Raw genomic sequence first — 72,089 nt, forward strand, 5'->3', positions numbered from 1 at the left:
TCAATAGATCCTCCCGCATATCATGGTTCCATTTGTATCTCTGTCTAGTGGCATTCACAGACACCACCAGGGGGCACTCTGAGGCAGACGGAGCAACTCTGGGTGCCAGTCGGATATCTAGCTTAATTGGAAAGTGGTCACTACAGATGTCATCAACCACACCAAACCTCACTAAATGGTTCCAAACCTTGAGATGGACACATAAATAGTCAATTGTGGAGCTTCCCAGACATGATAATAAAGTTACCCTACAAGGTATATCTGCACTAAATGGGCCATTTACTGTGCACATTCCCCACTTATATAGGTAATGCCACAGGTGCTGCCCCTCCGCGCAGAGTCTGTGATCCATCGAGATGGGCGAGGGTATCCCCGCCACCACAACTTCTGTGTCATCATCTTACAAATTACAAGGCCCCTCCCCCAATTTTGCTTTAAACCCCTCACCGCCCCAGCACCAAACACATGTTTCCCACAGATAGCTGAGGGATCATCTCCTTCAAGACTAGGGCAAGAACTCCCAGACAGTTATTGCCATATTGTTTGTGAGGACTGTTATAAAAGGTGGCAACTAATAGGTCAGTCAGGTCTGGTCTGCAGATCTTAACCATGAGTATAAAAGGGACCGGGTTCTTCCAAACCACCTGCTCACTCTCCTTGAGCGATTTGACCAGGATACACAGTCCACGGTACTTCCGCCCCACTTGTTACTCTCAGCCCGCTCCAGATATGAAACAAACACATCCACATTAATTTCATCCTGTGACCAGGTCTCCTGTAACAAGACAACGTCCATCTCACTAAGTATGGATTGTGTCTCCGCACAGGCAAACCTTGTTTTAGCTCCAGCCACATTCCACAGCAGTAATGACATATGCTCGACCTGCGGTGTTATGCCAATAGTCAGAGAATCCAGGGTACTGCCACGCACCGCACCCCGCAGTCTGGCATGGGCCTGTCCCAGACAGCGAATGTCATTCTATGTCGTCCATGTCGCCAAAGCAAACAAATTGGTTCCGAGCAAGCATAGAGTTGGAAGCATTACCCGCAAAGCCACTGGGAACCCTCCCCAGACACCCTGGGGCTGTGGCCAGTGCCATTGGGGCTGCAGGAGTGGCAGTACAGGCCCAGGTCCCACAGGCTCGCAAGACCAGTTTTGGACCACAGGCAGAGCTCCCACTGGGACAACAGTTCCCAACTCCCTGCCACGGGGTTAACAATGATTTAGCGGGACCATCCATGCCCTGCGCTTAGGACTGGGTGAGCCTAGGTTTGAGTTAACCACATAATCGGTCACATCCAGATGTTTGAATGTCACCACCATACAGTCCCCACAAGTGAATTTAGCAGTGGAGCCCACCCATGACAATCTAAGAGGACTTGTCCCAAGCAATAGGGGAAACAAGAAGTATCTCAAGGCCCTTGCAGAGAGGGCGGCTGACATGGAGGGCCAGCTAATGGCAGGGGTGGAAAGGATCCCGCACCTATTACAGCAGGCACAAGTAGCGGAAGAGAGAATGGTGAGGCTGGAGGAGATGTGCGAAGACCTGGAAAACAGGTTGAGGAGGGAGAACATCAGGATTAAGGACCTAAAGGAAGGAACAGAGGGGATGGACGTGGAAGATTGTATCATGGAGCTCTTTGGATCTGGTGGACAGTGGTTAGATGCAAAATCTCTATATAGATAGGGTGCACTGGGTAGGCACAAGGAGTAGTGGACCAGAAGCATGGCCTCGGGACACCCTGCTGAAGCATCATCACTTTAAGGATAAGCAGCGAATAATAGTGGCTGACAGGAAGTGGGGCAAGGTGTGACTAGGAGGCAGTGAGGTCCAGCTGTTTGCTGAGCTGGCATAGGTGACTTTAGCCAAAAGGAGAGCATTTAAAGTGGTCACGGAGGAGCTCATAAGGAAAAACTTGACATATCGATGGCTCTTCCTGACAAGGTTGTAGGTGAGGCTAGGAAACAAGGAAAAGATTATTGACAGTGTAGTGGAGGATCTGAAGGTGCTGGGGGGTGGCGGGGAGAGGATGCCACCTGTGCAGGAGCAGAGAGGCTCCCTATGCCCGGTCAGGAGGGATGGACCACAAAGGCTAAGAAAAAGTCATGATGAGGCAACCACCTCCAGGAGGCGGTTTAAGACAGCTGTGGCCTGTTTGCCAACAAGGCGCCAAAGTGTGAACTCTGATTGGGGCAGCGATGTTACTAGCTGCAGAGTAGCATTTGAGCCTAAAGTTTCACAAGACAATTTCAGTTCACTGATGGAGGTCATGTCAAGAACCTGTACGGAAGCTCCAGGGATGCTAGGAGCGGTTCTGAAGGGGGTATAAGATGGGATCATGAGATTTGTGTGGAACAGGAAAAAGCCACGTATTAGGAGGGGTGTCCTGTATAAACCCAAGCAACAGGGTGGAGTGGGGTGGCCAAATAAGGACCTATATGAGGCAACAGATATCAAGACATTTGAAGAGTGCTCCAGGGAATTTGGACTAAGGGAGATTTATTTGAGTACCAGCAGCTGAAACATTGGGCTAGCACCTCTGCTATGAGGCAAGGGGCAAGTAGAGAATTGACAGAGTGGGAAAGGGTGATTACAGATATCATGACCAACAGGGGGCTAATTTCAATTCTCTACAAAATACTGCTTAGAGCATTAGAGCAAGGACCAATGAAGATAAAGGGCAAGTGGTAAGTAGATGCAGGCAGGCAATTTTCTGATAAAGAGTAGGATCAGGCAGTCAGGGGGACTTTGGCACAAAACCAAGAATTGCATTACAAACTCCTACACAGATGGCATTACACACCACAGAAGTTGAATAAAATGAAAAGTTCTGATTCCCCGCTATGCTGACAAGATTGTGCGGCAGAGGGGACAGTGAAGCACATTTGGTGGGGATACACACAGATGAAACACTTCTGGCAGGAGGTGAAATCAAAGGTCTGGCAGATTTAGGAAAACAACAGGTCTGACCCTGCCGGGCACAGCGGCCACGGTAGTCAGACCCGTCATGGAAGCACCGACACCGATAACAACAGTGCTGGTGCTTCCGAGTCCCCAAACCTATGGAATCCTATGGGACTCGATGGGAATGGGGATTACTGAAATTACCGGCACCTGACTTCCTGTCCACTGGACTTGGAAGAGCCCGGTGGCACCGGGAAGTCAGGTGCCGGGAATCTCTTAGGGGTCTGTTGGCAACCCACCGGTAGCACCGGCACAGTTACTGCCGGACCTGTAATGAGCCCCAATTTCTTGTTGAAGTAATAGGGCACCCCTCAATCCCATGACGTGTGTGAGTGTATGGTGAAAGGGTGCACACAAATGCCTGGGTCGCTGGGTGTGCGTGTGTGCATGTACAATGAAAGGGTGCACACTTATATGTATGGGTGGCTGCCTGGGTGTGCATGTATGGTGAAAGAGTGCACACTTAAATGTATGGATGGCTGGGTGTGTATATGGTGAATGGCGTGTGTGCTTGTGTACAGGGGCACAACCAAACCTACATTTCAGGGGGGATAACCCTTCAAATGTTGGGAGAGGCGCTAACTTCACGGATGGTGGGGAGGGGCAAACTTATTGGTGTGGGGGCATCTAACTTCTTTACACGTTTTAATGAGACTATTCTAGTGCAGCTTCAATGTTAAAAGCAGTTAACTCTCTCCTTTAAGTCTACTATTCCCTCTCTACCATTCCAATCACTCCCCTGGCATGCAAGTACTAGACTCACATCGCAATTTCAATTGCCTAGAAAATGTGGCATTTGAATGCAGGTGCTAGCAGTGAAATGCTTTACGTTGGTAATTGCTGAGCCCTTATTAACAGCAAAACCCAGGTGCCGTTTAACATCTGTGTCCTGTTATGTCTGGCAACTGCTCTAAAGGTCAGCCAGGTCGAGTCAACATAGCCCAAAATGTCAGGGGGGGGTGCTGAAGCCCAGTCAACTCAATGGTGTTGCGCCACTACTTGTGTTTAATGGCTTGATTACTCCTAGCCCTATTCTTGGGGATCACCTAAATTACCGGCACCTGACTAGCCTTACCTGGCTAGATTGGCATTTGGGTGCTGCCAGTCTAGCCATTTCTTACTGCGGCATTGTATATTTTTCTGGGCATCTGTGATAAAATTATATGATAAAAGTCATTTATAATGTGCCTGTGCACAAGTGTTTCTATGCACGACAAGACAAGGGAGAGAAGATAGAGGGAGGACAAGACAAACGATCTCACCAGGCCTTGTGTCATTGTGAGAACGAGAGGTGCAAGAGGAAAGGGAGGGTGGAAGTGCAAGGGAGAGGGGAGGGGAAAACAGGGCTACAATGCTCTGAGTAAGTGCAGCCAGGGCAGCACGGCTACGGGTAGTGCAAGGTGAACAAGGGGCTGCAGGGTTACAGTTACAGCCCCTAAGTGCATGGTAGGCATAGAGACAGTGCAAGGGTGACCGATCAAGAAAGAGCCTCCACTCAGAGAGACTCTGAGGGTATCCAAGCAGCCGATCGGTACAGCAGACAAATAGGTCAGCAGGGTAGGGAGAGAGAGAAAGCAGAGGAGAAAAGGAAAGTTTTGAGCTGCTTCCGAAAACCTCAGATGGTCCGGTTCAAGTTTGAAGGGGCAGGAAGGCCATTCCAGAGGGAGGCACCAGCAGAGGAAAGAGATTTACCCCCCACTCTCAGCCTGGAGAAGCAACTAACCCTTAGAGAGTTGGAGGTAGCTGAGCGAAGGGCTCGAGAAGGAAGGTATTTTGGAAGAGATCGTTGGATGCAGTGCGGTCCTCGGCCCCAGGAAGCCTTGTGGACAATGTAATGGGTCTTTTACTTGATCCTTGCAGCCACCGGGAGCCACTGGAGAAATTTCAGGGCTGGAGAGATATGATCCCTGGGCTTGAGGCCAAGGATAAGTCTTGCAGTCCTGTTCTGGATTAGTTGCAGATGACGGAGAGTAGAGGAAGGCAGAATGAGAAAGAGGCTGTTGCAGTAGTCCAGCCTAGAGAGAACCAGGGCTCTAGAGACAGTGAGCTTCTGGTGGAAAGTGAGACAGGGAAGAGTACCTTTGAGGAGGATCAGCTGGTAGTTGAACTTCTTGGTGACATGCGAGATGTGAGGAGAGAAAGTGAGAGTGGCATAGAAGTTGACACCAACGTTTTTTGCCTCGCAGGAAGGTAAAGGAAGAGTATCCAAGGAGGACGGCCAGAGTGAGAGAAGGAAAGCTGGTGCCAGGGTCCCAATGAGAAGGATCTCCGTCTTACTGGCATTAAGGCAGAGATCAATGGAGGCGCACCAATCCTGAATCGCGGATAGACATTCAGGAATGAGCGAGAGAGGAGAGGAGGCTGAGGGGAGCCTGAAGGAAATATGAGTCATCCGCATAACACTGAAAGTTAGAGGAGAAGGTAGAGATCAGGTGGGCCAAAGGGGCCAAGAAGACGTTGAAAAACCAGGGTGTGAGTATAGAGCCCTGGGGAACACCACAGGTAGAGAGAGGTGGCAGAGAGATTGGGACCAGGTTGGACCTGGGGGGGGTCCAAGAGGAAGAAGGTCAGTAACTCCAGGGCCTGATCCGTGATGCCCAGGTTCTTGATTGATCAGGATGGCGTTGTTGACTGTGTCAAAAGCAGAGGAAAGAAAAAGGGTGAGGACAGAAGGAATGCTGGAATCAAGGTTAGAGAGCAGATATTCATGGGTGTTCAGGAGAGCAGTTTCCATGCCTGTGGCAGCTCTGAAGCCAGACTGATGGTCATGGAGACAACCAACAGATTCAGTGTGGAGAGTAAGCTGGGAGATGGCAAGCTTTTCCAAGATTTTGCACAAGAAAGGGATTATGGAGATTATGCAATAGTTTTCTGGGCAGGTAGGATCAGCAGATGGCTTCCTGAGGAGTGGGTTCACAAGGGAGTGCTGAAGGGGCGAGGAGAACGTTCCAGTGGTAAAGAGTGATTACGAAAATCGGCCAAGGCAGGAGCAAGGGTGTCAATATGGTCCTTGATGGTTCTGGAGGAACAGGGGATCCTGTTTGGATGACGCTTTCATAGATCAGGCTTGTCTAGAAACATTGTCAGGTGTTGTCAGAGAGAAAGAGGAAAAGGGAGTTGGAGAGTTAGAGATGGCCAAAGGGGGCCGATAGAGGAAGAGGGAGAGGAAGAAGAGATAGAGCACAGGATGTCCTGAGATTTAGCGGAGAAATGAGAGGCCAGAACCGTACAGAGGGCCTTGGAGGGAACAGGAGAGGTAGAGACTGCAACAGGATTGACTAGTTCCTTGCAGATTTCAAAGAGTTTGGCTGTGTTGGTAGAGGCCACGGGGTCGCAGGCTTTAATGTGTGCTCTCTTCTTGATGAGTGTTATTGCTTTGATAGGCATTTTGGTGTAACCAGTCTAGGTATGTCTAAATGTGGCCTGGCATGCTTTACTGTAATGTTATTAAGTGTCTACACTGGTTCAAATTGTGCAGCCAGCTGGACATGTTTTCATTGTGGCATGGAATTTGTAATAGCAAAGCATTAATGTTCCTGTGCACTGTTGGTGACTTACATGTATTGGATTGGTGTTACGCTACAAAACAATTGCAAACACTGTGACTTTATAGCCAATTTTTCTCAGAAAGTGTGATGTATATTGCATTAAAATACATATTTATATTTTTCTCCTAGTGCAGTGTGCACTGTGTATATTGCGCAATCGTGACAATCTAGGCCGGCCAAGAGTGTGACGCGACCCGTGATTTATTGCCGAGTTAGGGGGGGGGCCCTCAGCATGCCTCGCAGGGGGGCCCCCACATTTTGTGTTACGCCATTGAGGGGAGGTAATACTTAGAGGAAGAAGGGTGGTGTTTGTGTGAAAACCTGCTACTTGGGACTAAGAGGTGCATTGCAAGGATGTGGCAGAGGAGGGAGGCACCCTCAATTGTACAATGGTACTATGCACTATGGGATCACAATAGTATGGAACGAGTGACAGCAATCATACACGACGACTTGGTATGGTTTGGGAAAGTTTTGCTCCCTTCAGAGAGAATGCTCTGAAGGATACACATCAGCTGTACATTCCCGCGAGGCTGTGTTTGCTGGACGTTCTTCCAGAAGAAGGAGAGTAAATGCTCGACAGAATGCTGATGGAGGTTGTAAACTACTATTTGTGACCAAGAACTGAAGGGGAAACTGAGAGGGGGATTTGTATTCACTTAAAGTAGCAGAGGGGGTAACATGCGGAGTAGGTAGATGATGTTGGGTGGAAGTATACACTACTATTGTTATATGATTTTTATTTCTTTGCAATGAACTTAGTGCACTGTGAGATTGATGAGTTTATGTTATGAATGTCTGTCAATAAAGTAAAGACTTGGTTGAAGGGGGCACTGTTTAGCGGCAAAAAAATGGCTGCAGCCTGAAAGAGCTCAGACGAGGGCACTTAAAATCCTACTGTTATCCTGTCTTTTCTGCTGGTAACGGCCTCTCCCATATCGCTGAACGGCATCCGTGAGCGGCGCTGTGGCTTGGAATAGCATTTGCTGACCCGTGAGCCATAACGAGGGGGTGATCTCTGACTGGGCCTAGTGGTGCTGTACGTCCCGGTGCCATGGCGGGACGAGTGGAGACGCTAGGATACCCGCAATGACACCTGTGACCGTGGACACTGACCCCATGGGCGGGACCAGTGTGGCCCATTGAGTTGCTGGGCTGTGTTGTGAGGGGGGGCTTCCTTGCCGGGCCACACTGTTTGTCTGTTAGCCCCACTGTATGCATTAAACTGGGATGCTCCAGCGCCCTGCTGGGGTCGGCGGGAGGTCCGGTGCCCCGGACTGGCGGGATCAGCGGAGCGCTTCATCCCCCGGAGGAGGTGAGAAAAAGTGGGGGGACACGGTGCAGCACCATCCTCTGTCCCCTGCTAAATTCTTGACTGAAACTGCACTCTACCTGCATCTGGGCCACTCTCCACTTGCACTGCCTCCCTGGCAACCTCTGCACTACGGGACTGTCTCTTTATCCCGACAGCCCCCTTTCCCAGCACTTGTCTGCACTTACCTTGCACTTGCCACTAGTTTGGCCCTATTATTTATCTGTTGTTCCACTACCCTGTACTGCACTTTCCCTTCCCTCCACTCATGCACTTGCGCAATCTGAATGACACCTGGCCTAGTAAGATCATTGTCTGTCTTCCCTCTGTTCTCCCCTCCCTGCCTCATCGCGCCTTGAAACACTTGTGTATAGGCACGTTCCAAATGCCATATCATCATATCACATCATATCCTGTGGTGGCCTATAGCTGTCTGGGCTGAATGAAGATACTGCCCGATGCCGGGTCGGGCCTCGTACACTCGGCTGCAAACACACCATTTACAGTAACCCATGCAGAGATCCTCTGGTGGTGAGCGACTCAGAGCACAGTCCCTCTTATGTGCTAAATGCGATTTATCTCTGGATTGTTTCCCTCATAGCCACTTGTTTGTCCAGCAAGGGAAAAACTGTTGGGGATGCATGACACCACTGGGGGCATCGGCAGGGCTCCAAATCTGAAGTGCTTTTTTCCCCAGGGGTACGCACACCCGTGTGATGCCTGTGCTGGGCTTGGACTCTCTGGCAGCTGGATGGGCCATTCATCCTGCAGCGCAGGGGTGCCTCACAGGTCTATATGGGCTGTGGAGGCTTGCCTCTGTGGGGACCCCACGCCTGCTATGTCTGGATTATTCTGGCAGTTTTAACAACTTGGTTTTGCTGGCAGGATAGCCCGGAGTGGGTCCCTGAGAACAACTACCCTCAATAACAGAACAGCACCTCCATGGTGCGAGGGGTAGTTGGATATGTCTTCCAGTTGCAGTCTAATTGCTGGTTACCACCTTCACTGCAGGGGAACAGTGGAATTATACCCCATTCTGTAGTCTTTCTGATGGAGGGGTGTCCTTGAGAGCTGTGGGCTGTCATAAGCCTGATCTTGGATGCTTTGCCTGTGGCGGTTCCACCCCACTCCTCAGCTCTGACTATCTTCTTGGCTATTGAGTGTCCCTGAGGGACTGACTGGTCCTTGCCCAAGGGTTGCTCCTTTGACGGACTTACGTTGGCTGTGGGGGTTGGGGCTGGGATCCTTGAGGAGCATTCCCTCCGGCATGCTGTTTTCAGATATGGAAGACCCAGAGGACCCCTGGGCAGATATAGTTTTGGATACAACATGGTGAACACCAAAAAACAAGCCAAGTTGAACCACTTTGCCAGACCTGTACCGGTGGTGCGGCCCCTGGCCTCCGAGCCAGGCCCCTCTCACCTGGATGTCTGGGCCCTTAATCAATCACTGCTAGCGTTCAAAAATAGTACGGACAATCTCGGGTGAAAATTGATGCTCTTACCTGCAAGGTTGACGTCTCTGCTTTACAAATCGATAAGCTGTGTGGTCGTATGACGGAGGCAGAGCAGAGGATCAGTGACAGGGAGGACAAATTGGCCGTTCTGCAGCGAGATGCTGCACCCCTCCTGCAAACAGTCAAGAAGGTTGTCGCTAAGAATGATGACTTAGAGGGCAGGTCGAGCAGAAACAAGGTGCACATTCTGGGGAATGCCTGAATATACTTTCATTGGCATTATGGAAAAATGTGTGGAGAAGTTGCTCCTAGAAGTCCTGGAGGGGTCCTTGGTTTCAAGTATGTTCCTAGTGGAACATGCTCATGGCTCCCTGGTGGCCAAGCGACCCCCGATGCTCCCGAGCAAGCCATTATTGCACACATTTTTTATTATTGAGACAGAGATGTTCTGCTTAAAGCTGCTAGAGAGAAAGGCAGACTACGATTGGGCTCAGAGACGATTTGTTTCCTTCTAGACTTCAGCCCTCAAGCTGTGAAGAATATCTTGAGAAGGAACAAAGTTCACTATGCAATACCTGGCAAAACTACTAGTGGTGCATGAAGGCAAGACAGTGGTCCTCATTGCAAGTGTGCCGGTCCAAAAACAACAGTGTCGGTAATCATCCTGGCACCGTTGTTTCCGGATCGGCACACTGCGGGTTTGTCTGCCAGAGCCTCTGTGCCTCACAGGACTGACCCTGTCGGACAGAGCGGCCACGGTAGGCAAGCGGTCACGGAATCATCAGCACCGTTAACAACGGTGCTTCCGTGGCCCCCATTCCCATAGAGTCCAAGACAACTCTATGGGAATAGGGACTAACAATTTGCTGGCGCCTGACTTCCTGGACTGCTGGGGTTGTTACCGGGAAGTCAGGTGCCAGTAGTTCATTCCAAGTTCGGCGGAAACCCGCCGGTAGAACCCGACTCAGAATTAGGCCCCGTGTTTTTCACGTCCCCTTATGCACTAGAACTTACAGACTCCAGAGACTATCTTCATCGCTCACCATGATGAATGACTGACAGTTCCATTGTGAGCATATCATGTAAGGAGGGCCGGCACCTTCGAGGCTGAAGCCCCTTGGCGGTAGAGGGCGCAGGAAAGTCAAATTGGTTGAAGTAAGCCTGTCGTCATCAGGAGCCGGCGCAGCTGTCAACGGCTCTCTGTTTCAGCAGCCACTACGGACGTTGAGAAATGTGTTTTGGGGTTCATTGGGGTGGTGGGGTGTTTGTAATCTAGCTGGTATGTTCGTTTTTATTGTCTGGGTGGGGGGGGGGGAGGTGAGTTGGGGTGAGATGGGTAGCAGCTCCAACGGTTACAATTTTATTGCTTTTGACATGTCCAGTTTGGTAGTCATAGTAGGGGACTGAGAGAGTCCCTTGGGGCCCCTGCTGAGTTTCCTTGGCTGTAAATGTATGGGTACGCCGACTACCAATCTGATGTCAGATGACTTGGAATATACGGGTGGGGGTTTACTAACCAGAAAAAAGTTACACTGGTTGCAAATTATGCTAAGAACCACTGTTTGAACATGTTATGTTTGCAAAAATCCCATTTGGCACGTGACTTTAGGCTTCACAATGTCCCCAGGTGGGGAATACATAGGTACTGCTCTTCTTTCACTTCTCAATCCCGAGGGGTGGCCATGTACATTCACTGATCATTAGATTTTAAACTGCATGGTCAGATTGGGGATGAGGAGGGTCGCTATTATTTTAGCTGGCGAGTGTGCAAGACTGCAGATTCTTCTTGTTAATATATACACTCCCAACACAGATAACTCCACTTTCTTCCAGCAATGCACCAACCACATACATACATACATTTCCGAATGATGAGGTCATACGGGTGTGCGACTTCAATGTTGCAATATCCTTAGATTTAGACAGATCCTCCACAACCCAACTCACTCTGCCTAAAGCTGCTTTGAGTTGGGCAGCCATTACCGAATACCACGGGCTCCACAATGCCTGGTGATTTCTGCATCCCACTGCTAGGGAATACTCCTTTTACTCTGGAGTGCATGGTAGTTCATCCAGGATAGATTATGTTGTGGTTACGACATAGATTATCACAAAGATCGTAGAGGCTAAAATACTTCCCAGAACTCTATCGGCTCACTCCCCAGTGCTGGTCTCCTTTTCTGGTCTATCTCAATCCCCTAGACACTTGCGCTGGCGTTTTAGGGCCTGCACGCTAGACCACGCTGTTTTCCATGGTAATCTCGCACAAGACATACAAACATTTTTCCAGGCTAACACAGGTTCAGTCCAAGGCACTTGGTGTTTTAGGAAACCTTTAAACTGTACATTAGGTGGTGCTGTATATCCAGGAAGGGGGGAGTTCTAAATGCATTGCGCAGATCAATAACACTACTTGAGGATGAAATCAAGGGCTTGCAGCTTCAGCAGGGATGCACAACACTCCAGCTGTCCAAACCCAAATCTGGATGACGAGGTATGAAATGGCCCTTCTGGCTGGGAGAGAAGAACGGTTTCTCATGGACTCTATTGCAGCTGCTGCATATGGTGAAGGTGATCGCCCCAGTCAGACACTGGTTTAGGCCATTAAGCGTGAGCACCAACTGGGGGCTATTTTAGAAATTGAGGATCCGAATTGATTGGACTCCCACCAGGGATCTTGAGAAGATCAATTACATCTTTTGTGACTTTTATGATCGATTGTATGACAGCTCGACATGACGCAATCATGCAATATTTAGATAGAGTAGCACTGGGCTGGTTAGATCTGGCGCAAGGAGATAGTTTAAACAAGCCTACCTCTGATGTTAATGTTAAAGGACATTTGTACCGCGCACTATCAGCACCGGAGTGGTCCCCTGGCGCTCTGGCGGATCTGAAAGAGGGAGGGGGGTGGTTAGTGGGAGCAAGCTGGAAAAGTGCAAGAGAATAGTGATGTGCTGTTGGCAGCCCCAGCCGGGTGGGTCAGTTGGCTGGGCCTGGGGTGTTTGCGGCCGGTAGTCGTGCGGTTTGCTGTGTTGTAGGTTTGTGGTTGTGTTTGGTTTGGCGTATGAGAGGTGTATGCAGAGGGGGAAATTGTTAGTGCAATTGGTTAGTTGGCATCTTTATCCTACCTTTGAGGCGTTGGGGTTCTGTAATCTCCCAAGGTGGGTTTCAGGAGCACCCCTGCGTCCTTGTCCTGAACTGAGTTCAAACGCCCCATTTTTTTTGTTGTTGCTCCTTCCTCCCCCCAGCCTCCCATGCAGCCCTACCTGTTTTCACTCCTCACTTATATGGCTAGTGCATCTGCCAAGTGTCCCCAGCTCAGGTAGTGTCGTGAATGCCAATATCCTGAATAAATTCCACAACAGCGGTGCCTGGTGGGGAATTTTGTAGGGTAATCCTCTCTCTCCCTATTGGTAAGACCCCGGGCCTGGACAAGATCACAGCTCAGCTGCATAAGGAGTATGCCAATATCCTAATCCTGCACCTGTGTAATATGTATGAATCTGCCAGAGCCTCAGGTGTCCTACCTGAATCCACAAGGACCGCGCTAGTGACGGTGTTGTTGAAACCAGCTAAGGATCCTCTAATGTGCTCCCACTATTGTTAATTAATTCTGGCAATAAAATCCTGGTCAAACTGCTGGCCGATAGACTGCTACCATATATGCCTGCCCTGGAACTCCCTGACAAAGCACGCTTTATCCCGTGGAGGCCCACTCAGATTAATTTGAGATACCTGTTCTCTCTTATGCATAATGTGAACCCTGAAATCCTGATCGCTGTGGCCACTTTGTATGCTGAGAAGTCCTGTGTAATGGATGTTCCTGTTCAAGGTTCTTTGGCGGTCAGGGATTGGGCAGTCTTACCTCCAGTGGGTCTGGGTGTTATATACAGCACCTAGGGCGGTGGTGTAAACTAATCACATGATGTCAGACTATATTTTTCTGACACGGGGCACGGTGCAGGGCTGCCCTCTGTCCCCATATCCTTTTTGCCCTCGCAATTGAACCGCCTGCCTGGTGCCTCAGGCAATACTACACTCACAGGGGGGTTAAGGTCTATTCTCATGTATCAATAATATCCCTATATGTAGACGACATGCTGCTGTATGTGAAACATCCCCAGCACAATCCACAACCACTGATATGAAAGATCTGCTTGTTTGGAGACCTCACTGGACTAAAGATAAATTAGTCTTAGTTAAAGGTCCTCCCGTTAACTCCAGGGGTGCAGTGGGCTGACGTGGGGGATTCTCTCAGGTGGTTATAACAGGGCATACGATATATGGGGATTCTGGTCATACCATTTCCAGTAGACCTTTACAATAAAAACTATGTGACGACGCTTGAGAATTTGCAACATAAGGTAGAGGCGTGGATTCTCCCACCTATTTCGCAGGCAGCCAGAATATCCCTTTCCAAGATGGCGATCCTCCCAAAACTTCTATATATCTTTAATAATGTTCCGATCTTTTCCCCCGCAGGTTTTTGGACCAACCTTAACAGCTTGATGGTTTGCCTAGTGTCAGCTTGCAAACAAGTAAGCATATCGTACGACATGTTGCCTCAACCCTACGAGAAAGGGGCCCTGGAATACCTGGATTTATATGCCTATTAACTGGCAGCACAGATAAGATACTCCATCTGTTGGTGGTCCCCTTCCACCAAGCTCCAACACAAATTTCTGGAAAAGGCGATCACATACCCGAACGCTTTAAGGGGGTTGTTGTGGGGAGACCCGGAGAAGGTGGATAGGATGGAGATCCAACCGGTGGAAGCCACATGTAGGGCCTGGAGACAACTGAGATGCTTGGTGGGAGAGGGGCACTTTATTCCCCCATGTTTGCCATATACAAAGTGCGAGGTGTGGAAATTGCTTTTGAAATGATATTTCAAATTCATTTTGAAAGACTAGGGGTCCACACCCTGGGGGATTTGATACAGGAGAGGAGGTTCATCACCTGGGAGGCTCTTAAGGGAAGAGGGGGAATGGAACGCATGACCATGCTGCTGTATTCTGGGCTGCGGGAGATTCTTAAGGCAAAGAGGCCAAACAACCCACTTGCACCTTTTATCTCCCCAGTACATCAATCTGTCATTACACCACAGAGTGGCAAGAAACTTGTATCTTCTACTTATAGGGTCATTAAGGCACAAAAATAGACAGGTTAAGCAGTTGTATGGTTATATTGTATGGGAGACTGCCCTGTGAAGGGTACTGCCTGAGGAGCAGTCAAAATTGATCTGCATACAGTTCTGCAACCTGTCCTTGAGTACCCATTACCATATAATACACTTTATATTCTTACACCATGTTTATTATTCTCCTGCGTGTCTATATAGGTATTACCCCGATAGACCTTCCCACTGCCTCTTGTGTGCGTACTAGCCAGCTGATGTTTTACACATGTCATGGGGCTGCCCAAGATTTCAGCCACTATGGGTCAAAATCGAGGAGTCAATGACCCTGATGCTACATTCTCCTTTGCAATACTCACCAAAGCTGTGGTTGCTGGCTCTGATTGAGGGGGGGACCCGGGCTGAGAAGAAAGTGTTGAAAATGGCATGGGTAGTGGCTAGATCTTTGATTGCTAGGGGCTGGGGGAAGCGCAAGGCGCCATGTTTTCAGGAATGGTTGAACTGTATGAATATGTGTGAGAAGCAAGAGACTTAATATGTAGCAGGTCAGAGCAGACCATTGCACTTTTAGTGCCCCCATAGAACATATATGGCTGTAGATACTGGGCCTCATTACAACCCTGCTGGTCCGGAAACAATGTTGGGGGTAAAACGGCTGCCACCGTTCTTTCCGGCCCAGCTGATTCAGAGTCCTGCAGGCGGGAGGTGTCACTCCCACCAGGTCTGACCAGGCGGGTTTAACACAACCCGCCTGCAGGTGCACATGGAAACACCAGCTCTGTCATAGACGGAACCAGTATTTCCCTGGTCCCCATCCCATGGAGTTCCATCGGACTCCATGGGAATGGGGATTTACAGAATTCCGCCACCGGAATTACCGGGTCACCGGGGTTGTAATGCCCCAGTGATTCCGGCAATCCCAGAGTCGGAATGGAATTATCAGGCCGGCGGTAGCCTGCCGGTTTTTCCGGCACGGCTACCGCCAGACTCGTAATGAGGCCCACTGAGTCAACTTCCTCTCCTAGGGGAGAAACCATCAATAATACCTAGTCATCCTCAATTGTCTTGAGCTGTAGAAGGAAGGTGAGTTCTGGGATGATAAAGTCCCTCTGCAATGGGCTGTTGTGGCTTAATAGGTAGGTAAAGTGGCGGGAGGTGAGTGGCGGGACAGGTGGGGGCCTATCATGTGATCAGTCGCCCGGCGAGTTGCTTTGTTTTGCTTGCGCGTTTTTGTATTCTCAACTGTACCATGCTGCCTGTGTAATTATTTGGGGGGTAGGGTGGGGGTGTGATGTTGTGAGGTTATTGTTTATTGCCTATTTCATTATGAAAAAAATTATAAAGAAAGTTTAAAAAACAGACTTGGGCCTCATGACAAGTTGGCCGGTCCGTAAACAAGGGTGCCAGAAAGGTCACTGATACCCTTGTTTCCACACCGGCAAACTAAAAGTCTGCCTGCCGGAGCGGATGTGCCTGACAAGTCTGACCCTGCCGGGCGCAGGGGCCACGGTAGGCAGACTTGTCACGGGAGCACCGACACAGTTGCTCCCGTGTCCCCACTCCCATAGAGTCCCATAGGACTTTATGGGAATGCGGATTAACAAATGTACTGATGCCTAACTTCCCGGCCACCAGACTTGTAATAGCCCTGGTGGCACCAGGAAGTCAGGCGCTGGTAAACTATTATGAGTCCGGATGCAACCCGCCGTTGGCACCGGCAGGGTTACCGCAAACCAGTAATGAGGCCCATTGTTGCAAAAAAAGTGGTGAAAGTCCAACACAAGATTTTCTTCACCAACAAGGTTCATAATTCTAGAAAGTACCTCCTTTCCTGTATTCTTTGCATTTAACATCCAATTTCAAAAGGACCCACCAAGTTCCCAAGAGGACTTTTCTCTCCCCTCAGAGCATTCATGTAGATTGCAGGACTTGCTCCCTTCCCCAAGGTTTCTCGTTACTTCCAGTTTCAAAGACACCTTTCTTCTTAGGGCCTTTCATTTACTTTCTGCACTTTCTTCACAGTTCACAATTCTCATTTCAAAACATTATTGATTTTCTTTAACTTCTTCTATTATCCCTTTGTTTTCATTTTAACAGTTGATTGACTATTTGATACACACTAGTCTTCACCTGGTATACTCTCCTGCTAGGACCTTTATATATGAAACACTTTAACTTATCTTCACCTGGTGTTCTCTCTTGCCACGACTTTATTAAACAACTACCTATTCTTTCAGGTATGACTTTATTGCTCCATTTACAATTTGCTTTACAAATACTTTCATCTGTTTATTGGATTCCGAATTGCTTTCTTGCTTTGATTTCATGAAGCGGTGTAGATTTCTGCATCATCCACCTTCCCATGTATTTATATTGCATTCTTCAATAGGTGCGTGCTTCCCTTGGTTCTCGTTACTTTCCTTTTGATTCACTTTTAACTAATGGTATCGGTACACTGACTACCCAGTAACCATTTCACTTTCCCTGGGCTTAGTAGTTGCCTTTGGTGTTGTTTTTTCTTTGTTGGCTCTACTGAATTGGCTTGGTGTGCGCCTGGACAAGCACACTCTTGCCGCCATACTTGCTTCTTCAGTGCGCGCTTCCACAACAGTTTCCGTCTCCACATTAAACTGACAGCAACTCCATCCCATTCTCCTGAGGTTGTGTTGGCTTCTCTGCTGTTTGCCACAGCGCGTGTTTCCACTGCGTGACATTTGGCAGCATTCCTGACCGGCAGGCAGATCTGCAGCTCTCTCCGCTACTTCTCCTTTCCGGGACTGCCTTGACTTCCATCAGCTGAGTTTGGGTTGTATTTATACTTCCCGGCTCGGCTATTTCTTCTCCAACAACTGGACTGTTGCACTTAATACTTAGTCCCAATAATCATCACTACTCCTCCATTCTTCCTCATTTCAGTGGCCATGTATTTTCCTCTTGCATGGTATTGCGGAATAAAAGGCTGAGCTTTATTGGGAGTAGTCTCTTCCTCTGTCAGTGGTTATGGGTCTTCTTCTGAAATGGTATTGGGAAATGAATACTCAGTTTCACTAGAAGTAACCTTCCCTACTCCTGTTCTGTTCATAATTTCAGTGGCTAGCATGTGGTTCCTACTGTTATCCTGGGGAAAATATTTACGTAGATCCACTAAAAGGTTGGGGAGGGGTATGATAATATGCCATTAGAGTTTGGGGAATCGAGGGAATATCCCTAAAAGGAAAAGGGGGGTATGTGATTTCCTCTGACCATAACCCACCAGTTCCCCAAAGTATACCTCCCCGAGGTGGTCCTCCTCATATAGCCACCACAAGGGTTAGGATGAGGTAGCGGATGACATCCCCTGGCCACATAGGAGGAAGCTGCCTCAGGGAAAGCAGTGTGGATATCACCAGATTCATCACAAGGCATAACAAGCAAAACCCACATTTCATGCAGAAAATGTGGACGAGAGAGGAAAAATATGGGCATGGGGAAGGACGCATGGAGTAAATAAGGAACATGTCCCATTAAGTGCCAAGGAACCGCTATTCACAGAATCTATCGCGCAATTGCCTGGAGTCCAAAGAAAAACTCACTTCTTGTGATTTTACCGCTAAGTGATACATGTTGCAAAGTACAAAGCTCAATGAAAGCTCAAGTATAAAAGCACCATGCAACAGTATTGAATACAGGACTTCCACAATGGCAGGCCCTGCTTTACTAGTACTGATCCTACTATATGGAAGTAAGAGGATGAGGATGAGGTGGAGTGCCAGAATCTTCCATCCACGAACCAAATTATTTGCGATGCCAGTTGAGGAGGTGTATGGAGGATACTCATTCCCTCCCCATGTCATTCTTGAACAGATCAGGGAGTGGGAGAATAACCTGGAATCACCCACCATGGTCTTGCAAACACTGACACCCCTAGTAAAAGTAATATCAGCATTACACTTCCTGTCAACTGGATCATTCCAGCACACCACAGCCATTGCTTTGCTCGGGGTTCGCAGGTGCTGCTTTGGTTAGGGAGTTGGGGCATAGTTTCTTAGGGGTCCTGGGACGAGGACTTGTGAGTCACAGGAGAGGAGTGTATGTAATGGTAATTGTTTGTGAGTATTCCTTGATTACTGTTTACATGGGTCCAGCGCAAAGGTTGTTTGACAGTGCACCTTTTTGCTTGCCATGGGGGTGTGTTGTGGGCGTTCCGGGGGTAACTCGTTATTGTTTGCACAGGAGGTTTCTTTCCGCTTTTGATTCCATGAATGAATCGCATTTTTTGTAAATTAGACACAGAAGGTCACTAAAGTCTTTTTAAAAAATGCAATATCTTTCTTATTTTCAGTGGGTGGTACTTTATCATTTACTCTGCAACTGTATATTACAACAACTGCATGGTATAGATATGTTTCACTATCCTTCAAGTCTCCTAATTAACACCATATTAAAATAAATGCTCTTTAAAAGGGCTGCATGCAATGCAAACTGGAAAAGGAGTGCATTTGCGACATGGCCATGGTTTACAGCAGCTTCCTCTCTCTTTAATGTAACCTCATTGATTTGTTACTTTTAGATCTCATCATTCTTGCCATTGATTTCCATTTGTTTGGGTCAAGTTTCAAGTTTACAAATGATTTTCCTCAGATGCACAGAATACTTGAAAAATAAGGTTTGCAGCAGCTACGTTGCCGAAGAATGTTATTGATATCAGTACAAAAATGATTTTTTTTCTAATAGCTAAGAACATAGTCCCAAATAATTACTTATTTACATATTTACTGTGCACATCCTTTATACGTGGGTTTCCAACAATCGGATAGTCTGAATGGAAACAAAACTATGAAATACGTTTAGTGTAACAGAAAACAGAGGGGTCGATTCATGGAATTAATGTGTGCCGAAAATTCCCGCGCAGCGGTGCCAAAACGTGCGAATCGCAGGAAAAGTGCGAAAATCGCAGTGCAAGTGCGAAAATCGCAGGAAAACCAGCGCACAGCGATTCGTGGAAGTCCGTGCGCGAGAAAAACATTGGATGTGCGCTAAAAATGTGCGCCATGCACGCCGGCGCACAGGTCATCCAAAAGCGTGCACCACGGCCACTGCGAAATCGCACATAGCGCGGCGCACATCACAAAAGTAGGCGGAACACGGGGCGTAACACTCGGAATGGGGAACAACGCGTGAAAATATGGGCGTCACGGGGGAAGTACAGGGGGCAAGTGCGCGGAACGCCCACACGCTCGCCTACAACCCGTATTCATGGAATCCAATGGGGCAAACCAGCGCACGGTCAAAGACGCGCACAGGGCCAAACAAGTACGCCACAAGAAAGCAGGCGGTAGCGCCCCTGCGACTGAAAAAAATGTGCGCCAAAATGTGCGCTAACAAAAAGCACCCTTATACATCCATGATGAATGGGTCATACAGTGGCCCTCTAGGACAAATGAGGTGCAAAGGGGCACCGACAAACACGGACACCCACTGTGTGAAAAATAGCGTGTGCGCGTGTTCCTGGGTGCGCGGGAAGTTCCACACACGATTAGCCTGGGTACGTGTACTTAGGGGTGCGCGGGAAGTTCCACACGCGATTGGCCTGGGTACGTGTACTATGGGGTGCGCGGGAAGTTCCACACGCGATTGGCCTGGGTAGGTGGGGGTGCGCGGGAAGTTCCACACGCGATTGACCTGGGTACGTGTACTTCGGGGTGCGCGGGAAGTTCCACACGCGATTGGCCTGGGTACGTGTATTCCGAGGTGCGCGGAAGATTCACACGCAATTTCTGCAGGGTACGTGTATTTCGGTGGTGCCGGGGAATGCTACACGTGATTTGGCCATGTGGGTCCTCCCAGGTGTTCCCTCTACACCCTCCACGGCCCCTGCAGGCAGCCCACACCACAGGGTAATACCCTGCACCCCTGCTCATGTCCCAGAGGCAACCCACCCACCATGGCCATGCCCACCAGCCAATCCACATGTCACCTTGCACTACTGATCACCAACACATGTCTCCCACCACCCCCACCCCCCAGCCACCAGGGGCAGCCTCCACCAGGCCCCCACTCATGTCTCCCTGCACCCCCACCCTCCAGCAGTGTAGGGGCAGCCTCCACCAGGCCCCCACCCATGTCTACCACCACCCCACCCCCCAGCAGTGCAGGGGCAGCCTCCACCAGGCCCCCAGTCATGTCTCCCATCACCCCCACCCCCCAGCCACCAGGGGCAGCCTCCACCAGGCCCCCACTAATGTCCCCTATTAGCCCGACCCCCCAGCAGTGCAGGGGCAGCCTCCACTAGGCCCCCACTCATGTCTCCCATCACCCCCACCCCCCAGCCACCAGGGGCAGCCTCCACCAGGCCCCCACTCATGTCCCCTATTACCCCCACCCCCCAGCAGTGTAGGGGCAGCCTCCACCAGGCCCCCACTCATGTCTACCACCACCCCCACACCCCAGCCACCAGGGGCAGCCTCCACCAGGCCCCCACTCATGTCTCCCACCACCCCCACCCCCTCCACCCCCCAGCAGTGCAGGGGCAGCCTCCACCAGGCCCCCACCCATGTCTACCACCACTCCCACCCCCCAGCAGTGCAGGGGCAGCCTCCACCAGGCCCCCACTCATGTCTCCCATCACCCCCACCCCCCAGCCACCAGGGGCAGCCTCCACCAGGCCCCCACTCATGTCCCCTATTACCCCCACCCCCCAGCAGTGCAGGGGCAGCCTCCACCAGGCCCCCACTCATGTCTCCCATCACCCCCACCCCCCAGCCACAAGGGGCAGCGTCCACCAGGCCCCCACTCATGTTCCCTATTACCCCCACCCCCCAGCAGTGCAGTGGCAGCCTCCACCAGGCCCCCACTCATGTCTCCCATCACCCCCACCCCCCAGCCCCCAGGGGCAGCCTCCACCAGGCCCCACTCATGTCCCCTATTACCCCCACCCCCCAGCAGTGCAGGGGCAGCCTCCACCAGGCCCCCACTCATGTCCCCTATTACCCCCACCCCCCATCAGTGCAGGGGCAGCCTCCACCAGGCCCCCACTCATGTCTCCCATCACCCCCACCCCCCAGCCACCAGGGGCAGCCTCCACCAGGCCCCCACTCATGTCCCCTATTACCCCCACACCCCAGCAGTGCAGGGGCAGCCTCCACCAGGCCCCCACTCATGTCCCCTATTACCCCCACACCCCAGCAGTGCAGGGGCAGCCTCCACCAGGCCCCCACTCATGTCCCCTATTACCCCCACCCCCAGCAGTGCAGGGGCAGCCTCCACCAGGCCCCCACTCATGTCTCCCATCACCCCCACCCCCCAGCCACCAGGAGCAGCCTCCACTAGGCCCCCACTCATGTCCCCTATTACCCCCACCCCCCAGCAGTGCAGGGGCAGCCTCCACCAGGCCCCCACTCATGTCCCCTATTACCCCCACACCCCAGCCACCAGGGCCAGCCTCCACCAGGCCCCCACTCATGTCTCCCATCACCCCCACCCTCCAGCCACCAGGGGCAGCCTCTACCAGGCCCCCACTCATGACCCCTATTACCCCCACCCCCCAGCTGTGCAGGGGCAGCCTCCACCAGGCCCCCACTCATGTCTCCCATCACCCCCACCCCCCAGCCACAAGGGGCAGCGTCCACCAGGCCCCCACTCATGTTCCCTATTACCCCCACCCCCCAGCAGTGCAGGGGCAGCCTCCACCAGGCCCCCACTCATGTCTCCCATCACCCCCACCCCCCAGCCCCCAGGGGCAGCCTCCACCAGGCCCCACTCATGTCCCCTATTACCCCCACCCCCCAGCAGTGCAGGGGCAGCCTCCACCAGGCCCCCACTCATGTCCCCTATTACCCCCACCCCCCAGCAGTGCAGGGGCAGCCTCCACCAGGCCCCCACTCATGTCCCCTATTACCCCCACACCCCAGCAGTGCAGGGGCAGCCTCCACCAGGCCCCCACTCATATCTCCCATCACCCCACCCCCCAGCCACCCAGGAGGTCCGAGGACAGGGTGCACACCAAAACCCACCTGTGTGGATCTTGCGAAAAAAAAACACCTCCATGGGCTCATGGCCTACACGGCTACCCTATTGTGGGAGTATCACTGCTGTCGCTATCCTCACCCTCTGCAGCTGCATCAGGAGGTGGTGGCACTATGGGAAGCAGCCCACGCGAAGCCCTAGTCTGTTCCTCCATGGCTGCAAGCATGCGGGTGTGGTAGGTCTCGTTCTGGAGGATAAGTGTGCGGAGGTCCCCATGCAACAACTCACGGGATGCCCGGACCTCTGCCCTAGTTGCCTGCATCTCAGCTGAGAGCGTACGGGTGAGATGCTCCAGCTGCTGTTCTGTCCTTCGGTTTGTTGAAGCCTCAAGCTCAACAAGAGTCGTCCTGAGGTGAAGGAGTTCCAGCCTCAGGGCCTCCCTGTGGCCCTGGGACTCTATGGAGATGGCTTCCTGCAGAGTCGCCAGTGCCGCCCGCCTGTCCCTGTCGGACGCCAACATGTCCTCCCTGTGTGACTGGCAGATGGAGTCGGTTGCCTGCTGTAGTCGCTCCATCAGCCTTTCGGGGGGGACAATGGAAGTGGCCACCCTATCCATGGCCTGAGCCATCATCTCTGATGATGCTGCCTGTTGGGTTGCCATACCGTAAATGGATTGCTCCCATGCGGTATTGCCAGATGGCGTACGGCCACCACGTCGGCGGGCACCACACCTGTCTGGGGCAAGGCGAACTGCGCCTTGCTGTGCCGGCACTGCCTGAGGCTGCAGGACTGCATTCCCCCTCTGATTTGCTGGCCCAGGAACAGGATCAGATGTCGCGGAGTGTGACCCTGCATCCGTAACCACCAAAGGCGTACCTGCCAACACTGACATCCCCATTGAGGGTTCTAACCCTGGTGCAGGTGGGTCGGACAGAACAGAATCCCTCCCAGGAATACTCACCTGCGCCGCACGTAGGTCTCATCATCCGAATCGACACCTGAATACAGCTCGGGGAAGGTGCAGCCAGAGACACCCCTTGAGAGCACGACCTGCAGCAGTTGTGGGTTCTCACCCACCACCACACAACGTCCCTCACTGGTGGTCGGTCGGCCCTCAGACCCCTCCTGGGTCTGCACCATCTCCACAACCCCAGCAGTATCAAGTGCGTCTTCCCCTGCAAAGACATAAAAGAAAACAAATGGAAACAGGCATTAGCACTATGGCACACAATTAGGGCTGAGAGGCTACAGAAACAGTACTTGATTGACACATGTCCCACATGACTAAAACACTCCCATGCATGCACCGTCACTGCGTGTGATGGGGAGGCAGATGGCACACATTAATGACACCAAGATGGAAGATGAACACATTTGCTGCATGCTGCCTAGCAGTGGCATCACACATTGGCCAGTGATTGGCAGGTCAAATATACATGCCATCACACAGATGGCATGTACCCTAGCCATGAAGTGAAGAGGGAGAGGAGGTCACCAATTGTTCATTCAGTCCAGTTTGCTCATATAATTCATTATTTTCATTGTAATGGTTCAAATGTTTAACCTGCAGCTGCCAGTCAAAAATGGTCCTATAGCAAAGGGACATGTCCAAACTAATCATGTCCACGAAACTGAGCCAGTCCACTGTACCATAGCCATGTCAGACATGTGACAATAGGACTGAGAAATCCCGAGTAAAAGTGGTGGTATGCAAACAATCTGCCTGAATAAACAGAAGTAAATAAGCAACAGTGTTGTGGCAAGATGACTCTCCAAGGGCAACTGGCGTGGTGTTGGGCTGCATGTCTAATGTTGGCCGAAGGGATGCTGCTATACCCAAATTCTGGTGCCAAGAATGTATAGGAAGGGGCACATGGGTGAGCCGAACCACTCAGGCACACACACCCTCCCCTGGCACCCAAACAGAAGCCCTATCACACACACCATGCACATGGATGACACACACATGCATGTGCACTCACCGGACAATGCCTCGTAATCTGCCAGTTCTCCCACGCCTTGGATCTGTTCCTCCGTGACGTAGGTCCCAGCAACCTGCTCATGTGGAGTGAGTTCTATGTCGTCTGCTGGAGACCCACCTCCAGTCACTAGAGTTGCGGCATGACTTGAGGCCAGCTTATTCTTTGCCCTGCGCTTCAGGTCATTCCAGCGCTTGTAGCATTCATTACCTGTGCGCCTCACGATTCCAAGGGCACTTATGATGTCCGCAATGGTCTGCCAGTGTGCCTAACGTTGTGCAGGTGTGGTCTTGGATCCTGCAATAATCACCATTTCGCGGTCATGTGCGGACACATACTCTACAAGTGCATTCAGTTCGGCCTCATTGAAGCTGGGCTTCCTTGACGGGCCAGACTGTGTAGCCGTGTCTGGGGCATCAGCCTCTACTGGACGAGCACTCTTCCTCTTCCGCTTGGAAGGTGGTTGGGATCCTGAGTGTCCTACGCCGCTCTGGACACTAGGGGCAGGAGCGTGGGATTGCACACTCAGCATGGGAGTTGGTGCAGGCATTAGCTCAAGTGTGATGGTGTCAGGGGGAATGTCAGCATGATGGACTTGGACCGACACTGTCCTGGATGGGTGTGTGAGAGGTGGGGTGGATGGAGCCGCAGCTGCCCCTGCAGCCTCCCCAGCCTGCCTACGCGGGGCAGCAGATGACCTAGCTGCCCCTGATCCACGTGGCCTGATGACACCAACGTTCACCGATGCACGTGGCCTAGACCTGCTGACCTGGAAGTCAGCCATGGAGTCACCCTGTGCCAAGTCTGGTTCCAGAGTGGGCTGGTCCAACAAGGGCTGAGCATGGATGGTGTCAGCCACGGTAACCTCAACCAGGGGGGGGGGCATGGGTGTCCCTGACTGCTCCTCCACACATGGGGGGCTAGGGGCACCCTGCAAGTCACGGCCACGTCCCCTACTGGATCCACCACAGCCACCACTTGGGGCTCGTCCACCTTTGCCACCCTTACGGCTTGGCCGCCTCCTAGCCATGGCACTGAGGTTATTGTGCGTATGGGAGTCGATGTGAACTATTGTCCTGGGCAATTGGGGGTCAAAGGGGTTGGGTACCAGATGATAATCGTACCCTAGTGCTCTAGCAAGGCTGTATGTCACCCCTGGGGAAAGATGACGGGTCACGCAACGCACAGGCACCCCAAAAAAGCGAAGTAAGGTGCATGCAACCCCTCCTAGACCACGTGCGTGGAAAAATAAACCTGCACTACGCTGTGGCACCCAGGAACACAAGAATGAACGTATGCGTGTCACACGCAGCCTAGAATGACCTCTGAAGGGGTACGCGACACACGGGGCAAGCACAGATGTTAAATATGTGCGCGACTCACCGTCTGCCAGGAACAAAAGCGTGAAAAACATGCGCGTGTGCGCGTTGGCAACACCCCCGCCAAAAGAAGAATTGTACGCTGTCTGAGGAGACAGGACAACAGTAGAAGGGAACGCTGTTTGAGGAAACATGCCCAGGAAAAAGAGGAAAAGAGAAAAAGCTGTCAGAGGTAACAGGGAGTACGAACTGGAAACGCTGTGAAGTAAATCGAGTGTGAACCGACAAGAAGTACAGATTTCACCCACTCGCTCTCTACGAAAAGCACGTACAAGGAAATGGCGTTCTACACGTACCTTTTATACACACGTCACAGACGCGCATACGCGATGAGGCCATTTCCACCAATTACGCGCTTTGACACTCGGACGTGTATCTCTTCATTTTGACACGCGCCATTCTCTACGGCCATGCACGTGACGTCACAGCTGCGCATGGTGGCCTTTGGGCCAATGGAATCGCATATGCGAGCACACGTGGTAAAACTGCACGTCCAAGTGTCATCACGTGTAATCGGAGGGAAGTGAGCATGCACGCGATTGGCCTGGGTACGTGTATTTCTGGGGTGCGCAGGAAGTGTGCTCTGTCATCACGTGTAATGAGGGAAACACCCGCGCGCCTCACGTCACAGACGCGCTCACGCGCTAAGGGCCTTTGGTCCAATGAAATCGCATATGCGTGCTGACGTACAGGATTTTCACGTGCCAAATCACTCCGTATCAAGCTGGCCACGTGTAAGCACACGGAAGACCACGCTCCTGCCCACAAGGCCGAATTACTGCCCCCCAGAGCCCCGAGCACGCTCCCACCTGCCATCTGCTGCTGCCTGACTGCCTGCTGCCCACGTGCCCTGCCATTTGCTGCCTGCACATCAGCCAGGGGTGCTGTTGCTGTGACCACCCCTGCTGGAACCGAAGACTCCCGACTGGGATTCCATCGCTCCACAGCCCAGCCCCAGGACCCAGTTGCCCACCCACTCCTGCCTCTGGGGTTGTCATGTCGGGCACTGCAACATCTGGCACCACTGACAACCCCTGGCCAGAGAGGCAGAGGGGCACCAGCTTCAGTGCCAGGGAAGTTGGTGTCCTGGTGGAGCAAGTCCTGGGGCAGTATGATGCCCTCTACGGAAGTGTGCGCGCCGACAAGGAAGGACGGACTCGGATCTGGACCGACATCGTGACTGCCATCAACGCGGAGGGGGTGGCAGTCCGCGACTTCCAACATGTCAAGAAGCGCTGGGAGGACTTCAGGTCCAGGACCCTGAACAAGGCCCGGCGCCTCTTGAAGGCAGCGGATGCTAAGGGGCGCCAGGGCCACTTGTCGGAAGATCAGATGAGGGTCCTGGAAACGCATATCCCCAGAGCTCCACGTCCAGGTCCTTGAGAGGGAGACCCGTCTGGAGTCGAGCGGTAAGTGTACATGCATCATGATTGTAAGCTGTGCGTGTGGTGATGTGCCAGTAGTGTGCCGGTTGCACATCTGTTTGTATGGGGCCGAGTATGGGTGGGGGTGTACAGGACCGTGAGGCTAACACATGCGAGGGCTGTCATGTGTGAGACATGGATGGTGCTTGTGTGTGTAGGCTTGCATGCCAAATGCAGTTGTGTGGGCACACATGTTTGGATGAATGTGTATGTAAGTGGGCATGTTCGTGATGTCACGCATGTATGTTGTTTTCAGCTGCATGTATCAGCACTGTGTACATGTGCATGTGTGTGTATTTGACAAGGGTGCAACAGTGAGGCAACATGGATGCATGTGACAGCCGGATGTGGAAGCCTGATTGGCAGATGTGACATGGATGCACATCGGAACACTGCGACAGTTGGCTGAGGTGTACACATGCATGCAAGTGTGGTGGTGGCGTGCATGTGTAGCGAACTCCTTGTGTTGCATGTGATGTCTGGCTCACCTTTGCCTGCTCATGCTGTTGTATGTGTATGGATGGTGCTGGCAGTTGCGATGTGGTTATGGTATGGCTCATGTGTGCAAGTTGAAATGACATGTGTGTTGCCGATTGTGATGCCATGTCTGAGGTTTGCCAATGCCACTCATGTGCAACTGTCATGTGTGTATGTGTCCATTGTACAGTGCCCTGATGCCTGTGCTTTATTTCTCCCTGTCTGCAGCGTCAACTGATGAAGAGGGCGGAGAAGGTGCTGTGGAGCACAGTGGCGGGGATCGCACCGCCAGCCGGAGACGCAAGGCCCAGCTCCCCTCCCAAGTTGTGATCTCGTCGGGGAGTGAGGAGTCCAGTGCCACGTCCCAGACCGCAGCTGCCGGGGGAGGTCCAAGAGGCGGAGGTCGGAGTTGGACTCCTCGGCAGCAGTAGGGGCAGCTGGGACCCCACAGGGCCCAACGGGGGAAGATGGCACGGAGTCATCCAGGTTGGTGGGGGGTTTGGTGGAGGAGGAGGCCGTGCAAGCAACAGACACGGGGTTTGGAGGTGGGGATTCCACTGGTGCTAGTGGTGCAGTGCAGGACCAGGGACAGGAGGCAGCACAGGTCGCCGCGGAGGTGCCTGTGTGCAATCCTGTCTCTGATCCTGTCACTGCATAATCTTGCACCAGCAGGGATGCCTACGTCCAGACCCGTTTTCAGGCATGGGATGAGCTCATGACAACTGGCCTTCCTCTGCCTGCGTACGTGGCTATCCGGGTCCGGGTTGAGCCTGTCCTGACTGGTGTGGCGTTGCGTCAATGGGCCATGCGAGGTGACCTGCAGTCTTTTCATGAGGGGACTGCACGTCATCTCGAATGGCTCGTTGACCGCGTCGGCCTACTGGGACAGGTCACCCAGGCCGGATTCCTCCGTTTGATGGGGCTTGCTACGACCCCCTCCTCAACTGAACCCCCTATGCGCCAGTCGTCCTCCGTGCCATCTTCCCACCCATCAGTCACCTGGGTGCCCTGTGGAGCTGCCTCTGACGGTGCGGCCAGGCTGGTGGAGGAGGCATCCCTGCCACAGTCGGGAGTCGGACGTCCAGCCGGGGTGGCCACATCAACGACTGCACCCCAGCCAGCGGAGGTTGTGCAGGCAGCAGGAGGCAGTGCACGGGCAGAGCCGCAGCAGCAGCAGCACCAACGTGGTGGGAGCCATGATGGCTCGGGGTCTTCCATATCGGAGGGGCAGGCATCGGCCGGAGGGCAGGAGGACCCAGGACGGGAAGTGTCTTCCATGTGGCAGCGGTTGGGCCACACCATAGATGCGGAGCGGCAGCGGGCGGAAGAGGCACGGCTCACGATGGTCAGGGCGGAGAACTCCATGCGGAGGGCCCTGCGGCGTGCCGAGTGCCTCGAGGCAATCCGCAGGGAGTTTGGGGGGAACATGTGGACGGCCCTGTGGACCCTCGGTGCCATGGGGGAGGAGCGCCTCCGGGACATTGAGCAGGAGTTCGAAGATGCCCTGGCCCGGAACATCCCAAAGTGAGCCGTCGGACTAGCCCGCTGCCCTTGTAAATAGTTATATAGTTAGTGTTAGGTTTCCTTTGGTTTTGCATTTTTTTTGGACCTTTTGGACAATGGGCCACATTTTTGTATATAGTTATTTTTTTAGGTAGTGTTATTAGATAGGTTTCATTTCTTCGGTTGGGATCATGGACCCTGGATTGTTTATCTGTACATAGTTGATTTTTGGATTTTCAATTTTTATTATGATTTCCCCATGGAGCAATGGTTTTCAATTTTATTTTTCCATTGGATTTACTTTTGCGGACTGTGACTTTGGACACCTTTCATTTGCATTATGATTTGTGGTTTTGCATACCTGCTGTTTTTATTTTTTTAAAAATTTCTATTATTGTTTGTTTATTTTTGATTCAATTTATGTTGCTTTTAATACATATTTTTTCTTCAAAGTTCAATGTGTAGTATCATCTCATTGGTTTCATGCATATCATGATATGGATTTTGACATTCACTGACACCCATTGGGTGTATGTGAGGGACATGTGTTCATTTGCAAGCTTGCAATTGTGGTTTGATCATGTTTTTGCCATTTCTAAGTGGGTGGATGCAATACTCGGGTGGGTGTTTGGCATTTGGAGGCTGACCATAAGGGCCAGGGATCTAGAACGTGGGGGCCTGGTGGAGGCTGCCCATGCACTGCTGGGGGGTGGGGGTGGTGGTAGACATGGGTGGGGGCCTGGTGGAGGCTGCCCCTGCACTACTGGGGGGTGGGGGTAAGAGGGGACATGAGTGGGGGCCTGGTGGAGGCTTCCCCTGGTGGCTGGGGGGTGGGGGTGATAGGGGACATGAGTGGGGGCCTGGTGGAGGCTGCCCCTGCACTGCTGGGGGGTGGGGGTGGTGGTAGACATGGGTGGGGGCCTGGTGGGGGCTGCCCCTGGTGGCTGGGGGGTGGGGGTAATAGGGGACATGAGTGGGGGCCTGGTGGAGGCTGCCCCTGGTGGCTGGGCGGTGGGGGTGGTGGGAGACATGAGTGGGAGCCTGGTGGAGGCTGCCCCTGCACTGCTGGGGTGTGGGGGTGGTGGTAGACATGGGTGGGGGCCTGGTGGAGGCTGCCCCTGGTGGCTGGGGGGTGGGGGTGGTGGTAGACATGAGTGGGGGCCTGGTGGAGGCTGCCCCTGCACTGCTGGGGGGTGGGGGTGGTGGTAGTCATGGGTGGGGGCCTGGTGGAGGCTGCCCCTGCACTGCTGGTTGGTGTGGGTAATAGGGGACATGAGTGGGGGCCTGGTGGAGGCTGCCCCTGGTGGCTGGAGGGTGGGGGTGATAGGGGACATGAGTGGGGGCCTGGTGGAGGCTGCCCCTGCACTGCTGGGGGGTGGAGTGGTGGTAGACATGGGTGGGGGCCTGGTGGGGGCTGCCCGTGGTGGCTGGGGGGTGGGGGTAATAGGGGACATGAGTGGGGGCCTGGTGGAGGCTGCCCCTGGTGGCTGGGTGGTGGGGGGGGGTGGGAGACATGAGTGGGGGCCTGGTGGAGGCTGTCCCTGCACTTCTGGGGGGTGGGGGTGCAGGGAGACATGAGTGGGGGCCTGGTGGAGGCTGCCCCTGCACTGCTGGGGGATGGGGGTGCAGGGAGACATGAGTGAGGGCCTGGTGGAGGCTGCCCCTGCACTGCTGGGGGGTGGGGGTGGTGGTAGACATGGGTGGGGGCCTGGTGGGGGCTGCCCCTGGTGGCTGGGGGTTGGGGGTGGTGGGAGACATGAGTGGGGGCCTGGTGGAGGCTGCCCCTGCACTGCTGGGGGGTGGGGGTAGTGGTAGACATGGGTGGGGGCCTGGTGGAGGCTGCCCCTGCACTGCTGGGGGATGGGGGTGCAGGGAGACATGAGTGGGGGCCTGGTGGAGGCTGCCCCTGCACTGCTGGGGGGTGGGGGTAATAGGGGACATGAGTGGGGGCCTGGTGGAGGCTGCCCCTGCACTGCTGGGGGGTGGGGGTGCAGGGAGACATGAGTGGGGGACTGGTGGAGGCTGCCCCTGCACTGCTGGGGGTTGGGGATGCAGGGAGACATGAGTGGGGGCCTGGTGGAGGCTGCCCCTGCACTGCTGGGGGTTGGGGGTAATAGGGGACATGAGTGGGGGCCTGGTGGAGTCTGCCCCTGGTGGCTGGGGGGTGGGGGTGGTGGGAGACATGGGTGGGGGCCTGGTGGAGGCTGCCCCTGGTGGCTGGGGGGGTGGGGGTGGTGGGAGACATGAGTGGGGGCCTGGTGGAGGCTGCCCCTGCACTGCTGGGGGGTGGGGGTGGTGGTAGACATGGGTGGGGGCCTGGTGGAGGCTGACCCTGCACTGCTGGGGTGTGGGGGTAATAGGGGACATGAGTGGGGGCCTGGTGAAGGCTGCCCCTGCACTGCTGGGGGTGGGGGTAATAAGGGACATGAGTGGGGGCCTGGTGGAGGCTGCCCCTGCACTGCTGGGGGGTGGGGGTGCAGGGAGACATGAGTGGGGGCCTGGTGGAGGCTGCCCCTGCACTGCTGGGGGGTGGGGGTGCAGGGAGACATGAGTGGGGACCTGGTGGAGGCTGCCCCTGCACTGCTGGGGGGTGGGGGTAATAGGGGACATGAGTGGGGGCCTGGTGGAGGCTGCCTCTGGTGGCTGGGGGGGGTGATAGGGGACATGAGTGGGGGCCTGGTGGAGGCTGCCCCTGGTGGCTGGGGGGTGGGGGTGATAGGGGACATGAGTGGGGGCCTGTTGGAGGCTACCCCTGGTGGCTGGGGGGTGGGGGTGGTGGGAGACATGAGTGGGGGCCTGGTGGAGGCTGTCCCTGCACTGCTGGGGGGTGGGGGTGGTGGTAGACATGGGTGGGGGCCTGGTGGGGGCTGCCCCTGGTGGCTGAGGGGTGGGGGTGGTGGTAGACATGAGCGGGGGCCTGGTGGAGGCTGTCCCTGCACTGCTGGGGGGTGGGGGTGGTGGTAGACATGGGTGGGGGCCTGGTGGAGGCTGCCGCTGGTGGCTGGGGGGTGGGGGTGATAGGGGACATGAGTGGGGGCCTGGTGGAGGCTGCCCCTGGTGGCTGGGGGGTGGGGGTGATAGGGGACATGAGTGGGGGCCTGGTGGAGCCTGCCCCTGCACTGCTGGGGGGTGGGGGTGGTGGTAGACATGGGTGGGGGCCTGGTGGGGGCTGCCCCTGGTGGCTGGGGCGTGGGGGTGGTGGGAGAAATGAGTGGGGGCCTGGTGGAGGCTGCCCCTGGTGGCTGGGTGTGGGGGTGGTGGTAGACATGAGTGGGGGCCTGGTGGAGGCTGCCCCTGCACTGCTGGGGGGTGGGGGTGGTGGTAGACATGGGTGGGGGCCTGGTGGGGGCTGCCCCTGGTGGCTGGGAGACATGAGTGGGGGCCTGGTGGAGGCTGCCCCTACACTGCTGGGGGGCGGGGGTGGTGGTAGACATGGGTGGGGGCCTGGTGGAGGCTGCCCCTGGTGGCTGGGGGTGCAGGGGGACATGCGTTGGTGGGCAGTAGTGCAAGGTGACATGTGGGTTGGCTGGGGGGCATGGCCATGGTGGATGGGGTGCCTGCTGGACATGTGCAGGGTAGGCCCCTGTGGTGTGAGGGTGTAGAGGGAACACCTGGGAGGACCCACACCTGCAATTCACGTGTGGTGCTCCCCGCGCACCCCTGTAATACACGTACCCTGCTGGAATTGCGTGTGATACTTCCCGCGCACCCCTGAATACACGTACCCTGCTGATTTTGCGTGTGATACTTCCTGCGCACCCCTGAAATACACGCACCCTGCTGCTTTTGCGTGTGATACTTCCCGCGCACCCCTGTAAAACACGTACCCTGATGGAATCGCGTGTGATACTTCCCGTGCACCCCTGAAGTACATGTACCCTGCTGATTTTGCGTGTGATACTTCCCGCGCACCCCTGAAATACACGTACCCTGCTGCTTTTGCGTGTGATACTTCCCGCGCACCCCTGTAATACACGTACCCTGATGGAATCGCGTGTGATACTTCCCGCGCACCCCTGAAATACACGTACCATGCTGCTTTTGCGTGTGATACTTCCCATGCACCCCTGTAATACACTTACCCTGCTGGAATCGCGTGTGATACTTCCCGCGCACCCCTGAAATACACGTACCCTGTGCTTTTGCGTGTGATACTTCCCGTGCACCCCTGTAATACACGTACACTGCTGGAATCGCGTGTGATACTTCCCGCGCACCCCTGAAATACACGTACCCTGCTGATTTTGCGTGTGATACTTCCCGCGCACCCCTGATGCACACGTACACAGGACAATTGCGTGTGGAACTTCCCGCGAACCACTGAAATACACGTTCCCCGCTTGGCGTTTGCTGTTTGCCAGCCCTGTGAACTGGTCCAGGGTTAGCGCAGCCCTTTGCGATTATTTGGGGATTTTTAAGGCTTTTCCTTGCGCAAGGGCGTTCTTGGGGGCGTAACTGGCGCTGCTGCAGGATCGCTGCGCCACGCTGCGCCACGGCTGGTTTTGGATGCGAAAATGCATGAATACGCTGTGCGCGGAAATCGATTTTAGCGCACGTGGCTGGCGCAGACATTCGCACGGGCACGCTGTGCGCCAGTCGCGTGCGCCACTTTTGTGCGAATTTCTATGAATTACCCTGTCAATATCAAAAAATGATTACGGTTGTTACCTCTGAAAACACGTAGCCTACACCTATTGGGAATGTCAAATATAAGATAGAAAGATAGCAAAATGTACAGTTTAGACAATTCGGGAATGCCAACGTTGATGTAAAAACATTTATTTAAAGTCCATTTCACTAAGAAATGTAATCTTTCTGAAAATGCAGAGTCGATGTGTGATATCTAATACTTAAAATGAGTACTGCTAAGTAGTGGTGTGCTGTGAGTTAAGTTGAATTTTGTAGTGTGAGGGACATTGTGTTAGGGAACTAGCAATGACTGGCATAGGCTTGCTCTGATTATTAAAATGTATTCTCGCTCATCTAGAGTGTTTTTTTAATCTACAACACGTGGTGCAAATTTAAAACCACTGAGAAATAGTTTGTGTTTAGAGTGTGAATTAAAAGCTTGTGGAACGTGTCTGGAAAACCTCAATTCTGGCAACATGCTGTTAGATTAACCACTTGCATTAAAAAGGGTTATAGACAATTAACTATCCATTGTAGCAAAAGTAATGATATCGATGTTGGGATGTATGTCCACAACCCCGGCCCCACAAAACAATTCAGGTTGAGGAAAATATATTAAGGGCATAAAGGAATCAAGCAGCACAGCTGTAGTGGGAAGTGGGATGAGATTTACGGGTAGGGAATGAGTCCATGGCGTAGTATGTTATGTGTCCTGAGAAGTCCCAGAGGTAGGTGGTGCACCTGTGGGGGTAGCAAATATGGAGGTAAGTAATATGAAGGAACCATGTAGTAGCCAGCCCTGTCCCGTGGCAGAAAGCATTGAAATGCTGCCATATTAAAATTGAGGCCTAGGAAGGCCAGGCCCCAATATCAACAACAGCATATTCTGGCACCCAACACAATTACAATTTCCCATCCCCGTTCCCAGCTCAGGCATTAGACGAAAAGGCTGTCCTACTGAGCAGATACAACCATCAATTTTCTTATATTGGAGTCCTGTGTAATCAAAAACGAATGTGAATAGCCCAGAGCGGGTAGAACTGCACCTGTCCCAGAAGGACGATCTCCTGGTGGCCATGGCAGAGATCTAGAGTAGCCAAAAGAACCCACCCGAGATTTAGAGCACTAGCGCCCACCTGGATAATGGTCACTGTATTTGAGCTGCCAGATGCCCACAAATAGAGCTCTTAAATCCCTCACAAACTGACTGATTAGTGTGGGCCTTGAGAAGCCCTGGCGAAAGATTGGGGAAGGGGTGGCTGCCAGGAAGGGAGCAAAGCGCCGGATGTCCTGCGATTTGTACTACGAGGTGCACGGGGTGATACCAACAAATTTAGGTCTGTGTCGGCGGGGGTGCCTAGGCGTCTCGAACAAGAGGAAACACTTTTCATTTCAGCGGGCTAAATTGACTTCAAGAGTATCCACTGAGTTCATGTCTAATTACCAGGTGCACATCATATGAGGTGTTCACAGGGAGGGAACCATTCTTACATGGGTTACCAATCGTGTTCTTAGGACTCAAGGTGGCATGGTCGAAGACCATGTGTAAGGGGATTGGCATGGAGTAACTGCAACCAATCGTCCGATGCCCCATCTGGAGAGGCTGTCATGTACATAGGGGCTAGCCAATGAGGTTGCGGAATAAGTACGATATACTGCTTGCGTCACGGGTGACGACATTGCCCGTTATAATGTGTTTTTTTTTAACTAACCAGTGCACACCGTTGCAGTCTGGATTGAATTCCCCTACTGGCACGCTTTTTTTATATGAAGAATAAAACTTTGTTATCCTTGCAAAAGGCGCACCAAGCCGTTTTCCTCAGAGGATTGTTTTTACAATTTGGTGACCCCAACATGATCCTAGACTCTCTGCAGAGACAGATGATTCCTGGCCACGCATTCAGAGGGGCTGCACCCACCTGCAGCGGACATGTCCCTTGTGCACAACTTGGAGGGGTTTACAGAAGCTGTGTTGCCAGAATTCGTGTATGTTCTTTGGAGCGGGGTGCAGCTCCTGGATTGTGCAGGCTGTTGATGGAACCCTGTGTGACAGAGGAACTCGAGAGAGAATGCTGATGTAAGTGCCCTTTTTGCGGGAGAAAACAACATGTGGATGGCTAAAGGGGACAAGCGTGACTGTTGAGGAGTGTTGAAGGATGTGGTGACACAGCGATTGAAGTGTGGATGTGTAGTAGAAAGACCATGTGGCAGTTTGGGTTTTTATATAAGTTTTATTATTATATGGATTAAGAGGAGGATGGAATAATGGGATCCTTTCTGATTGAGGGAAGAAGACAGCCCTGTATCTTTGAGGAGAAAAAAGGAATTGAGGAAGATACTCCATATATTGAGTGTGTCTGGGATCTCTCCAACCGATATAAAGGGGGCCTTGGAACTAGACATAGGGCCTCATTAGGATCCTGGCGGCCGCGGTATGAACAGTGCCGGTAAGGTACCGCCACCGTTCATACATGGCCGCCACATTAAGAGTTTGCTTGCCAGTGGCGGTATGCACATCTGGTCTGGTCCATTGTTTGCATCCTCCCCATTCCCATTGAGCCCTATTGGGGACGTACTGGGTCCGGGTCCCAAAAATGTGAATTACCAGGCCCACAAAAGTCAGAATGGCCCGGTAATTCCCTTTTTTCCGGACCCGGCCATGAGTTTGGAGGTAGCCATGCCGGTAATGACGGCATGGCTACCTCCAAACTTGTAATGAGGCCCATAGTCTTTTTTGGTGTTTTATTGTATTGGTGCGGACTGAGGAGGGGTTCGGTTTGGTGGTCTCAAATTATGTGGAGTTGTGTGGAGTGAAGGTGTGAGTGAATGGTGCTTTAAAAAGCAGGGGTTTGTTGGTATGAGATTGGAGTGAGGAAAGAACGAGTGACAGAGTGGGCCAAGGGGGAACGGTGTGACGGTATTGAGGTTGGAAAGGGTGGGGCAACAGGATGACAGAGGTGCCACTGGATTGAATCTCAGATAAACAGGAAGTTTTTGTTTTAATACATTTTGACTGGGGTGGCTAAAATGGCGCTGATCAGCCCGTTAGAATATATGTGTGCCGCTTTTACCACTGTACAAGGAAAAGATTTTGAAATATTGAGGGTGGGGGGTCTGTTTCAACCTTGACCAGAGCAGGGAAATAGTAAGAAGAAGGTTTTAGGCCACATGTACACCTTTCTGGCATCCAAATATAAGGGGGAAAAAGTAAAAATGAAAGAAGACAGAGAACGTGGAAGACAAAGTATGGGACGATGGCAGTACGGCACAGTGCGGTTGAAGGATCAGGTGGGAGGTGATCCAGGGAAGGAGGAATGGGATACGGTGGAGGAGGTAGTCGATGGCGAGGCTCAACCCATGATATCATGAGAGGAGAGTTTGTGGGGGCTGAGGTTGAGAAATTGGTATGCGCGCTTGGCAGTGGTGAAGGGACAGTAGACAGAGAAGAGCAAACTGAAAAAAGTGACGGGGATACAGTTCCCCCTGTTACATAAAGGACCAGGGAGCGCACAGTATGCACCATGGCCGCACATGGACAAAAATACCCTAATTAAAGCATTGTCATCTCTTACTGCAGGTGTAGGAAAATGGATTTATGAATTTGAGAAACAAACTACCAATATCACTCTGGCTGTAGGTGATTTAAAATGTGGATTTGTTGCAATACTAGGAGATCAGGCAGACGACATATGGATGAAAGCAGGGTATCCCAGAGTGCAGTTAGTGGATGATATTCATAAAGGGGCACACTTAAATGACATCAGGCACAGGTGTGGGCAGCCTTACGATGTGCCTAACCCCCAGATCTTCAGTCCATCATGCAACGCACAATGCAAGATAATGAAGACCCCGCCCCGTTACAGACACAGGAGATGTGTAAGGCTTAAATAGGAGAATCCTGGCCTTGGTTGATCCCATTCTTTTATTTTTTGTTTAAAAAGGAGCTTCCCATGGAGCTACAAAAGTCCCTTCACAAGATAGTGGGGATAGAGGCAAAGGGGTGGGTGCAGATTAAGTCCATAATCGTAGATCATTGTAAACGGTTGAGAGAAAAAGAGAAGGAAACGGCCCAGCAAGTACAAAGAGAGGAAGCAAAACTGGTGCAGTAGAAGTCAGAGAAGATATCAGTAGAAGGGGCGGTAGAAGCAGCCTTATAGGACGTGCATACAGAGCACTGGGTGGTACAGGTAGACTCGGGAACAGCATCTGCATGGGCAGGAAGATACGAATGGAACAGTGGGTTGCCCGTTTTAATGTGTTGCTTTGCTTTGAACTAACCAATGCGCTATTTGGCAGTCAGGAGTTAATGCATCTACTGGCATTCTTTTTTAATGTGAAGAATAGAACCTTGTTATCCTTGCAAGAGGTACACCAAGCCTTTTTCCTCAGGATTGTTTTTATTTGTCTGGTTACTGGTGGTCTGCCCTTCATCAAACAGAACAAAAAGCTGTAGCAATCGTTTGGTACCTATGGCACATGTGCTCTTTATGATGTGACTTGGACGTTCACCTACTACAATACATAAAAAATAGACTTTGGGGGGGGGTCAGAAATGCGAAGCGGACGACTTGATGAAGGTTTTTTACAAGTAGCCATTTTATTAACTTAAAATGGTGTGATAAACGCCTCGCTGTCCCTAACCTAAAGAGGATTTCCATGCCTATCCAACTAAGACTAAAGGAAAACACTCTAACAAAAGGAACGTGCCCCTCACACTTATACATACATCAAACTCATAAAGGTATACTAGAGCAATTCAGCCTTGACACAATAACAGTTATGCTTAAACAAAAACCTTGCAACCCGGTATCCTTGTAACCAGAGTCTGAGCCTCTTCCACAGATTCAAAGCAGAATTTCCCAGCTTAAATTTCAAAACAAAAAAGTTCCTTTTTGTAGCCAAGTTCTGTTTTGAATACAACACAAAGTTCTTCTCACTCCAAAAGTCTTTGACTTGGCATTTGTCAAGTTTTCCACCAAATGAAAATAAAAGTAATTATCTTCAAATCGAAAGTCATTCTGAGTGCGGTGGAAAGGGGTTAATGGCGCCGGTAAGGATGCCGGTGCCGTTAACCCCTTAACGCCGCATTCCGAGGTCCTTTAGCGGGTCCCGCTATGGGTGGCTGGTAAAACGGGGCCCGCTAAAGGACCAGGGAGTTACATTATTAGCTCCCTCCCCATTCCCATTGAGCCCTATGCGGGGCTCAAATGGGAATGGGGATGGGTAAATTGAATGAGGAATTACCGGGTCCTCCAAGGTTGGAATGGCCCGGTAATTCCTCATTCAAGAAACACAGACCCGGACCTGAGTTTGGAGGCAGCCATGCGGCAATTAGCGGCATGGCTACCTCCAAACTCGTAATGAGCCCCAATGTCTCAATATCACTTCTTCATCTTAAAAACCAGACACTTCCACAATTCTTCTTCATCAACAATGCTTTTGTTAGGATGATTTTTCTACAGTCTTCTCCTTGGAAATCAAACTCTTCCACAATTCTTCTTCACCAACAACAATATCTTGTCAGGATGATTTTGTCATAGTTCATCAAAGACATTAGTGGTCTTGCCACTTTCGTTCCATCCCAACATTCAACCACAATACACTACTTCAATGTCTACTTTTTGGTCCACTAATCTGCCAGGACTACCACTAATAATCCCTTTACTGGTGTACTCGCCTGTCAGGATAAAAACTCCTAACTCTGCTGAAATACTCTGTGGTGAGGTGTGTTTCACACTTTTAGAAAAGTCTTTGACTTTCAACAACACTGAGATTCGCAACTTCCTCTGCGAGGACACAATACACATTTGTGCTGTTTAGTCCATTGACTGTTATGTTCCTCTCCTCCTTGATACCTTTCACAGGTAGGACTTCTCTCCTGTCACTTCTGATTTCCTACTTTCACATTAAGTAACTGATGACAAAGTTTATTTATACTTGCCCTTCTTAGTATTAGACAATGCTTGTTTGTGCCTTGCTTAGCTGGTATTAGCCTATTTGACCTAAAACATTTAGCCTAATGACCAAATTGACCTTTTTTGAGTGGCCAAAAACAACCTTTTTTTGAGTCGTCTAAATTGAACTAATTTGTTTAACGAACTTCACTTACCTGGATCATCATCTTCCCTATGTCATCATTTTCTTTGTTTCTTTTACACGTAATTAGTGTCTTCTGAAACACACAATTTGCCAAAGTTAAACTTTAATATAATTTACATATCTGCTTTCACATGTAAATCAACAATCAGTTCTTTCACATTGTAATCAAGCTCACAGAGAATGACATGCTTGACAAATAGTCTGAAAGCGTCAGTGTTTTTAATTTTATTAGCTATTTCTTTCAGTCTGTTTGTATTTTGTATGTTTTTGGTTTTATTCTTTTGTAGATTCTGACCGCTTAATTGTTCTGTTTGCAGTACTGTTAAAAACGTCCGAAGCGTTGGTTTACTAAGATGCATAGCCACATTTAGGCCATGGTGCCAGCCCTCTAGTTTATTATTTGTTTTTGAGCATCCAGTTAAGATTGCGGAATAACAATTCCAATATTCAAGTTTTGTTTTTGGAACTTTTCTGCCAGACGTGTCAGTCCACCAATCCAAGTTTCATCGAAATAATTTAAAAATGTGCTTATTTTACACATAGTAAGGTTCTTTAATGATCGACATATTTGTATATACCACGTTTTCTGTAGGAATAAAGGATAGTGCACATACATTTTTTTATGTGATGCTGAAACTCACTGTCATTAGCATATCTTGTTTGCAGCCCATGTTTTTGGAAGTTTCACCACAGTGCTTGACTATAATGAAAGTAGCAACCTTGAATTGAGTTCAAAGGAAAAATGTTTCATCGCCTTAATTGCTGCTAGTCGAAGTACATTGAACATATTTTAGCCTCTGATTCTGTGTTTTGCATACTCTCTTTTAGTTTACTGAATAACAGTTTGTAGTTTTGTTCCCCCTTTTCTCGCATTTATATGTAGACTAGCAGAAACAATTAATTGTTGATTTCATCATGCACACTGTACATTTGTACGAAAGGTTTGGGACCGCTCTTGAATTTACCGTCCGACATCTAGTTTTTGCTTTTTGCTAGTCGAGACAAATTTTGTTCAGTTGCAAAGATAGTGAATCTGTTTTCTAATGTCTGGCTATCATAGTACAAGAACTGTTCTCCCTGCAGAGTTACCTGAAGTTTTGCACGTCTGCAACTTTTTTGGGGACGGTTGGTAATTTACAATCTACATTTCTTTGACATAGTACTCGTTTTTCAAGCAAGGTCTTGCATGGCATTTCGCCAGCCAAATGCAGAGGGGTCTCTCTTAATATATGTTGTACCAATTGTCCACTTGGACTTTCCTGTGACTTTGCCTTTATTTTTAATTCAACAATCTTCTCCTTAACTTGAATTTTTGCAATTGTTTGGTTATGATTATGATCTTTTGTGTTCTCAATGTATTCTCCATTCGTTATTGCTCTGCCTCTACAATTTATCTTTTTGTATTCAGTGCATTTCCACCATTTTTTCTCTCCCTTAAATCTTTCCAAATTGTAAACATAGCCATTTCTTGACAATTGTTCCTTTCCTCTCACAGAGATAGTATATACTGCCTTTTTCATATTGTTCAGCACATACATAAATTAATTAACATATTTTATTAGATTATTATATATACGTGTCACATTTCTTCTCTCTTATTACTGATAATGTTTTAATATAATTATTGCTCATTTTTAATTAACACATATGCCAATATTCATTCACTTTCATTCTTATTAGTGTGCCCATTCTAAGCTAACGTGGCAAAATTATAGGTAAGCAGTTTGTATGCATTAAAACACACATTTTAAACATGTGTCTTTGTAGACATATGTTGCCTACACTGAATGGCCCTCTTCACATTACATCAGTCAACACATTTTAGGGAGAAACCTTTCTATAAGCGTGTTTAGGGAGAAACCTTATTGTATTCATTTATATTAATTGCTGAAATTACCATTTTTTTATTATATATTTTTTTCAGTTGCCCGTTACACCTCATGTTTACCTTTTGTTTTCTCTGCAGATAAGTTGTCTCAATGATTCCTGCATGAACATACGTTAAACGAAAACACGTGAAAACCACACACTATCCCTCACACAACCGCAATCACTTTCTCCTCAGAAATGACTTTGTTGCCATAGCGGTTCCTCATTTCAGAACGTGAAGTGAAGCAATTTTACTCATTGCCTTCATGAACACATAAAATTTCAGTCGCATACCGAGGACATGATTTACAGTAAGGACACTTTATCTCCATAATGTGAAAGTGTGTTTTCCCAATGAAGCTCACGATGTGCTGCTACAATTGTAAACCTTGCAAAACGTACAATATGATCGAATCGGGTTTGCGTGCAATATTCTTTCGGCCAAATTGCGGCGGGCAATCAGCACATGGTCAAACACACCCAAACTGCTTAACTATTGCCTCTTTTTTACTCTTGGAATAAGTGTTAAAGAATTTCTGCAATGTTGTTCAATCTTTACTTTGCCAATTTTGGTTATAGTCTTGCCCCCTCTTTACTTTGGTAATTCAATTTATAGTTTTCCTTCAATATTGTAAATTTTTTCCTTGGCCAATGTGTGTTTGCATCTTGTTTCAAAAGTGTCCTCTCTTTGTTTTGGCATTAATAATTGTAACCTTCTTTTCTTGTCCTCTTTCAATGTTCTTATAACACCATTGCGACTTTCTTACATTAGTTTGGTATTCAAAATAATGATTAGCTGCCAGCGGTAGATTACAGATTACAGAGCATTCTGGGATGACCTAATAAAGGTAAACTCACCAGTTTCGTAAATACTTGTCCTCTAGTTCCACTGCCGCTCTCCATTCTGCTTCTTCTGATGCTTCCTGAACAACTGACTGCTTTGGTCTCATTGCCGCAGCCCTATCTCATCAGTAAAGGAGCTTCCTTTGCTCCTCTTGCTCTCCGGTGCTCGCCAGCCACCGGGCAAGGCACGAAATAAGGCGAGTCCTATACGTTGATGATCTTTCGGCACTGCCGGCATCTGCGGGACACTAACGTCTACACAAACCTATTACAATGTTACTTTAACAGCTTATGCCTCAAAAAAGACTTGTGATCCACTAACAAACATGGATCCTGAACAGACTGAGCAATATTCTCTCAACTGCTCGCCTATAACTCTTCACAGTAATGTTTGTTTACCTGTTGACTGCTATTATGGACCTTAATTCCAACCTGCTATCCATATTACAGTGTTTATACGCCTCAACCATGTTTATATGATTATAACTTCATCATATGCCCGTGTTACACATTGCATTGACTAACCCGCATGCTCTTTGTATTCGCTTGGCCTGGTTCAACTATGCCTACTATATATAGATTGACTTTACCTATCATATTGTGATGCCCTAGGTTTCACCGCTGTTTTGAATTGATACTGTTGATTGCCTACTTTAAACATTGCCTGGTCATACAGTTAGACTACTTACACAGCAATCTGACTATAATTGTATGTGTAGTCTGTACTGCTTATCCCCTGGTGCCAATTCCCTTATCACAGTACGGCGCACTAGCCCATCCGCTCATTGTCCTCCCCCCAAAACCAAACTAGTCTATACCGAGATTGTGTGTCAACCTTTACTACCAAAGTATGTATGTATGCAAATGCTGAACTAGCCTAAGTTTGACCAGCCTATTAACTAAGCCTATCATGCAATTGTGATTGAATTGTTTGTAACTGCTATTCAGCCGCACTGGCCTACCCTGTAATACTGACTGAATCGAATGCAGTAGCTCCTCAGCCAAAATAGCCTATCCTACAATTGTGACTGATTTGAACGCAGCTCCTCATTAGCTGAAGTAGCGATCTTGCAATAGCAATCGATCGTAAGGCAGCCAACCTTATCCACATAATGTTGGTATTGTTAACCTCAATCATGCTCCCTTTCTGCATAATACCCCACTCCACACCATGTACAAGAGGCTACTTCATCAAGATCGATGAAGGATTAGGTAGATTGGGATGTCAGCGGCACCACCCAATCCACTGCCCTACCCCATTCCTTCCCTCACTACTTCTATTCCCCATACAAATTGCACCCACATTATATCCATTCTCCACATCTAGGACAAAACAGGGTGCACCTACCCTGTACGGCACACCTTCTTCTCCCAATGTCGTCAAGACACTCCCCCCTGCCATTAGCTACACCTACCACCATCCTTGACACAACTAAGCGTAACAATAGTCCAGGTAGTAGACTACCAACTATCCAACATTCACCAACTAAATATAACCACAAGACCACCCGCACCGCCTGCATACAATTCACTAATGACAAACTCAGGCGTAAAAATAAAACCCACACTATCATAACTAAAAATCCAGCTGATATTAGTCCCAGCCCATCCCTGAAGGGCATACAGACGCAGGCCATTAAAGGAGCACTACTGAATGTCAGGTCCCTTGTTGCTCACGCAACGGATTTTGCAGACATCATATTGAATAACAACCTCAACTTCCTTGCGGTGACAGAAACTTGGCTGCACGATGCAGCGGGCCCTTCTATTACCCTAGCTGTCCCCGACAACTACTCCATCCTCAGAGCTGACAGACCCAATGCTCGAGGAGGAGGAACAACCATTATCTTCAAATCTACTCTCAACAAAAGACTAGCTACCCCCTCCTCATTGGCATCGTGTGAACTTCTCTCAGTCAAGTTCCAAACTTCGCCTAACAATATTATCACAATCCACATTATCTACAGGCCTCCAGGCCCTCCCGAGTCCTTCGAAGAAGACATTACATCTCTAGCAGCGGACACCGGACACTGCTAAACCTTTGACGCAAAACATCATTGTAGGTGATTTCAACCTTGGTTATAATGACACCAGTGACCTACATGCCACCTCTTTAGCTACCGCCATAACAGAACAAGGCTACACCCAAATAAGTACCAAACCCACCCATGAGAAGGGCAGGATATTTAATTGGATAGCAGATCTTAATTGCAACATCACCTCAATGGACTCTACGCCACTCGTGTGGTCCGACCACTACCTCATCTCCCTAGAAATCAATGTTAATAACCAGGAAAGGAAAAAGCCCACTATTGCACCTCCTTGTCTCACCAGGAACAAACACAATATCACAGCGGAGACCCTAATACCCTTGGTAGTCCCCATACTCAATGCCCTACCGGATACTAATGATACTAACTTGCTGATCGATATTTATAATGACTCCATGACCAAAGCCATTGACTCTATTGCCCCATTAAAACTGTGCAAAAGCAAACCAAAAGCCCACTTGAACTCTTGGTTTTAACTAAAAGCACTATTTACAGAAAAGAGAAAATTGGAAACACTCTGGAAATCTACCCCCACTCCTGAAAATAAAACCAATAAAACCATTATCACTGCCACCTACAAGAATGAGATAATCCACACTAAAAAATAAACTTTCAATGACAGAATAAGCCAAGCAGGTTCCAGTACCAAAAAAATTATTTAACATCCTAAGAGAACTACAAAACCCCAACCTCCCAGCAGATACTTGCACTAAGGATAAACCCTGGTGCACCAGCATGCAAAACGCCCTATCTAACAAAATTAATGGGCTCCAGACCAAAATAACTGACAAAAGAATACAACTTACCACTTGTAACCCTACTACTCCGACACCACCCTCTACATTATACATCAATTCAGGCTTCAAATTTAATAAGGTCTCCATACCTGAAGTTCAAAAAATCATTGCATCTCTTAAACATTCTAATTGTAAAGGTGAGAGCTGCCCTGGTCAGATTATAAAATATGCAGCTAGCGATCTAGCCCCATTCATCACAAAACGTATAAACTCCTCCTTCACCACTAATTGCGTCCCAAGTCATTTGAAACAGTCCTGGGTTCTCCCACTACTTAAGAAACAGAAACTAAAGCCGGTTATACCTACCAATTAGAGACCGATTACGACAGTCCTCTTCTTATTGAAAATCTTGGATAGAATTGCATACCTATAAATTCAAGACTATCTAGAATCTAACCAACTACTTGGAACCCGCCAATCTGGCTTCAGACCTCAGCATGGAACGGAAACTGCCCTTGTTGATCTCAAAAGCCAGATCGACGAACTGAAAGACAAAGGCAAAGTAGCCATTTTACTCCCCCTAGGCTGCCTTTGATCTAGTAGACAATAAAATATTATGTGATCACCTCTCATCAGCAGCTCATTTCTCTAGCTCTGCAGTCACCTGGATCCAATCTTTCCTTGCAAATAGAACAATGCGTGTTTTCTCACCTTCAGCTGCTGCTGATCCTATCCCCATCACCTGCGGAGTGCCACAAGGCTCCTGCGTTTCGCTCACTTTGTACAATATTTTTACAAAGCCACTATTTGACTAATTGGACCGTCTGGGTGTCACCTACACTAATTATGCAGATGAAACGCAGATACTCCTACAACAATCGGGAACCTTTGATACAGATGTCGCCCAGATTAACAAAGTCTACACCATCATTCAGGCATGGATGGCCACACACGGCCTCTGCCTGAATGATGATAAGACTGAGTTACTTCTAGTCGGCTCACCTAACAACCTTTTTAAACGCAGCCCTAACTACACAAGTATCTTCATTGATGGGAACAATATACCTGTAGCCAAAAATGTAAAAACGTTAGATTTTTACCTTGATGCCCACTCTAATCTAATCAAACAGGTAAAAATGACCTCCTCTGCCACTGCCTACACCGGCAAGTTGATCAGGGCCTGTAGACCCCTATTGTCACCCATCGGTTGCCTCACACTGGCCAGAGCACTCATACAATCCAAACTGGACTATTGCAACAGCCTTTACCTAGGTGCCAATAAATCCCTTACAAATAAATTGCAGATTCTGCAAACTAATGCGCTTAGAGCGGCATTAAATATCACCAGATGAGAGCGCATCTCAGCAACTAGAAAGCGACACAAATGGCTCTCCATACAAGAAAAAAGTGACCTAAAAACAATCTGTCTTACTCATAAGGCGCTCAACCACCAAGCCCCTCCTTGTCTGTCTTACAGACAAATTCACATGGAAACTACCCAATAGAATCACTAGATCTTCCAACACACCTTTCCTGGTGGTGCCTAGATACAACCTAATAAGAGCTGGCGGTGGCAGTTTCCCGGTTCTAGCCGCACAGTTATGGAACACTCTCCCGCAGCAAAAACAAAGAGGTGATGGCTGGAAGGTTTAGAATGAATCTTAACCACTGGCATTGCTCTGGGCAACCCTCCAGACCACCGTTCTTCACCTGCCAAGCCATTACAGAAGGGGAAAGACCATATGCAAATCAGGCTTGGCCCCACCCCAAAAGGGGCAGTCCAGCCCAAACTGCTAAACCACATCCCTTCTGCACGAGACCACAAACATCCCCAAACATGTTGACAAGCCTGATTTGCATATGGTCTTTCCCCTTCTGTAATGGCTTGGCAGGTGAAAAACAGTGGTCTGGAGGGTTGCCCAGAGCAATGCCAATGGTTAAGATTCATTCTAAACTTTCCAGCCATCACCTCTTTGTTTTTGCTTTGTCACCCCAAGTGGGACGGGTATGCCCAGACGTGGGTCCCATGCCTGCTGGGCCTAGAGACCCAAGCTACTCCTCACTGATGAGCCCCAACAAGGGCGAAACATGGTTGGGGATGCTTGGGGTCTCGTGCAGAAGGGATGTGGCTTAGCAGTTTGGGCTGGACTGCCCCTTTTGGGGTGGGGCCAAGCCTGATTTGCATATGGTCTTTCCCCTTTTGTAATGGCTTGGCAGATGAAGAACGATGGTCTGGAGGGTTGCCCAGAGCGATGCCAGAGGTTAAGATTCATTCTAAACCTTCCAGCCATCACCTCTTTTGTTTTGCTATTGTCACCCCGACTGGGACGGGTATGCCCAGACGTGGGTCCCATGCCTGCTGGGCCTAGAGACCCAAGCTACTCCACACTGATGACGCCCAACAAGGCTGAAACATGTCTGGGAATGCTTGTGGTCTCGTGCAGAAGGGATGTGACCTAGCAGTTCGGGCTGGACTACTCCTTTGGGGGTGGGACCAAGCCTGATTTGCATATGGTCTTTCCCCTTTTGTAATGGCTTGGCAGGCAAAGAACGATGGTCTGGAGGGTTGCCCAGAGCGATGCCAGAGGTTAAGATTCATTCTAAACCTTCCAGCCATCACCTCTTTTGTTTTGCTACACTCTCCCGCAGGACACTAAAACTATTCAAGCATTTGACAAATTCCAAAGCAACGTTATCACGTGGATACTAAACAAAACCTAAACGTTACATTCCACTGCTCCTACTGTTATGACCTACCTATTAATCCTATACATTGACTACTCTAAAAATCTGTGTATGTCATTATATCCTGACTGTATAAATTGCATTTCTCCTGTATAAAATGTATATGTTGTACTATGTAACCATTACCTTCATACAAGCGCCCAGATACCCTTGGGTCAGGTGGGCCTGTGGAGATTAAGGAAACAGGGCTCCTGGTCAAGACCCTGTTCTGCACAGGTGGGTAAAATTGTCATAAACACAATTGAAAGTGTTGGATAGAGAAATACATGCAGGCCCTCACAGACCTAGGTGTGTAAGAACAGTAATTTTACATCAAATGAAACACAACCCCTTTTGTTCTTTCAGAGATTTTCATTATGATTGAGAACAGGAGCCCTGTTTCTTTAATCTCCACAGGCAAAGCCTGTCACAACACTGCTTCTTGCTGCGGGAACTCTGCATTTCAGGTTTTCAATATCTAAGACCGTCTCACGACCGACATACATTTCAGAGACAGCATCGGCTCTGGCTTCTGCTACTGCAACTGCAGTTGGTAACTTCTTCGACTGTTCCACCTTCTTTTTCTAATGGCCTGCACCTGAAGGGACTTTAAATATTCAAATGTCCTGCTCAGTTGTGGGTCATTAGAACCACTAAAGTGCATACTGCAGTTCTGTACCTCTGAGTCCATCTTCCTCATTCCAGTACTTGGGGCATTATGGGACTTGAAGTCCCCAATGATCTGGTTGCTTTTTGTATCACTAACTTCAAATCCAGCCTCATTTAATTCACTCTGTTTATTGAGGATGTGTTTAGGGAAGGATGTTAAAGGAGGTCATGTTTTATTCTTGACTTCATAGCTCAAACAGAAGGGAGAATTTTAATCATTAGATACTAAAGTATTAATGCTTTGGTGCTTATGTATGTTCTTCCCATGATGGTCATAACAGTTTTTACAACTAACATGGTGGGTAGTTTGGGGAAGGGAAGTCTCACTCTGATAACAAGACATTAGTTATTCTGGCATCAGGGAAATGTCTTCCTTGGAAGAAGAGAAATTCTGCATCTCTCCTTACAGAGGCATTCCATTCCCTTGGTGCCCTGCTCCTCCCAGGTGATCCACCCGGCTACTACCACTCCCAGGGTTAGAATCAGGTAGCGGCTGCCTTCCCCTGGCCATCTTGGAGGAGGCTTTAGGTAAGGATTCTGTGAGGACTCTGCATGATTCATCACACTATAAAGGTAAATATAGAGGTCATGGGATCCCAGACAGTTTTTACTATTGGCAGCTGACCGAAAGAAAGTAAAGACAATGGTCCTCATTCTGAGTGTAATGTAGTGGTAAAACAGTGGTGGTAACAGAATTATTTCAACTTTTCTTGCTCTGCCAAACTTCGAGTTTGGCCTTGGAGTGGAAGATTCATCTTCAGCAAAGTGCTGGAGGTACATCCTCCACCTGAATGTTGAGTAATCAGCAAAACTGGCGGAATGACCGCCAGCACAACTATCACTGGTTGTAGTTCCACTGAAAATGCAATTGAGTCCCATGGACTCATACAAATGGGGATGTACACCTCGCCACAGTAATTCCGTTTGGCAGTAGCTTGGCGTTAATTCTGCCGAACTACCGAAAGACTCGAAATGAGGGTCAATTGCATCAATAACATCCACATTTCAGGAATGGAAACCCAAGAGCATTTAGCCTACAGCATTTGGTCAATGCAGAACCTTCCTAGGTTCTGTTGATGATAATTCTAAGGGCCTCATCATGAGATGGGCGGTATCCCGGCAGTATTACAGCGAGGATACCATCTGGGGAAATAGTGCTTCTACCAACCAGTCTGGCGGTTTTACCGCTGGATCACAGGTTCAGCGGTAGCAGTAACTCCCCATTCCCCATTGGGTCAATTGGACCTAATGGGGCATTTTCTGTGCAATTACCATGTGCTAATACAGCAGCCGGTAATTAAGCCAAGAATCTACATTTTTGGGCCATATTTACGCTCAGCTGTAATGTTGCCAGACTCGTAATAGGGCCAGCCCTTAAATATACAAGGGTGTCTTCAGTAGCTGGCAGGGGCTCTGGATCTTTGAGTGCCGACGGCCCCTTCCCTCCTTGGATATGTGTTTCGGGTTTCACCCGAGGGCGGAATGCAGCGTTGCCAGAGAGCACGTGCCCCTCCATGACTGTGGAAGGTGCAGGTAGGACTGTTTCCGCTAGTAGGCGCAGGGTCCCGCTTCCACCCACCTTGAAAAGTGGCATACTACCACTATCATGTATCGGGATCCATTATATCGTTCTCCCATGTCTGCATAATCTATGTTTAGTTCTCAAAATGGTCCAATTGGCTTAGGCAGTGTTCCTTGTAGTGTTCTTAATGTAATTCCTGAATCATATGTTTGGCATGTGGTACACTCTATCACCATTTTGGATATCTGTTCCTGTAGGCCTGGCACGAACCAATTCTCCTGAATGTCTGCTGCAATATGTTGTTTGGCATTATGGGCTGGAAAGTGAAGCAGCTGGAATTCTATTTCTAATAGTTTCTGTGTCATTACTACTTTACCTGTTTTGTTCTGTCGCTAGAGAAGGTCAGTGGATGATTGACTACACCCTCTTTTTTCCCATAGTTCTTTTTCCTCGACTGATGCATCCTGCTGCAATTCTAATATCTGAAAAACTGGCATGGAGTTGTATCCCTCCCTTTGCTCTTCCTCCACATGTCTTTGTAATACGTACTCACCTGTTGTTTCCTTGGGCAGGTAAGATGCTTCTTTGGCAGCAGGGTCCGCTGCCGCATTTCATACTGAGTTGACATCATTCTTGTTCATGTGGGCCTGGCATTTCACTAATGCTACAACTGTTGACTCTTTTAATGCCTCTATTAATTCTGCAAGTAATTCAGCATGCTGCACAGGGGACCCATCTGCTCTTATAAATCCTCTCATTCCCCAGCGGGCCAATCCCCCATGCACTGTTGTGTGTCATGTATGTAGATTCAGTGTATATTGTTACTGCACTTCTTTTTGCTCTGTGCAGTGCTTCAATTAGCAGCACTAGTTCGGCCGCTTGTGCTGAAAAATGGGCGGGCAATATTATTTGGAAAATCAATTCATACTCTCCTTCCTCCAATCATACCACTGCCGCTCCTATGTGTTTCTCTCCTGTTTCACAATTTATTGATGCTGACCCATCAAAAAAAAACACTTCCCCTTCAGTCAATGTGTCTTCATTTGCTGTGGGTGTACCGTCTTCTTCCCCTCTGGATGTGGCACAATCTTGTATGTGCATATCTTCTACTGTGCATGCTTCTGTGAGAAACGTGGCTGGTTTCACTGTTTTACATCGCACGATGTGTATGTTTGCACTTGACAGTATTATTTCATATGCTGTGGCTCTCTGTGTTGTTAGTGTACTTTTGGACCTTTCAAGTATGGCAAACAGTAAATGCTCCACATACAGAGTCACAGAGCTTCCCATCACAATTGTTGCACTTATTTCAATAGTGAACGCTGCGGCTGCGAGAGCTTGTTCGCAAGCGAAGTGTCCCTGCATTACTGCATTTAGTGTACCACTGTAGTATGCCAGAGGCTTGTGGCCCAATTATGTTTTTTGTATCAGTACTGCTGTCATGAGTGTCCCATCACAATGCGAAAATAAATTAAATTTGCAGTCATAATCTGGTGTGGCTTTGAAAGGGGCCGATGATATCAGTTATTTCAGTGTGCTGAAGACAGTGTGCATTTCTTGTGTCCATTGTATTGCTATTTTTTCCCTTTGTGCTTCTTTTAGGGCCTGTAGGAGTGGTTTTGTGCATCCTGCATATTCTGATATCTCGGCACAGTAATAGTTGCACATGCCGAGAAATGTCTGCATCTCCTTCACTGTTTTAGGCTCGCTCACAGCTGCTCTGTCGGGTATTATTCTTTTGCCATCTTTTGATATCAGCTGGCCCAAATACAACACCTCTGCAAAACAATATTGTAACTTCTCCCTGTCCACTTTGTAGCCTTTGTGTGCCAATAATCTCAATGGTGTTACGGAATCCTGTCTGCATTCGTCCTCATTCTTTCCACAAATCAAGAGGTCATCTACGTACTGAATGATCGTGCTCTTTGTGTCAATGTTGCCAAGATCTTCATGTAAAATTCTGCTATATATAATTGGGCTCTCACAGTATCCCAGGGCAATCTACAGTGTTCATATCTCCCTCCCCCCCATGGCAAAGGCTGTCAGATACTGCGACTCAGGATCTAGTGGTACTGAGAAAAATGCATTCTTCAGATCCACCACTGTGAAGCATAACATATCTTTGGGAATGCTGCACAGGATCGATGCAGGGTTGGGGACAAGTGGGAATTCCTTTTGTATGACGTCATTGAGGGGGCGTAGATCCTGTATCATCCTCCAAGCCCCTCCCTTTGCCTTCTTGATGGGGTAGATACAAGTGTTACATGGAGAATTTGAAGGTACTATGATCCCTTGCTGTACTAGGGCATGTATGGTTTCCTTTATGCCTTCTTCATCCTCCCATGACATGGGGTACTGTTTTACCCCGGGCAATAGTGTCCCTCACTTGAGATTTATTTTTACAGGTGTTACCTCACGCAGCAATCCCACGTCATGTGGGCCAGTTGTTCACAACTCTGCTGGTACATGTTGCATGTGTTCATTGAAAGATGCTGGTGTTGCTCTCACTATGGCCATAAGTGGAAGTGGCACTTGTGGGTTATGAATCATTATGTCACATGGAATTGCTATCTCCATTATTATTTCCCCATCACTGTCTAAGTCAGTGAAAAGCTCCTCATCAGACAAATCTCGCAAGGCTATGTTCCCAATTATGCACAACACCGTTCGCCATTCACATCCATTTATGTCTCGTCCAATTACTGCTATCCTTTGTGATGACACCTGCACCTCATGTAAATCCAGCGACACCACCAACCCTGGCATTATCTTGTAGCGTGCTATGGGTCGAAACACAAATTCTGTTGGCACTCTCCATTCTTGGCGTTTCAATTTTGGGTACAATACGCACCAATGTCTTTAACCCCTGGATGAACACATCGGGATCTACAGATATTCCATGCACCTGCTGCACCATGGCTTGTGTGTGTATTATTAGCATGGCTCCCATTGCACATATCCCAGGAGTTGAGCACACTATACCTCTCTCTGTAAATGAGTCATATTGAGCTTACTATGGAGATCCGTCCCCAGTAAATGAATGGGCGAGTCTTCATAATACAATAGTGGTGCCCGCACTGCCCCCCCCGCCCACTGTTAGTTCCAATTCTTCTGTGTATGGAACCTCGACTACTGCCCCAGAAAACCCCATGCGTCTCCATTTTATGATTAGATAGCAGAAACCTGCCTTCTCGTAGGCAAGATTTTTCTGCTCCTGAGTCTACCATAAAAATAAACTTGTTGTTCCCTATCTCCGCCCCCACCAGTGGTTCCTCTGCTGCGTTGAGGGTCGTTGATAGTATTGGACAAACAAGCGCTCCCTGTGGGTTGTCCTATGCGGAAAACCTTGTATCTTCCTCACTGTCAAAAACGTTACCTGATACTACTGCAGTTCCTCTGAAAGGGGCGGGGGCACCGTTTGCTGTTGTGACAAAGGGGTTTCCGTGAACCGGGGCCATGTGCTCTCAAACTGTGGGTGTTGTTGTGCATTTTGTGGAGTCGCCTTGCGTTTGTCTACATTACTGGGATCAGGCTGCTCTTCTCTCCTTGCCCCACCCATAGGCAGCCTGCATGGGCTTCCTGGGTGGGGTGGCCGTGCTGTTGTTCATTCTGGTATAAGTTCATGGTGCGGCTTCGACACTCTCTTAAAACATTTTCCCACCTCCCACAGTTCCAACATGCCCCTTGTCCGCCCTCCCCTGGGACCTTGTCCTCCATACCCTCTGTACCCGCCTCCTCTGGACCCCATGTACCCACCTCGTCCTCCATGGGCACTCCTTACTTGACATTGTGGCCCTCCATATTGCTCCTCACCATTCCAATGCTCCTGTCCATTTCCTGGCCAGTTTGCTGCCATCCTTGCTTATATTCTTATCAGCCCATCCTCCTCCTCTTGTTGTACCGCTTCTGTGATATTCGCTAGTTTTCTTTGAATTAATTTAGCCTCGTCTGCTAGTCTGTTTTGGACTATCTCCCTTTCACTTTCTTTGATTCATTTGCAATGGTGTACTATAATGCTCTGCATTTCTGGCCAGCCTTTGGCTTCTATCCCAGCTATTTTATCAAGAGGCTTCTGAACTTCCTTCGGGAGCCCTCTTTTGATTATGAAATAGAATAGGGAGGTGGATTGATCCCAAACCGTGCCCGTCTCCACTCTCCACATCTCCTGCACTCGAAGAATGAAGGCCATTGCATCCTCCTCCTCTCCCATTGTGCACTGCATTACAGACTGTAAATATGGTGTATCTCGAAAAGTTTCTCTTAGTGCTTCCCATACTCTTGCTCTTACAGTGTTAAAGGATGCCCCATCAAGGCGATCGCAATCTAATGTTATCCCAGGGAATCCTGCCTTTTCCCACACCTTGTTGGCTTGATCACCTACTGCGGACACTAATAAACTTTTGACATCACCTACCGCCAAGGGAACCCCGGCAGTGTTTTTCTCAAATGGGTATATCCACTTACTTGCCCCTCCTGAAAGCGGGGGTAGCGATTTTAGTAACTTAGCTTTACCATCTGGGGCCAGGGTATATAATTGGGTCTTCCTCCCCCTCTGTGTATCAATGATAATTGTAATTTGTTTCTTATTTTCTTCCCTGTACTCACCTTCGCTCCCTTTTTTCGCAACACCCCCATTCGTCCCATCCTGTCCCTCAGCTTTCCATTCCATTCTTCTTCCATCACACTCCCCAAGGGAGTCTGTTCTATTCCTGCCGACACCCCACCTGTTGCACACCCAACCTCCTCTCTTCTTCTTCTTGCTCTTCTATGTCACAGCAATATTCTTCCTCTCTATCTGATGCCATGCCCCTCCTCCTGCACCTCCCTCGCGGCCTGCTTGATATATCTCTATTATTCTCGTGGGTGTATCATTGATTCGGAACAATATTTCTCCCTTCTTCCACCCCTCCTCCGTTGACCTCTCAAGTGGCTGTGGCATCTGCATTTGTTCTGCTCTGGAGGTACCAGAGCCTCCTTGTTCGCATATATCTCTTAATCGTGATAGATCTGCCCGGGCCATTGTTATTTGTGACTCTAAATCTTGCATTAACTTTTCAATATCTATTGCTGGGGTACTCACCTGTCCACTTGTTCTCAGACACTTATATGGGGTGGGGCTGGGGCCGACGGTTGGGGTGTTGAAGGGGACATGGGTTTTGACACATACACTGGGTCACTATACCCTTCAGCTGGTACTGGCTTTGGCAGAAGGGGATATAGTCGGGCGACCTCTATTTTACCCTCCTTCTCTTCCCCCTCCCTTCCACTACTGTTTGCCGCCAGTGGAGATGAGCTCTGTTCCTTGCTCTGTTCTTTTACCTTACTTCGAGGTACAACTGTTTACATTTGTACTTTACAAACAAGCAGGAGGCTACCATGTCCAGGACGTTCTTATCGAACGACCCTCCTTTGGCCCATACCTGGGGTAAACCTTCCCCTTTTAATTCTGTGATCCATTGATCGTGATACTTTGTGATCCGATCAGCATATCCTGGCAAACTCTGACAAATGTGTGACAATGGTGTATCTGCACCCATTCTGTGTTACCACTACCTTTCCAACCTTGTAAATCAATATAACAATTATGCAGTCCACAATACTCCAATTCCTCACTTCTTCATGTGTAACTGTTGTGAGGCTGTATTTGGTACTCTACAATCTGTCACACTTACTATGACAGAGTGTGTAAGAACAATTATTCAATACTGCTTTTTGTCCTTGCTTATCCATGTGCATTATACACAACAAATATAACAAGATGATTACACAATAGCCATTAAACATATCACATGTAACACTTAACATAAATCCTCCCTACCTTTCCCCTTTACTCTTACAATTGATACCCTTGATATGCCAACCCGTTCCCTATCTTAATCCCTTACACTACCCCCTCACCAAAATAAAAACAAAAAGATGAAGCGTTTCTAAATACTATTCCGAGTCTTCCCCTTATATAAGACTCCTATTGTTTACACTTATTCTCCTTGTTATACCCAGTACTAGTCGAGATAGCACTATGCAGCACCGCCTTCCACCCCCTTGCAGAGCCAGGTTCCTGTATCCCTTTTCACCTTGTAGTCTCCTTAACCGTCCTAATGGCCATATGCAGAAAGAAAAAAGAATACATTAAGCCCACAAGTTCTCCCTTTATTATATGAACGTTTCTCCCCTCTAGCTTCCCTTTACTTGATCCGACTTCTTACACTATTTTTTCATCCCTCCCCTAGTTCCTTTTAATGTCACTCGCACTTGATACTCACATGTCCGTCTTGATCCGAGACCCTCCGGACCTGGTCTGTCAAGGTGCTGCCCCACACTCAATGGCCGCACCCGGCTCCGGCGAGCGGTACGGTGGGTTTTTGCAAAGTCGGGACCCGTACCCTCTCGCCCTACTGCGTGCGTATGTCTAGGTGTTCCAGTTGCAGTAGGTTAGCAGCTCTTTTGAGGGGGCGCACCCTGGGTCTCCGCTGTGGCCGGGGACGTCTCGTGCCAGAAGGAACACAAAGAATGCTATTGTGTCGGGGTCACCAAATGAAAGTGAGAACTCCCCAATATGAGTCATTAATGGACACACCCCGGGAGGGAATGAGACCAAGATCAAGTGTGGGTAAAAGTAAAAAGTAAAGTTTATCTAAAACCAAAATAGGGCAAGCAGAGAACTCTGCAAACTCGGAGAGCGCTCTGCCAAAACATCAGAAAATGGACATCATATTACAAAATCACATCATCTATGACTTGGACAAAGGGGACAGGACTGTATCCATGCTGTAGGGGTGGTGCTCCCGGATTGGCTGGCATGGAACTGGTTATTTCATGGAGCATGCGGGTCAGCTGTGCTCATCTGGGTGGGGTGCCGGGTCAGGCGATGTCCAAATCATGAAGATATAGGGGGTCATTACGAGTTTGGAGGTAGCCATGGCGCTATTAGCACCATGACTGCCTCCAAACCCGGGTCCGGGTCCGGTGTCTCTGAATGGGGACTTTCCCGGTCATTCCAACCTTGGAGGACCCGGTAAGTCCAAATTCAGAAAACCATTCCCCATTCCCAATTGAGCCCCCATAGGGCTCAATGGGAATTTGGAAGGACCAAATAATGGGCATGCTAATTTAGGGCCCGTTATTTGCTCCATGGTCCCTTAACGGGTCCCGCTAAGAACGGCTGGTCAGACCAGCCGTTCCTGGTGGGACCGGCAAAGGGACCTCGGAATATGACGGTAGGGGGTTAATGGCACCAGCATCCTTACCGGTGCCGTTAACCCCCTACCGCCATACTCGTAATGACCCCCATAGACTAGCTGATATTTGCCCTTGTGGCCACACAAACCTTGAACATTATTTATCCATTTTGACATATCAGAATTATATTACTAGACGTTTTACCTAGACGATAAAAGTGAGACTACATGGGTCCAGGTGCCCAATCTATTCACAATATTTCATTAACACATTCATCAAACATTCCCTTAGATCCCATGAGAGAATGGTTTATTGTTTGTTAGTGTGAAGTGAATATATTGCCACACACCACTCATGGGATTAGTGGTCTGGGGTGGCACACAAATGGGGGCATGCAATTGTTTCATCAAAAGGCGGTGGGGTGAGGGGGCTTGTAGCCTATATTTCTTTAAACGGAGTGTAGGGGTGCGAGGCAGGTTTGCAGAGACATTGGGCCTCATTACGACCCTGGCGGAAAGGGGTTTGCGGCAGCGTTAGCTGCGCCAACCCCTTTCCGCCAATTACGAGTTCCCTTTCCGCCATGGCGGTTTTTACACCTGCTTTTAGCGGGTGTAAAAAACCATGGCGGTAAGGGAACTTGGTGTTAATTACGCCACCGTAATTTACGGTGGCGTAATTAACGCCTTCCCCACTCCCATTATGCCCTATGGGGCAAAAATGGGAATGGGGAAGGGTAAATGGGGATTGGGGATTTACCGCCCCGCCAAGGTCGGAATGGGGCGGTAAATCCCCTTACCGCCATGGCGTAAACGTAGTTAGCGCCATGGCGGTAAAGTCACGGCCCTGGCGGTAACTTACCGCCAGGGTCGTAATGAGGCCCATTGTGTGTTAGGGGGTGAGGGGGGTGGATATTCGGTGCGGGCTCAGCAGAAGGGTGAGGGGTTACATTTGTTGCATAAAGGCATCAATAAGACAAGGGCCTCTGGCCTCTGGCCAGCACACCATCATGCAGGGGAGAATGGTAGGGGATGAGTGTGCGCTGTTGTGCGCGGTGCTATTGGAAAGGGGAGGGAAGGCCCCGTGGCTCGTTGAGTTTGGCCCAGTTCGATTAGTGGGATTATACGTGAACCAATGGAATAGAGTAAAATCATGTTATTGCCACTTCATTTACAACAAATACTAAGCAGGCTCTGATTACATTGTGGGCTATGCCTCTGCCTTTACCGTGGTCATTGTGCTGCTGAATGGTTCCATTAACATTAGCCTTGTGGTTTCGCCGTTTATATTGTACACATGAGAGTCTTATACCATTTGAACATACTTGTGAATATACATATTATTGAAAAACCAGTGAGCATGTGCACCATACATTTTGCATCATAACAAACGAGTCAACTAGCATGTCATGCTTTTGCGAGGATCTTTGGTAGAGAACGATGTGTAGTCATCATTATAGGACACCAGCATATGGATCATCATTTCATGTTCATTGCAATTGATTTAGACATGTTAATAAATGTTCATTCTGTTTTAACTTATAGAATCAGCCCCCTTATACACAACCACAGGAGAGGATTTACAGCTTTCACAGAGGGGATTTGCAGTGTGGGTGAAACAGGGTGGCACACAGTCGTGGGGTGTGTATCAGCTACATCAAAGGAGGTGTGAGTTTGGGGGGTTAGGTACGGTCTGCAAGTGATGAGATATGTTTGTGGAGATGAATTGTTTCTTCCAGGCCCAAGCTATTGCCCAGTCATTCACAGGTCAGTAATTGAAGGAGGACGGCGAGAGAAACAGTGTTTAACTTGTAGCTTGTTTGTGCCTAGTCTCCCGTGAGAACAGGGCTGCTGCAGGGACACAGAGGGGAGAAGGAGGGGGGAAATAGCTGGCTAACTGTGCGCTGTGTCAGGGGAGAGCTGCAGGCCTGCAGGCTGGCTTTGCTATGAGGCCTGCTTTAGCATGTACAAAATGGAGTCAGTGTTTAGTACAAAATGCAGTCAGTAATCGGCCCGTGATTGAGCGTTGCATCCATATGTGTCGCCCCGCGGCTGTCCGGCACCTCTGGCCACAGGGGCATGGGCAGCCGCGGGATGGGCATCGTACGGAAGTGGGTAGGAATGGAGGGGAGGGGGCCTAAAAGACCTTTCCTCCATATAATGGCTTGCGCTCATTTGCATACATTGTGACTCAATTTAGGGAGTTTAGATTGGAGCTATTCTAGGTCAGGAACAGGCATCCTCTTTTTCTACATTGTCACATGCTACAGGGAAGTGTAGGAAGATTACATTTGTTGGATGGTCTCCATCAAGGTGCTAGAGATGATGGTGCTGCCTCACAGCGCACAACCCATACAAATAGAACATTTGAAGCTTTACCAGCCATCACTATTCATTTTCTTATTTGTTGTTTTGTACATATTACTAAGCAAATAATTTGCACCATGTTGTATCAGCGATAACATAACTTTGCTCCTGATTTTGGGTGCCATTAGTATTGTTAACTAACGCCCAAAAACAGCAAGTGCTATTGTTGTGCAAGACATTCAACAACATCTCTGCACTCTGCATCTTGCTGTTGTCTTTGGTACTTGTTAGCACAAGACCATCGGCTATACTTGTTATGTAACTTTTTACCTCCATATTTTAGCCTGGGTGTGATTTAGACAGAGCTTTACTCAGATTTCAAATAGAAACCATCAGCTCTCTTTTTCGCTGACAGGTTTCTTCATCAAACATGTGGGTATGAACAAAGGGTTTCGACTTAGATGATTGACCTGAAGGATCCAACTCTCAGAGATAATCCACAAAATGTGAAGGGGGGCACGCTCTCAGTTACATCTCTTCCAATGAGTTCTCTATGGCACACTCAAATTTAGTATTTAGCCATGCATCATTGTGTCTGAATTTCACCAAGCTATTTCTAGATGTGAATCACTATTATTTTTGTATCAAAAACTCCCACGTGTTATCCCTGCATCAGGGTGAAGCATCATGTCAACATTTTGTGGTCTCTAGAGGTCCCATTTCTCACCCGGAAATTTAAGCACCTATCAAACAGATCCATCGACAGAAATGAATACTCTATTGTTGATCCAGTCGTGGCACGTGTCCAGGTAAAGGCAGGTGGAATATCACCTTTTGTGTTGCCATTAGTCATTATTAAATAACAGCCAGCAAGAAAGGACAGCCATGTCTCGCCATTTACAGTCTGTTCTTTGATTAGACAATCTCTGCCAAACACTGAGGACTTAAGGCACTGGTTTTTTAAATCACCTGCTAATATGATTCCCAATAAACCATATTGTATTTTGATACTTAACAGCAGTTCTGACAGAGATTACAAGAAGTTGGTTAGAATGGAAGAGGCAGGGTTCAAATAGATATTTATTACCATGTTCATATGGCGTGAGTATGGGCCTCTTTGTGTCACTAAAGCGGCAAGAATGCCAGTTGTTCAATTCGATATAAGTACTAAATGGGGGCTAATAGACAAACAGCAATCAATAGGCCACCAACCGGTCTACCACTATTTCCAAAAGTCGCTAGCTTGCCGACTATCAGGAATCCATCCAAATGTAATCTCTGGATCAGCCATGTTTACTGGAATAAGATCAAATGTTGGATACCAAATAAAACTTATTTCATCCCCTTTGTAGTAAAAGAGGTGGAACCCTGTGTGCTCCAGTCCAACCCTTTAAGTTCAACATTCACTTAAGTGCATTTCCAGAAGCCCTTAACTTCTGTACTACTTGACCATTTATGTCCAGTAGCATGGGCCACATTTTATTTTTTACCTCCATTGAAACATTACCCTCCTAAAATAATGGAAGCGAAGATATTGTTGGCACTGCCAGGGTGGGGGCTAAGCCTTTTCCAGATTGTTTATAGTCCTGACCCTTTTTTTCTTGTTCACTTTAGTTTGCTCGTTCTTAATTAGAAGTGAGGATATTTCAAGTCCCATGCTATCAAGTTGAGCACTTGCCGGCAATAGGGTGCCTGCGCCCTGGTGTGATTTTAGCCCTAGTTCTGTGATGTAAATACAGTATACATGAGGAAATCGAACATATTCAATGTTTGTCGGTGAAATCAAGCATAGCATAGGGATCTTCTTCAAACGTGATAGGATTCTGTTACGATTGAGTGGCTTTTTATCATTGCCCTTCTTCTCTATTTTCATCCATACCTTCGGCATAGCGAACAATTGATGTGATGATGGTGAGGTAAGCTTGTTAAAAGTAGCACAAGCGTCGCCTGACACCCTCAAGCGATCTCCATCTACAATGCTGTCCTGTTGTATTTCCATGACCAATGGATCTATAGTGTTTGTAGTGACCGTTATAGTTGATTCTGAGATAGCTCTGTTAATGTGTCCCTATATTTGATGTCTTTGAGGTCTCTTATTGCCTCCTTGATTGGATCCAACACTGTATATGTTTAACTCCAATAAAAAATGGGCGCCAGTCTTCTTAAATGAGCCACTCCATCTGTCCGAGTTCCCAAGGTTATGTTGTTCACTTTTCCTATGAGATTCACATTATCCTCTGCTGGTACTGGTTGTAAAGTTTTCCTTATTTTTCGTTTTTCTCCCCGTATTGAATATAGGCTCCCATTTTGTTGGTTTGTTGATGGTTGAATCACGTGTTGATTTTTCGGAGTACAAAGAGACTATGGTGTTTGCTTCTTTATTTGAGCTGCACTGATTTTTGTTAGTTTATTGTCTTTCTAGACCTTTGGTTCATCCACGAACAATGTTGGCTTCTCACCATTCTCATTGAGAAGCACCATTGCGATTTACAGAATTTCTTATTTTTTGGTTTTCGATTTTTGGATTTAGGGCTCTGATTTGTGCTGGAATGTATGACACTACAGTTGGGCACCTCCATGTTGTTTTTCTTCTTGTTCCTTTTTTTCCTCCTCACGCCTCCTCGCCTGGCTTCTTGAGGTACTGTCGGCTGGATGTTTGACCTTGACAACCACCATCGGGTCAATGATTGACACTTTGCATGTCAGCGAATCATCAGCAGCTTGCGCCAATCATCTAAACTCCTCTAGGATGGGTTCTGAAAGTGGAGTATCGTCCAGGTCAAAAAAGTAATGTGGAGAACTCCTCTCACCCTCAGTTAGAACCATTACTGGGGTTAGCCTCAAACCTATTTGTACCACCCCAGTTTTGGGTTTCGTCCTTATTCACGTCTTTGACTACAACAATGTCCTTATGTCACTCTGTAATTTAATTTTCTTGTTTCACAACTTTCGCCTTTAAGACTTTTATTGCATCCAGTATTGAAGTATTTAGTACAGTCTTCAAGTCCACTAGTGTCGATTCGGTGTTACTCGCCTCTTTGGACAGTTCCAACAAAATTCCTGATTGTACCTGGACTTCAGTTTTCAACAGTTCGAAGCGAAGACGTTTACTAGTGATGTTTAGGCAAGGTTCATAGCAGGTAAAGTTGCGGCGGTTTCAAACTGCTGAATTTGACTGTGCTGCCTTTGTGTACAATCCTTCATAGGCGACAACTCAGATTGAATCTGGGGTGCACTCCGAGAGCTTGAAATATGACTTGGTGTAAACCCGATCGGCTGAACTTGATTCCTCTGAAGACTCGAGATCGTGCTAGACGGGATCTCAATGAGTCCCTTTCTATTACTTCCATTACTTCGCTTTGCAGGTGTAGGCTTTTATTGACTACTGTTTCAAACAAATCAGCACCGCCTAAAGCCCAACATTTCCTTGCCTTAAAGCATTCATTTATTTTCTTCTGTATGTTTGTCGCCGTGAGCGTATACTCCAGACCACCAAAGAATGTTGCCTTTAATTTGAAAATGGAGTTAATTGGGGTCTGAGGCAATGACCAATCAGTTGGGTCCATACGGAAATTGTAATCATGTTGATTCTTTTTACGATGCACCTGTGCCATTGTCACTTTTGTCAAGGTATTTGCCCCTTCCCTAGCCCTTTCCAAGAGTTGGTCTTGAACATGTTCCTCTACATGCCCGAATACATGATCCATTTTGGGAGCTCTTAAGTCACCTCCTAGGGCATCTGCTGGAGCCCCACTGTGCAGGTAACATACGTTAGACATTTCCAACACCTAGCCGCCACCCTTAATACCACACCCGCAAAGGGTGAATATGGGGTCACGTTGTTTGCAGAGGGGCATAGAATGTAGTTCAATATGCGATTTTCAAATGCCCCACAATGATTTGAATGAAAGTGGAGGACCCGAGAGCGTCAATGGAGGGCCAAGGACTGCTTATAAGTAGGTTTATGAATGAGTGATACAGATTTATTGGCATGGGTCGTTTCCAGCAGAGCGATGAGGTCAGAAGCTGCTTCAGGCACACAATCAATTTAGTTAAGAGTTTTGGGCTTATCAAAGTGGATTTGCACCTCCTCACACTCTGATGCACTGCAGACCACTGCCGACCACACTCGGCTCCCATTCCCTCTGCGCTATGCTGTCCGAGGCAGTTATGGTTTTGTAGGCTGCTGAAGGTGAAGTAGCTCCTCCTCACAATAACTGGCACTGAGAAAACACTGCAACCTCCACTGCTGACCACAGTCGCCTCCCAGACTCTGCCCTTTTCCCCCGTGCATTCAAGGGTACTCCCCAATCCCTCGGGTCCCATTCCAGTGGGTGTGCCTAGCTAGTATGCCTGCTATCAATGCCATCATGTGGCCGCAGCCCAGTGCAGCTTGGATATTACAATATCATCAAACTGTGTGGCTTCAACGTAAACTCATGTTTGAGGTGTGGTCACACACTGTGATGCAAAGGTGATAAACCACACATAACCATGAGGCTCACACTCACCTGAGAACTGGAATAGATGCCACGTGGTACCAGCTACCAGGAAGTGAGTATTTATATATGATGAAGTATTCTGCCACAGGTGGAGTCTGTGTTACATGGGTAGGAAGAGCAGAATTGGACAAGAAGAAATACGTTGCTGTTAACAACAACTCTCAGGGTAAGGGGATGTTCCATTGGGAAGAGTATTGCATAAATGTAATTGACTAAATATATCTTACTGCCTTATACAGAATCCTTATTATGTAAAACTCCATAAAAGCCCCAACAAATGTGTACTCTGGGTCGGTTTTCTAGGGACGGGTATACTCTGCTGGTTTCCCTGTTAGTTTCTCTACTGCTGTAAATAAATCACTCGGATTCTGCTAATCCCTATCGCCTTGAATTGAGTTTGGATTTTATGCGGCTCTGACATGGAAGATGCATTTTTCTGCAATGAAGGCAAATGCTTGTTCTTCTTGTCACTATATGGAGAAAAAAAAGGAACACTTCAGCTGACTTTTTGAAATGTTTATTTTACCTTGGGATTAAGTAACATTTTTGGAAATATATGAGGTGTTTCACCTCATCAGGCAGTTTTTACTAAACACACTATTGCATTTAAATGTAAATAAAAGATGCAGCAAAACCCTGATCAGATAATAAACTAGTACAATAAATAAATGATTATTTTGGGATGAAACTTTCACCGAGGAGTAGAATACTATATTAAGCAGTATAGCTTGATTAACCTACCTAACTTCCTTACTCATCTAATCAGTACTGTATATATCTGCCTTCTATCTCTCAGACTTACTCCACATACAGCCCTCATCATATCCCCTCACATGTAATGATTATCCCATTGCACTGATTGCTCATTCATGTATATTTATTCAAGTATGCTTAACATGTAAAACGCTGAGTGTAAACAGTGTTAACGATGCACCCCCTCCGGGACCTCCGGGATACCTGTAATTTCTTGTCCATGCAGTATGACCTGATGTATATATGTATATATATATATATGTATAGTCCTTATCTATGAAACATGTACTGTGTTATGCTCCATGTATATCCTATACTTGTGTAACTTGTAAGATTAGCGCCCAGTTTCCTCAGGGCTTGGTTGCGCTTTACAAATAAATAAATACAAATACAAATAGCTACCACACGCAGCCAGGACCATGTAGTTCTAACGATTATGACTACCAAAGTTTGAGTATAGCAAGACTTCAATGACATAGGTAAATATTTCTTTATAATCCTGCCCCATACACCTGGCAGATATACATTTAAGAATGTTGAGAAAAGAAGTCAATGACCACACGATTTTCACCATAAAAACAAAGGGCCTCATTTGGACGTTAGTGGTGTGTTAACATTGCCTTGGTAACGGTGTTACCATCACTTTTACCACCCTTCCAAACTTAGAGTGAACCATAGAAAACAGCATGTTTTTCTGAGGGGGAAAATAGCCTCCACAAATATCACGTGAGGCAATACACTATGTAGTAATATTGAATTTTCCCAATGCAATCCTGTGGGTCTTCTACCTTTTAGAAGAAATGAAGGGTTCAAATGACTTTGAATCAGGCAGACCCTTTAAGTTACTGCATGCTTATGATTGTGAGTCATTTTGGCAGTAGTACCAGAGGTAGTACATCCAAACTCTGAATGAAGACCAACATCTAATAAATGCACTATTGTAAAGATGCCAGGATTTACCTTTAGTTTATTAAGTATCTTCACATAGATCCTCAGCATGTCCTCCTTTCTCAGGCTCCGGAATTCCAACTGCTCCTAGTACAACACAGAACATGTTTCCCCCACACACATTCCACCCAGATGTTCCACATTCCCAAACCCTTCACAGCATATCTCCTTTCCTTCTTTCAACACCTGCTCCTTCGCACCACTGCAACAAAATTCATATGCCACATTTACTCCCCATCACTCTCATCGCTTTGTCCATCACTCTCTCCACCTGCACTAGCTCAGAATACAATGGGTCTCCTTTCCTTCTCAACACTCCTTTCTTGATCCTTATCCAGTCTCCACACTGCGCCACCTTGTTTCCTCACCTCTTCTCATTCTCATTCAAAAGCCATTCATCCTTCTTTGTGTTCAACTTCCTGCATAAATCCTCTAGTACACAATCTTATTCTCTCGCCCTTCCCAACCAGGGAGGAGCCACCTTGGTATTGGCCTTCGTCCCTCTCATCACCTCAAACGCGCTAACACCTGTAACTCCATGTGGTGACATTCACAATGCATACATACACTGCTGGACAGCAACCTTCCTATCCTTGCCACACACACCAGTCATCTGAATAGCCTCCATAATACACCTATTTGTTCTTTCCACCATACCATTACTTTCAAGGTGGTATAGCATGGTCTTTTTGAGTTATATACCACACCTCTTCAGATAGGCCTGAAAATATTCACCAATGAACTGTGTGCCATTATCCGTAAGAATGCTTTTAGGCAACCCTTCCCTTGCAAAAACCTCCTGCACAAATTCCACCACATCAACTCCAGTAGCCTCTCTCACAATGTTATACTCTGTCCACCTGAACAATAAGTCTTCTAAAACAATGATGAACTTCCCTCCTCCACCTCCCATCTCAACTGGTCCTAGTACATCGATGTCCAAGTTTTCCCATGCCTTCTTAGGTACCTCAACCTTCACCAAGGGTTGCACACCAGCATAATCGCCTTTGCACATCCAACAACACTCCACACAATCTGTCAACCCTCTTTCCACATCCTGATCAAACCCTGGCCAGCAATATTCACTCCTAAAAACAGCTTTAGTTCGAGACACCCCTAAATGTGCCTCAAGGCCAAATCAGTAACTTTATTTCAATGGATTGGGGAACAACAATCCACCACCAAACTAAATTCCTCATGGACATCCCAAAAGGCCCCTTCATCACTGCTACTCACAGCATCCAATTCGGGAAGTAAGATACGTTGACCTTCGGATTCTAAAAAGTGCATGAGCAATGACACTTTCCTGTCATTTGAATAGGAGGTTCCACAAGCAGCACGAAAATAATGGAGGAAACCCTCCTTCAGCTGGCTCCACTTCACTTTTACAGGGCCAGGAGAAGCAATACAAATCGAGGGACCAGGAACTCCTGGCATAGCCATGGTGTCGTTACCCTGCCCAAGGTTTACACAACAAACTCCATAAAGCAGTTTCCAAAACAATTCTCTCTTTTCTTTACAGTGCACTGTAAATGAATAGGATCACAGCAGAAGGAACGTTTGCCCAAAGATCTTCCTTAGTTCCTTAGTATTGCGATGAATGCGCACTGCAAGGATGTTCAGTATTCAGAACTTGCCGAAACCATCAACAATAAACATTGACTCACCCAAAATGACTGCATGCTTTAGGGTCCTTTCCCCCAAAGCGTGATTACACCCCAGAGGTAAGCGGTAGCCATTGCTTACCCCCACAGGGGGCCTCCTTTACGGTGCTGATCCTCTTTTGTACTAGCAGGATGGGGGGTGGCCACCTGTGCTGACACCTCAGGACAGCAAACACTGAGCGGAACGTCTACAAGAACTGATGCAGAATCACAGGCATCTCTAAGAGAACGCGATCAGCTGGTTGGGGTAGCAGAAGCTTGTCACCATTAATGTAAAGGTGCCAGGACACACCAGGTAGGAGTTACCTTAAGTATATTAAGTATCTTCACAATGACCTCCAGCATGTCCTCCCTTCACAGGCTCCACACTTCCAACAGCTCTTTTTAGAACACAGAGTCTGTTTCCCCCATTCACATTACACTCCAGGGTTCCACATTCCCAAGACTCTTCACAACAATTAACAAGGATTATTAGGGACATTGAAAAAAAAATAGCTATATATGCCTATTTAGTGGGAAACTATTTGACAACATCTAGAGGGAATAACAACCTCTGTTGCTGTAATAATGAGTCCATAAGTAGACCGTACCAGGGACTAGGTCTGAAGGAACTTCCACACTGGATCCTTGAATCATCTGAAACACAAAAAGCTTGTCCAAAATTCTACATGCCACATGGCTTAAAGGGGGATATGTGCCCTGAGCTTTTTCTTGGTCCCAGACAGCTTTCTGCAAGGCAGGAATTGTTTACTTGAGGCAGGCATTAGAGATTTAGGGAAGGGTTAATACACTGTAGAGGAGTTCGATTAGTCGAATAGGAAAAAGTGTAGGGAGAGGAATTGAGTGACTTGATCCCAGTCACATTTACATCTAAAATTGTTCTTGCACATGCAGTAATGTGTGTCGAATATACTGATTTGAAGTGGATGACGCTCCCCTGATTTTGGTGGGAGAGAGCCCAGAGATTTAAAAAGGCACCAGTAAGTGCCTGTCTTTTAATGTTAGTGGACAAGAGAGACATTTGCCATCAAGTGACACCTAGAAGAAGAGCAGAAGGATACAGGAATTCTTGAGGGCTTGTGTAAGAGTCATTCTCACATGATTTAGGTGGGAGGGAGCAGCAGAGAGTAAGGGGGAGGGTGCCACCCCAGCCAGTGTCCATCTTTTGGAGTGCACATGACATGTGACATTAAATGGCACATGTAAGATAAAGTGGGAGGAGCAGGGAATCCATTAGGGAAGTTTGTTTGTGAGTCTCACCCCACCTATGTTTGGTGGAAGGGAGCACCAGAAATTCAGGGAGGTTAAACACCAATCAGAAAACAACACATTTGTGATAACATTGCAGCACGCAGATGAGCCAGCAGTAGGGGGAGACAGTCAGTTTGTGGTAGTTTTGCTTCTGCAGCAACACTTTGCATGGGCACTGGGGATACCAGAATTGTATTTGTCAATTGTATTGCATGCGGTTAATACATTTTTGAATAATGTGGTCAATTGAAGGATCCATACCCTGCCAACAGGCCTCTCTGTAGTATATGCACCAGTACAAGTAAACACAGGGATATTGCACCACGAATTTGAATATCCACTGAGACTGACAGAGTAAGTTGCACTTCTAGGGTCCATCCAAAGTCTCAAGGGCAGACAGGGAAGGTGTGCAGATTTTATTTACCGAACATCAGAGTAGAACAGTGTAGTTGAACAATGGGAGGATCTTGAAAATGCCAAGACTCTACCCACACTGTCCCCATCACTAATAAGTTAAATAATGATGATCAAGAGATGGATTATAATCATGACGAACATTAGAAGTCCAGATGGGAACATTCATTGCTTCTGGAAAGCATGGATACTCACGAGGAGAGTTAGAATGACAGTAGACATGAACAGGATGTTGTATTGTAGAAGCTTGACTACACTTGTGTTCCTGGCACAGATAAGAAAGCACATTTTATTATGATGTGGCATCCAGAACACCACCAGTACCATCATGCCAAGTTGATCCCTGCCTTTGAGCTGTTACTAGCCCGGAAAGAAATTCAAAAGTGTGGAATCCTACCACTTGCATACTCTTCTGGAATGTGGTGTGTTGAGGAAAAGCACAGACCAACTTGGGTCCCACATTTGTACAATCACATATGCTGTGACACTATCTACAGACATGGAAAGAAGTCAAAAGATCTGTGGTTTATCCCTCTACATAACATCAGACAAGCAGCAGAACTCCACCAGTCTGCCCAATAACCCCGCAAAATACTTTAACTGTTGCTTGTGCTTGCAAGTGGGACACCGAGCTCTACCCCTTGTACCCAAGCAGTGCATAGCAGTCACTCCCATTGTCAAGCCAGTGTTGTGAAGCATTTGAGGTGGTCAAAATAATCAAACCCCACATGTGAGGTAGTGCCTGCTGGATGCAAAACTGACTATAATACGTTCAAAATATCTGAAGCCCCAATCTTTTTTGGAAAGCCCTGAATTATTGTGTTTTATGGAAAGTTCATGGCATTTTTTTTTTCTCTCATAAATGAATACCAAAATTGTGTGAGATTAATGCTACAGTGGAGTGGGTACTATAGCAGACCGGGGAACAACATTTAAACTTTATCATAAATATGTAGACCAGTGGCCAAAGTAATGTCTAGATGGCCATTACAACACACTGGGTGGTCTTTCCTTCTTCTAACATTCAAAAGAGGTCTGGGAGTAATTCAACAGGCAGCAGGCAATTATTCTGCATTGAAGTGTTTCCGGACAGAAGCCACAGAGAATTAAAAATCTGGGAGAAGATGGAGGAAGTGGATGCACAGTGTCCAAAGCCCTGTAGTTTGCATTTGAACTTTGTTGCAGCAGACAATGGATCAAATAGCCTTGCTTCCTTAAATGCTGGCAAAACAATGCACTTCCCCTGCGTTATGCATGCCCTTCACCACATGGTTACACACTTTATTACTAATTGTCAGCCTGTGAAAGAAATGTGCACTGTGACCCAGAAGACCAGTTCCTTTTTTAGTAGCTTACTGTGCCAACTGCAGGTGCACAAAACAAAGACCTCAATGGCCACCCACTGTAACTCTACTTTGCACGTGTTGTACATGTTACATGAGTAGTGAAATGCCACCACAGACTGTTGAAAAATTCACAGCTGGGTTCTAGATTGGACATTTGTAACGCAGTCTCAGAGACAGCTGCTTTCAAATGTCTACTTTGTGCCACGCACATTGAGAAGGCCACCAAGACAATTAACCCTCACAGTGCATCCCTGAGTGAGATTCACCCTCTGATGTACCTGCTCAAGCTCAACATGCTATGACAAGAGCACTTGATTTGGAAGGTGATGCTAATGCATTATAGCTGATGAGTGACTTGCTTTCAACCTTGCCCGGAAGATCCATGGGTAGTTGGATTTAAAGCTAACATTGGGTACATGCTGGTTTCCTTTGTGGGCCATAGTATAAATTGCTGCTTTTCCTCTGTATGTGTTTGAGAGGATGACCCACGACTCGTAGGAAGCATCATAATTAGGCGATAATGTGCAAATGTGAACGGAAGCTTTTCTGCTCTGCTTGCAATGTAAATTAGAAAAGAAGCCGAAAGTACACCAATATCAGCTCACATTATGCCAATTAGACCAGAAATGTCATCTTTACAAATTAAGTCATCAACGGGTTGTACGTCACTGACACATGCTGAAAGCTGTGTGGGTGGTGGAGGTACAGCCTTTTAGTGTGGGTAATCTGCGTCACTGACACATGCTGAAAGCTGTGTGGGTGGTGGAGGTACAGCCTTTTAGTGTGGGTAATCTGGGGGACACCCGACTCAGTCATACACGCATCTTGAAGACAGATACAAACAGTGGACCTACAGCCACACAGATACTTGATGCCAAGCTTCTGCGCACTTCCTTCATGGGAAAGGATGATGACCATTACAGTATTGGCACAGGAAGTGGTTCAAATGACCAGTGGAACTTATGCGAGTTGCTGTTAAACCGCTAAGCTGCCCTCTACTTGTGTGTATTCTGACAGAATTGTTAGTGCATCTAGGAGTATTGTCCCTAACTGCATAGAAAACCTTGCTGTGCCACATTTTGAACAACTCACATATATACAAATGTACAGTCACTTCATTAGGGAACACAAACATTTTTATAAAAAAAAAAATGTTGTATTTGGCATTTGTGGCAGAGTACAGTGAAATACATTCTGTTTCCCTGTTTCATTTAGGAGAGACGATACACAGAGGATTACAACAGTGTCGGGGTTGGGGGGAGGCAAGTCAGGGCATACAATCAGGTATATTATGCAAAACTCATCAGGGGGTCGTACACACAAGAATGCAGCGAGTATCAATCAGGGGTGGGGGGAGAGAGCTGCTAGATAGGATTTAAACTCGGACCATATATCTCTCGGGCGTATGAGATAATGACTCATTGTAAAGCTCCTCGTTATTCTGGGCACAAGTGAGCG

The sequence above is a fragment of the Ambystoma mexicanum genome, chromosome 2q (genome assembly GCF_040938575.1).
Source record: "Ambystoma mexicanum isolate Mex_15411 chromosome 2q, UKY_AmexF1_1, whole genome shotgun sequence".
NCBI classification, from domain to species: domain Eukaryota; kingdom Metazoa; phylum Chordata; class Amphibia; order Caudata; family Ambystomatidae; genus Ambystoma; species Ambystoma mexicanum.